Source organism: Zingiber officinale, chromosome 1A, assembly GCF_018446385.1.
Source record: "Zingiber officinale cultivar Zhangliang chromosome 1A, Zo_v1.1, whole genome shotgun sequence".
Classification (NCBI taxonomy): domain Eukaryota; kingdom Viridiplantae; phylum Streptophyta; class Magnoliopsida; order Zingiberales; family Zingiberaceae; genus Zingiber; species Zingiber officinale.
Genome location: NC_055987.1, coordinates 81,521,299 through 81,593,387, shown reverse-complemented (window position 1 = coordinate 81,593,387; position 72,089 = coordinate 81,521,299). Strand labels below are relative to the sequence as shown.

The 72,089-nt window shown below is 35.1% G+C and overlaps 2 protein-coding genes and 1 non-coding gene across 3 annotated transcripts; all 3 read right to left on the bottom strand.

Annotated features, from left to right (window-relative positions):
* Positions 1–16,076: 16,076 nt before the first annotated feature.
* On the bottom strand, positions 16,077–16,547 carry LOC121999367. The gene has a single exon (XM_042554058.1). It carries the CDS (start codon positions 16,545–16,547, stop codon positions 16,077–16,079), a length of 471 nt encoding a protein of 156 aa, XP_042409992.1.
* A 1,685-nt stretch (positions 16,548–18,232) lies between these two features.
* On the bottom strand, positions 18,233–51,042 carry LOC122026407. Its single transcript, XM_042585147.1, has 6 exons — positions 50,868–51,042; positions 50,687–50,737; positions 50,543–50,594; positions 49,911–49,969; positions 48,243–48,288; positions 18,233–18,613 (listed from the first exon to the last, which is right to left on the bottom strand). Exons 1-6 carry the CDS (start codon positions 50,931–50,933, stop codon positions 18,486–18,488), a joined length of 402 nt encoding a protein of 133 aa, XP_042441081.1. The 5' UTR covers positions 50,934–51,042; the 3' UTR covers positions 18,233–18,485.
* A 17,498-nt stretch (positions 51,043–68,540) lies between these two features.
* On the bottom strand, positions 68,541–68,646 carry LOC122039147. Its single transcript, XR_006128039.1, has one exon. It is a non-coding gene; the product is annotated as a small nucleolar RNA R71 (small nucleolar RNA).
* Between the last annotated feature and the right edge of the window lie 3,443 nt (positions 68,647–72,089).

Below are 72,089 nucleotides of genomic sequence, written 5' to 3'. Positions count from 1 at the left end.
CTATTTAGGATGATTCTTGTTCATAGGAGTGCTCACAAGAACTTTGTAAGGTGACTCAAAACATAGCCTTCATGGCCACAGATCTAACTAACTCTTTACCTAGGAGTTCACTTATTAGGACCAAAAGAATTTATATATCTCCACAATGATATGATATTGTCCACTTTAGACCTAAGTTATCAGAGATTTGTTTTTAACTTTACCCAAAATGCCTCATACCAAATGGAGATATCTTCTATCTTATAAACCCATCATCTATCTTATAAACTCATCATCTTTTCCATATATTTTCAATACAAAACTTTGATTATATTCCCAACTGTTCAAGGCCTTAAAGGAAGTGAAAGGCTCATCCTCTACATGTAGAGAGCAAGAGCATTCTCCTTCTAAAGTTGAAACTTAAGGAGGAAAATGCATCTTTTTTATAGGTAAATAATATTATCCAAGTGTGAAAAATGTACAATCATGATTGAGCAAAGTCAATTGAGTCCCTAGTCTTGAACACATATCAATACAATCAAAGTATTGAGTCGGTTCAGAGTCCCTCGTTACTGGTTCCATACAAAATTACAGCTACCACCGGAGGAACCAACTCCTTTTGGTTGCATTCAAGTTTGCCTTCAAATCCATGGAGGCTAGCACCAATGATGTGTCTGTGATTGTTGCAAGCGCGACGAAGCGCCGAGTCCAAGCTTCAAGCTTTATAAGCTTAAGCGAACTTAGAACAATTTTAAGCGTAAAAAAGCGTTTTTTTTTAAATAAAATTTAATTATTTTAAACAAATACATAGATCAAATAATACTTAAACATGATAAATTTAAAGTTCATGCATAAATTTCTCACATGTTTAGAAAGACAAAAGTCACAAAGTTTATAATATCCATTAGTTTTCAGTTTTCACAATAAAAGAACATAAAAAACTAGATATTATCTAATTTCTTGTCTGATTCTAATTCGATCTCCTCAATTTTTCTCGATAGCAGGCAGATAGGGGGTTTATGGAAGATTATGGCTTTTCTCTCAAGAGTTGAGAGACGTTGTGTCGTTTTCTCTAAATTTTTTTCCTTATATTCTTTAAAAATTTACAAATCAATTAAAATTATAAATAAAAAATCACGCTTAAGCGCTATTAAGCGTGCTTAATCATGCTTAATTTGGTCAAACATGCTTTGACCGCTTTTTTCCCCGCTTTCACCTAAGGCGAAGCTTTTCTTCCTCGCTTCGCGCTTAAGTGCGCTTAATGACGCTTTTTAGAACACGGCTCCCAACCCTTCAGCAAGAGCACGGATTAGGTTTAGGCTGTTTCGAATGGTGTATCGGTCAGCCTAACTTAAACTGGATCAGGTTGTGTATGGCCCATGAAGGTAGGCTAGCTTTGTTGGCCTCTACCAGGCCTAGTCCCAAATTTAGGTGTGCCCTGTGCAATCTTGCCCAGCTAAGGAAGGCATCAGTGGTTAAGCCCAACCCACCTTGTCGTCATTCACTGGGTTTTCAATTTGAAATCCAATTAAGTTGTTTTAATTTTAAATTTGAAATCTTCAATGCCCGACCTCTATTGTTCGCACGTGTGCCTACTAGCCTACCCCTCTGTCCACTCACGTACTATGCACGTGATCCCCTCCACCAAGCCCAACTGAGAGCAAACACTTTGTTGTTACTTGGCGAAGAAGAAGATGGCCACGCCGTTGGTCCTAGCAAACCCGAACAGCATCCAGTATGCCTACTCTACCAACCTTCCAATTGGACAAAGCTACAACACACCCTAACTACAGTTTGTTGTCCCCTTGTCACCGAGGAATGACAACTTAGGGACCCATGTCGGAGCTCCACAGTAATCAAAAGCGCTCTTGTCATTACAACTCACTAGAAGGAGAGGGAGGCTACCTGCTTCACAAAAACTAAAGTCCCTCAAGGTAGAGACTAACTGCATTTGTCAGCCATCTCTACCATCGGGCCTTTGCCACAAATCTGATGCACCAGACCAGAGGCCACAAGGATCTATAGAAGATCCCCTAGTGATGCTTCAACTCCCCATTCCTACCCGATCGCAATCAAGCTTGCAAGATTCCTCTATTTTGAACAGAGGATTCCAGCCAAATCCTCTATTATGGTCAGGAGGCGACCAAGTCAGCTCCTATCGCCCGTCTGGTCCCACGAGCAGTAGTTCCCATCTCTAGCCTTGAATTCTCCATCTCCTCCGCCAGCTAGAGGTGATGGTCCTCCTTCGGACAGTTGCAGTACAACCCATAGTCACCCTCCAAACAACTTAGCACCGACGGAGGAGATGAAGACCACATTAGAGTAATTCACTTCGGGTTCCAAGTATCATGATACTTAGAAGTCAAAGAGTCATTTATAGTAAGGTCGATATTGGATATAGGCAAAAACTAAATGAGGTAGTTTATATTTCACTTGTTGATAGGAACCTCTTTCACGTCGAAGATTGCCACCTAGGGAGTTGGAAAAAAAAAGTTGAATAGTTACGGCTTGGATTCCCAAGCAATTTTTAGTTAACTACTCCAAAACCAATATATGAGTACTAAATTCTTTAAATTTTTCGTGTTTGGGTTCATGGTCAAGAAGTACACTCATACAAATGGTTGGTGGGTAGCAGGTATTCCAAGCACATGATCGAAGATTTAAGGATGTTCACCACATTTGAATATAAAGACAAGGGAAATGTCTCTTTTGGCAATAGTGGGGAATTCAAGGTAAGCTGGAAATAGATGCGAATATGAGGGTGTTGCACCCAATATAGATAGGATGTTTCTTAAGATTCAAATGCATGTCTACCGATTTGGGACATCTAAACTTGTACATCACATTTTGTCTTTATAAATATTTACTTTCACCCAAAAAAAAAAAATAAATAAAGAGGCATGATTATGGCATAGGCATTACCCACACCAACATTAGTCAAATAGCCAAGGTGGTGATAAAGGAGTTGGCGAAAGGACTACCAAGGAACCAAGGATTTGGTTTCAAAGGATAAGTCATGTGATGCATGTCAAATGGATAAGCAAACTAAGGCTACCCACAAAGGTATAAATGTTGTTAATACTTCCATGCATCTCGAATTGATTTATTTAGATTTATTTGATAGTCATGGAGTAGTTTCATTAAGTGATAGAATATAATGTTGTGTAATAGTAGATTGATTATACTAGGTTTACTTAGGTATATTTTATGAAACATAAGGATGATACCTGATTATAGTGTAGAATTTGAGAATCTCAATTTCAAAAAATTTGCAAATAACAAGGGTATGCACAGAGTTTTCATATCCTAAAATACCTCAACAAAATTGAATGATAGAAAGGAAAAAATGTTCTCTTCAGAAGTCAACTCAAAGTATGTTAAATAAGTGTTCACTACTTAGTTACCTTCGGGCTGAGGTAATTAATGTCATTTGTCATGTCACAAGAGGATTTATTTGCATAGGTTTCTAGGAAATATATCTTATGAATTTTAGTTTGGGAAAGTCCTTAGAATTAAGCAAAAAAACTCCGAACTAGTCATGACCAGTCTCATGCCCGGATAAAGGAGGAAGGTTGCGTTAGGTTGACAACTACTTTTAAAACTATGACATATATTCAATGAATTTATCCATTAAACTATTGTGTTAATGCTAGGTTGTTCCCCGGAAGAAATGCGTTGTAGGGTTCGATTGTAACGTCTTGGTAAGGACCGCTACTTCTCCAAAACTCAAGTCCAATACTAAATATACAAGAGTTCGCATTGCAAGATCCGACTATAAAGTATCAGCAACGACCGCTACATCTCTATGAAAACTTGGGTGTTAAAAAGGCAAAAGTTCTCACATCATAGGTTGGATAAGAACAAATATAATAGGAAAGCTAATAGTCTAAGATTGGAACATAGAACGTAGGAACCCTCATTGGTAAATCAATGGAGGTATTAGATACGATGATTAGGAGAAGAATTAGTATTTTGTGTGTACAAGAGACAAAATGGGTAGGCAAGAAGACAAAGGTGGTAGAGAACTCGGATTTTAAATTATGATACACAGGAAAGATTAAAGTAAGAAATAGAGTGGATATTGTTGTCGATAGTTCGTTGTAGTAATTAGAAAAGGGATCGAATTATAACCCTTAAGATAATAGTGGCGAAAGAAACAATAAACATAATTAGCATATATTCACCACAAGTAGGATTAGATGAAGCTACCAAATCAAGGTTTTGGGATGACTTAGATGAAGTATTACAAAACATTTCGCCGAATGAAATGATTTTAATAGGAAGTAATCTAAATAAGCATATTGGAGCGAAAAATGAGGAATATGAGGTTTGGAACGAGAAATGAAGGGAAAATCATATTAGATTTTGTGATAGCATATGACCTTATATTAGTTAATATATTTTTTAAGAAAAGAGAAGAACACACACATTCAAAAATGGGAATAATAAATCACAAATTGACTTTATTATGGATAGGAAGAAGAATAAAAAGATTTGTAAAAATTACAAGATCATCCCTGAAAAAAGCTTAACTACCCAACATAAGTTAGTAGTGTTGGATATACTCTTCAAACATAATATTAATAGAAAAAATATATATACGACTCCTAGAATTAAGTGGTGAAAGTTAAAGGATGAGACGCAAAATATATTTAAGGAAAAGGTAAGAGTACAAGTATTAAGTGAAATATATGGTGACTCTAATACGACATGGAATAAGATGGTATCACAGTTGAAAATAACAGTTAAGAGTGTACTCGGTGAGTCAAAGGACATGCACTACTAAATAGGGAATCTTGATGGTGGAATGAGAAAGTACAAGAGAAAATGAAAGAAAAACAAATAGCTTATAAGGAATTATATATTTGTAAGAACGATGAAAATTTTAAAAAAAAAATATACAATAGCCAAGAAAGAGGCTAAGAAAGTAGTAAATGAATCAAAGAAGGAAACTTTTGAATGATTATATCAAAAATTGGATACATAAGAAGGGGAAAGAGACATTTATAGAATAGTTAAAGTGAGAGAAAGGAAGACAAGAGATCTTATTCAAATAAAATATATTAAAGATAAATGTAATAGGATACTAATAAACGATGAAGAAATAAAAGAGCAGTGGAAAATGTATTTTCATCAATTTTTTAATGAATGTTTATGTGACCAACTTAACTTAGGCAGTTTAAGTAAATTTAAATTTTTATCGTAAAATTCAAACTTCATAATTAGAACAAGTTTTAAATGGGATGCACAATGAAAAAATCGTTAGACCAGATGATATTCCAATAGAGATATGATAATGCCTAGAAAAATAAGGTATTGAATTACTTACAAAATTATTTAACATGATATTGAAAAAAAATATATTTGATCAATGGAGGGTAAGTACTCTAGTTCCCTTATATAAGAATAAGGAAGACATACAAAATTGTACAAACTATAGGACTATTAAACTAATGAGTCATACTATGAAACTTTGGGGAAAAGGAATAGAAAAAAGATTGAGACCACGGTGATAAAAAATTAATTTGGGCTCATGTTTGTAAGGTCAACAATAGAAATTATACATCTTAGACAACTAATTGAAAAATATCGGAAATCAAAACAATATCTACATATGATATTCATTGACTTAGAAAAAGTTTATGCTAGAGCCCCAAGAGAAATTATATGGAGAATTCTACAAAAGAGAGGTGTTAGAGTAATATATATTGAACTAATTAAAGATATGTACGAGGATGTAACTGTTGGTGCAATATCCCACAGGTCAAGATTGACCTGGTTGACCAAGATTGAGTCTTGGTTTGGGTTTCAATGTTTGACAATACAAGACTTCGATAATATGGACAAGTGCAGGTGCAGTTGTTCATTTGGGAAGATTGTTTGTGGCAATTCCCCTCAGATCAGGGTCTGATCAGGTTGGTTGAAAAAGAGTCAAGTAGGTCAAGGTTGACCAGATACTTGACTGGGAAATCCTAATGAGTGAAGCTAGGTGGAAATCCTGGTGAGTGAAGCCAGGTGAAAATCCTAGTGAGTGAAGCTAGGTGAAAGTCCTGGTGAGTGAAGCCAGGCATAGGAAAATCCTGGTGAGTGAAGCCAGGTGAAAATCCTAGTGAGTGAAGTTAGGTGAAAGTCCTGGTGAATGAAGCTAGGCAGAAGGGAAGTCCTGGTGAGTGAAGCCAGGCACGGGGAAATCCAGATGGGTCAAGGTTGACCAGACATCTGGTGAAAGTCCAAGTAGGTCAAAGGGATTGACTGGATACTTGGCACGAGGAAGAAAAAGTCCAAGTAGGTCAAAGCGATTGACCGGATACTTGGCAAGAAGGGAAAAGTTCAAGTAAGTCAAGGGAGTGACCGGATACTTAGCACGATGAGGAAAAGTTCAAGTGGGTCAAAGGGATTGAACGGACACTTGGTGAGCGAGTCCTAGCAGGTCAAGGGTGACTGGATGCTAGGCATGATAAACCAACAGGTCATGGATTGACCGGATGTTGGTTTGGGGGCTTGGGACTTGGTTTTGGGCAAAAACCAGCAGCTGGATCGATCAGCCGATCGATTGGCTGGAGCCCAATCGATTGGCCGATCGATTGGAGAGTCCCTGCGAGAAGCCTTCGTCCCAATCGATCAGTGGATCGATTGGGAGGCAGCCGCGAGTGCACAGAAGCCTGCTGGATCAATCAGTGGATCGATCCAGAGGTCTCAATCGATCAGTGGATCGATTGGGAGCTGCAACTTCGCGCGATAAGCCCTGGATCAATTAGCCGATCGATCCAGGCAAATTCCCAGAGCACAGAGGCGCTCTGGATCGATCAGTGGATCGATCCAAAGCCTCCCTGATCGATTGGGAGCAATCCAATCCATCGGGATCCAACCGTTGGCGCAGATAAAGGCCTTTGGCGTGCGTCTTCTTCGGGAGACTTTCACCGATTCATCTCCGATCCTTACAGCATCTCCACAGCAACTTTTTGAGGTTCAGATCGCCAGTTCTTGAAGGATCTTGGAGAGACATCCAAGTCAAGAGGCGAGAACACAACAAGAAGAAAAGCTAGGGTTAGGGTTTTCATTGCTTATCTTATAAGATATTTCTTGTATCTGTTTTCCCTTTGCTTTCTTCTTGTATAGAGAGATTGTAGGGCTTCTCCGCCTTTGGTAGTTACTATAAAGGAGTGTTATTCATAGTGGAGGGTGCGTGTGTGTGGATCCTTGGACTACTCACCTCTTGTGAGATGGATACCAAGTAAAATTCATTTGTTAACGTTGTATGCTTTTGTTTCTTGTATTTCTGCTGCACATCTCTGAAGAAACGAGCAACGCCGACGACGAGCACGCGACGAGCTATTCCCCCCCCCCCCCCCCCCTCTAGCTACATATTTGGTCCCAACAGTAACAACTAGAGTAAAGACTTAGACAAAGTAACTGAAACATTTCCAATAAAGATAGGGTTACACTAATTATGGACGAAATCACTACACACACTCAAGATACAATATCGTGATACATGTTGTTTGCAGATGATATTATTTTGGTAGATGAAACACATGAAAGCGTAAATGCTAAACTAGAATTTTGGCGAAAAATACTAGAAGGGAGAGGTTTTAGACTTAGTAGAATAAAGACATAATATATGGAATTTAAGTTTAGCAATATTAGACGTAATGAAATAATTATTAAAAAAGGAGATAATGAGTTGCCCAAAACTGGGAGCTTTAAATATTTAGGATTATTTTTACAAAATGACAGAGGAATTGAGAGAGATGTCTTATATAGAATACAAGCAGAATGGTTGAAATAGAGGAGAGCGTCAGGTGTTTTATGTTACTGTAAAGTACCTCTAAAACTTAAAGAAAAGTTCTACAAAATCGCAGTTAAACCTGCTTTGTTATATGGAGCTAAATGTTGGGCTATGACTCGAGCACATGAGCAGAAGATGAGAGTTGTAGATATGAGGATCTTAAAGTGGATGTATAAACATACAAGGATGAACAAAATAAGAATTGAGAGCATTAGAGAGAAAGTCTGAGTTGTATCTATTGAGGGAAAACTCTAAAAGACACGTTTAAAATGGTATGAGCATGTACTTAGACGATCATTAAATGCTTTAGTTAGGCAATATGAAACTATGACAAACGCATATATCAAACGAGCAAGAGGAAGACCAAAAAAGACTTGGTTAGCAATAATAAAACAAAATAAAATTTATTTAAGTATAGATGATGATATAGTAGGAGATAGAGTTCAATGACATAAAATGATCCATATATCCAACTCCACCTAGTGAGATAAGGCTTGATTGTTGTTGTTATCTACATTAGAAAAAATTTCATTGAAGATGGATAAAAATATCCTTGTTGGATATTCATATTCAAGTAGGGCTTATAAGGTATACAATAATAAGTCTTTCAAGGTTGAGGAATTATCTAATATTGTGTTTGATGAAATAACTATTTGATACCCTAAGCAATCTCCAGTTGATAAGGATATCAATGATAACTTGAACAAGGAAACAACCTTAAATTTGAAAAATTAAATTTGAAGAACAATGTTCAAGGAGAAGCTAGAGATTAGGATGATGGGAAAAAAAAAAGGAGAAAACTCTATTGAGGATGTAGGGGACATATCTAAACCATCTAGGATACCTAGGATAAATTCTAATCATCTCATTGAACAAGTTGTTGGAGATATTTCTCAAAGGATAAGGACTAGATCTTACTTTAAGAATTTATGGAATCAATTTTCTTTGATATATCAAATTGAGTCATTGGGGATAGCCATGCAACATGAATTTGCTCAATTTGAGAGAAGTGATGTTTGAAACTTAGTTCCACGATCCCAAGCAAGTATCAATGTTGATTGTACATGAGTTTTTAGGAACAAGTTGGATAATATGAGAGTTGTTCGAAATAAGGCAAGATTATGAGACCTATGCACTAGCTGCTCAAGTAGAATCCATTCAGAATTGTTTAATGTCTGCCGCTAATGAAGAATGCAAACTATATCAAATGGATAGAAAATCAACAATCTTTAATGGTTTTATTAAGAAAAAAAATATACATAAAGCAACTACCTAACTTTGACAATTTGGATTTTCGAAATATACAAGATTAAGAAAGTCTTGTATGGGCTAAAGCAAGCACCTCACCTTGGTATAAAAGATTCTCATCCTTTCTTATTTCTAAGGACTTTAAGAAAGGACAAGTAGGACAAGTAGATCCCACCTTATTCATTAAGTCTAATGAAAATGATATTTTTGTTGCACAACCATATAGGGATGATATTATTTTTGGATTAACAAATAAATATTTCCTTAATGAACTTGTAACTCATGGAGAGTGAGTATGAAACGCGTCTCTTAGGAGATTTGAATTACTTCTTAAGGTTTTAAATCAACCAAACTAAGGAGGGAATCGATGCCCATCAAAGTAAGTATGCTAAAGAACTAATTAAGAAGTTTGACATGGAAAGTGCTAAGAAGTTGTCAACTCCTATCACAACAAATATTAAGATAGATCATGTTCCAAAAACTAAACTAGCGGACTCCATGGATTGAAATATCATGCCGAGCTGGTCAAAACAGGCATTTTGTTCTGCCTGCTGATCGACACTGGCACGACCGAGCACTAGGCCTAACGGCAGTCGCAAAGGCATCGTCGACCCCTACAGTCGCCACAGAAGGGTCGTACGACACGCTGCGCCACACGACCGTGGTTGTGCCGAGTTTGCACGCTGTTAAGATTTTTTAATTAAAGCGGAGAGTTTTTTAATTAAAACTGAACTTTTAACTCTTAGTTATGATAAAGATAATCCAAAGAGACTTAACTAAATCCTTATAAAATTTTCTAATTAATTATGTATTTTATTTATTTTAATTCTAAAAATATATAATAATTTATTTATTTATTTATCTTCTAGCTAAGTTATTATTTTTTTAATAGATCCAATCTAACCACTAAGTTGAATAGATAACCAAATATATTTTCTAAAATCCTAATCAAATTATCCCATTAAAATAAATAAAAATCTATTAAAATTTTAAAATATATATAATAAAATTTATATATTCCTAAATAGGAGTGAGCATTCAGTTAATTTGATCCATAAATTAACCGAATTAACCGAAAATTGATTTAATATTGGCTAACCGAATAGAATCAAAGCTTTACTAAAACTGAATTATCCAAATCAAATTAAAAATTGATTATTTTGGTTAACACCAAATTAACCGATTTTTTTTTAAATAATAATAAAAAAGATTATATAAAATTAATGTCAAATTAACTGAATGCTCACTCCTATTCCTAAAACCCTCCCGAGGGGTTGTAGTGTCGCGATGGTCTCCGCGGGTCAAAAGATCCATGATTTTTTTTTGTTTAGTTAATTATTTATGTATTTAATATGTATCTTTTTTAAGAAGAAGAGCCTTGGTGCAACGGTAAAGTTGTTGTCATGTGACCACAAGGTCACGGGTTCGAATCCTAGAAACAATCACTTGCAAAAAACATGGTAAGACTACATACAATGGATCCTTCCCAGGGACCCCGTGTGGCGGGAACTTCGTGCACCGGGCTGCCCTATGTATTTTTTTATAAATAAACTATTATTAATAATAGTTATAAAATATGAAAAATTATTTTAAATTTTTAAATAATTTAAAAAGGTAATAAATATTTTATAAAATACTTAAAACTTTTAAATAATTTTGAATATATATATATTTAAAATAATATAAAAAATTTTAAAAATATATAATTCTTAAACATTTCAAATAAATTTTTTAGAATTAAAAATTTATAAATACATTCAAAAATATAATTTAAGATTTTTAAATAATTTTATAATTATTTTTAGCCTTTCAAATTATTTTATAGTTTTGAATTTTGAGAATTACTTATTTTTAAAAATAATTTTTATAAAATTTTAATAGGTATTATCTTATGAGAAAATATTGAAATATAAATTCGACATCTCAAAATATAAAATATATTTAATAACAAAATATTAATAAAATTAATATACATTTACAATTAAAAATAAATAAAGGACCAAAACTATATTGGCACAACATGATACGATATCGAAACCTTATTGTTCCAGTCTGAAATCCAAACCTCAACATGGGCCGAGATTTTAAATCTTGATGAACCGTAAACATTATATGGGTGTCAGAGGTAATTTGTAGTACCTTATAGCTAATAGATCCATTATCTTGTTTGTGGTTGTGTGTACTAAGTATCACTCATATGCCAAGAAATCACATTTGATTATCATTAAGAGATCATTAAGATATCTCAAAAGTACTCCTAATATAGGTCTTTGGTATCCAAGGATCAGTGCATTTAATTTGGTTGGATTCTCTAATTGTGATTATGTATGATGCAAATTGAATAGGAAGAGTACTATTAAAGGATGTCAATTTCTTAGATCTTCCCTAGTAAGTATGAGTAATTGAAAGTAACATTGTGTTGCACTATTCTCGATCAAGACCGAGTATGTCGTCATGGACAGATGTCTAACATAATTGCTTTAGATGATGCACACAATTGAAGATTATAAACTATAGAAATGTTCAAGTGTTGCGTGAGAATATGAGTGCCATTAATTTGAGTAAGAACTCAATGTATCACTTAAGAACAAAACACATTGAAGTGAAGCATCACTTCATTAGGGACCATGAGGCAAGAGAAAATATAATACTTAACCATGTACAATCAAAGTCCTTGCAAACATCATTACTAAACCTCTTCCAGAAGCTGAGTTTAGTACTCTTCGGATAGAGCTTGGTATGTGCTTTGTGGACTAGGCTAGTCATGCTAGAGTTGCATGATCACCTAGCATAAGTTTATACCTTCATTACATCTCACAAAGAACCTAGGGAAAGGGAACATGATTTATGTATCAAGACATCACATAAGATGTTAGGGAGATGCTTTTGGTTTTAAATATTCATTATGACACATTACTTTAAGCTAAAATAGCATCTTATATATAAATAATGAAAATGATCAATCATAGGGAAAACTTATGCATAAGTGTACATATAGCCTAAAGATCATTATTGAAAATTCCAAAACAAAATAAATTTCAGAATATGTTTGAGAACTATAGGAAAATAATTTTGAATTTAAGTGTTTGGATAATAAAAAGTTGAGGTGAAACATTGAAGATTTTCATAGTTTCCAACTTTGCGCTAAACTTGAAAATCAGGAGTTATTTTCATATAAATATATTTTCTGTGATAGATAATATAATAATAAGTGTATTTATGAAGCTTCATAATTTATACACTTGTAGAATTTTTGTTGTATTTCTAAATTTCGACCAAAACAATGTTCGAAAACCAGTTAAATGGACCATTGAGCACTCAATAGGAATGGAAATCCAGTCGACTAGCACTAAGTTTAGTCAATTGGCATACTACAAACTTAATATAGAATTCCAGTTTAGGCTAAACTAAGGGTGCGTTTGGTTGGGGGTTATTCTTGATAACCTTAGTTATCCATCCAAGGTTATCAACAAAAACCCTGTTTGGTTTAGGTAATCGATAATTCCCGAGTAATATTCCATGTTCGACACGTCAGCAAAAGGGGTATGCAACCAGGAATCGAAAAACCTCATAAAACTGAGATTTTTCTTGATTCTGGGGTTATCGATTTTTTTTTACCCAAAATACCCTCGGATAAGAGAAAAATGTGACAAAAAAGTAAAATGTAAAGAAAAAAATGGAAAATATAAAAAATAAAATAAAAAAATAAAAAAACGTAAAAAATTTGAAAAAAAATAAAAAATGGTAAAAAAACTTTTTAAAAAAATTAAAAAAAATAGAAAAAACATTAAAAATACAAGAAAAATGTAAAAAAATAAACAAAATAGAAAAAACCTAAAAAAATTTTAAAAAGTAAAAAATAATAAAAAATGTTAAAAAACATTAAAAAAAAATTATAAAAAAATAGAAAAATGTAAAAAACCCCTAAAAATTTAAAAAAAACCTTAAAAATAAAAAAGTAAAAAAATAAAAAAAAAAACTTTAAAAAAAATGAAAAATTAAAAAACATAAAAAAAACAAAATAAAAATATATATAAAAATAAAAAACAACATGAAAATATAGTAAAATATAATAGAGTTTAAATAATAATAATAATAATAATAATAATAATAATATTATTATTATTATGTGTAGTTGATTTTGTAACTAAGGATAATCTAGTAAAATATTAAACTAGGTTATTCATTAAAACCTTCAAACAAATATGTTTTTGTTGTATTACCTAGATTGAACCAAACAACATTTGGTTATGTTTTATTCCCAATAACCTTGGTTATGTGATTACCTGGTAATCACATAACCAAGGTTATACATGATAACTTGAACCAAACGCAACCTTATGGTTTTATGAAAATTAATCAATGAGTTTTTTAACCCTAAAAAAACACTTAGTTAAGTGTTTATGGGATAAAATGACCATTGTTGGTATAACGATAATGGTTTGAGGGGGAGAAAAGTCATTAAGAGGGGATGATAAGGTTTCTGACCTTGAGTTTATGAGAATGATTATTTAAGGGGAAGGGGTAACTTCTCCCTAAGGTGTTGAAATTTATTTCCAAGGACAAAACATAAGTTCAGAGGGAGAGGATTGTACCCTTGTGATACTTTATGAACCTTTCTACTCTATAAAGAGGGGAAATTCTTAGTTTTTGAAGTAGTAGCAGCTTTTAAAAGGAGGTTCACCTTGAAAGTGCATAAATTATCCCGATTGAGGTAGATGTTTCCATAAAGGAGAGAGATTTTTTATAAAAGAAGGAACTTAGACCTTTAAAAAAAGGAATTGTTTGTGCAATCTCCGTAATTGAAGTGGGAGGAAAAGCTTAAGTTTTAAGCATTGAATTATACCTTAATCGTGATACTTCAAGAATCTTGTATAGGTGAGATTCTTTTTGATATATGTCAAAGGGGGAAATTCGAACGGTAAGTTAGAAACCATGATGAGCATGATGAGATGGTTGAGAACCAATATTATAATAGGCGGAGATGGGAAGGCTTAGTTGGAAACTCTCACTATTTGATTTTTTTGATTGTTTTATTAATATTATTGCTTTATAAGCTTTTGATCATACCTAACTTAAACATAAACCAGATGTCAAACATTAAAAGGGGAAGAAAAAATGTTGATGCAATCATGCCTTAAACATGTTATTGACATGTGGTTTTGATGTTTAGACAAAGTTTAAGGGGATATTTGTTAAGCTCATATATGTATGTCAACTATGTTTGCAGAAAACTTGACATAAGTTGCACATGTAAAAAAACTTGTCATAAGTTGTAGGTGCAAGAAATGAAAGCTCAAGTAGCTCGATAAGGACCGAATACTTGACACCTGGAAAGACTAAGTAGGTTGAGGACCAAAGACTTGGCAGATGAAGCCCCATCAGGTTGACAAGAACCATATGCTAGTCATATGAAATCCCGGAATCAAGGAGCTTCTAGGCATGGTGAAGTCTTGAGGCTTGAAGAGCCATTTAGCACAAAAGTAAAACTCTTTGAGGAAGAGTTGGAGTGAAAGTGCAATATTGGATCAAGTGAATAGATTGAGGTGTTAACTTAGCCTTAGAAGTGGATGAAATCAAAAGTCGGAGTCAACTGAAAGGGAAACTTTAGTTGACTAGTAGCTTAGTTGACTAGCATTGATATTCTAGTCAATAGGTAAAACTTTAAACCTCAAATTCATGGTTTGTGGTTTGCACCAATCAACTGAAGTGATAAAAAGTCAACTAATGGTTGAGTCAATTGGATAGTCAACTTAGACCCATTCGCCTAACGAACAGAATATTTTTGTTTGAGATATTCAAGAGAATAGTCAAGTTGTCAATTGACTATTGCCGTGGTAGTCGACAAATGCTCAATGGTAACATAAAAAATTACCATGACCACTGATAGACAAATTGATCAACAGCTGTCAATATTGACTAAGTGATGGTCAATGCCAATCAATTAAAGCAACAATTGGATGCCCGTTTGGTTGACAGATCCAAGTCAGCAATCTGATGGCACTAGATGCTTGAACTCAAATTCGGAGCAAAAACTATATATATGGGTTTTTGACAGCTCAAGAATGCATAAGGGGCAAGTTGAAAATCTTTCAAATTGTCTTCTAAGTTCTTAAACCTTTCTCTCTATGAACCTCACATTCCTTGTAATCTCTTTGTGCGTAAACTCTAATGTTTGTAAGAGACATTGTAAGAGATTTCTCCACCTCAAATTGTTGATTGATAAGAAGAAAATTAAAGGTGCTTTCGAGAAGTGATTCACCTTAAGGATCATAGCCATGAAGTAGAAGTCTAAGGGAGGACTACTGGACCACATTAAACATCATAAATTGATTTGTTTGCATCCTTGATTTGTGTTTATCATTTTTATTTTTCTGTTGCTTTACTTGTTTGTAGAAACAAAAAGATGCGACAGTACTTCTCCAACGATCCAACAAAAGGTATTGAATGCAATAGAAGAATTTCATCCAAAAAAAAAATTCTCACAAGTAATATATGATTCTGAGTAAATATCATTACAAAACTTGAGGATTGTATATGGAATTTGGGGTAAAGAAGAAAAACCACCATGAGGAGAAATACCTATTTTTGAGAAAATCATTTAAAGGAGATTGGAAACAGAAAATCATTGAAAGGAGATTGAAAATCACGAACCATCAAAAATTGTTGCTAATTACCTATGAAGGGAAAAAAACAATAAACCACAATTGATTGACAGAAGAGGGAGTGAAGACAAAGAAACAATTGTAGAATCTAATAATTTTTAGAATTAAGTGCTTAGCTTGGATCTATTCAATAATTTAAACTTAGAAATAATTGATAAATCAAATATAATTTTTTAAAATATAGCATAACTTATTCCCATTTTCTTCAATGTCAATTAAGAACTTTTAGTAGTGATATGCATGATGTCACAAAGTGTGCATATTAGAAAATTTAGATTTAGAAGTTTATGTTATGAAATTTGTAATTGAATAAAAAAAACCACTTTTATATTTCTATATTGACCCTTTTTAAAAGAAAAAACTTAGAGTGGCATATTTAAATAAAATTAAATGAGTTACCCTAAGAAGCCGACGGAGCTCCGGCGCTGGCCAATGACGAGAAGGTCAACACAGTGCAACTGGGCGCGTTCCAGAATTTTGGTGGCCTTCCCCATCCCTTCCATCTCCACCCTCTCGATCTGCACCTTCACCGTCGGTTGCGCAGCCTCGCACTTTGCCCTCATCGCCTCCAGAAACACCGGCCCCGCCTTTGTACCCCCTCCGCCAGAGTCATGCTCAGACACACCGGCTGACACGAGAGAGGGAGGCCGCCGGAGGAACAATGTGAACGTCGACGGTGCCGATGCGGACCGTCGCGGCGGCGTGCTCTCGCCAGGGGGCTCAAGGTGGAGCAGAAGCAACTCGTCGTGCTCCGCCACGGCGTGGTAGAGGGCCCACTCAAGTGCGCCGCTGGCCTCGCGGCTCGGATCGGCAACCACCATGACCCTCCTCCTGCTCCCTGCCGGGGTGCGCCAGCCACTGTCCATATGCCCGGCCGGGACCGCCGCCACCTATTTTCTCACCACTTACGACGTCAAGGAAGTATAGGAGAATAGGGAGAGATCGATTGGCAGGAGGAACGGCATTCAGTTAAAATGGAGGAGGAGGAGGATGGCGGAGCAACGACTTCGTGAAAACTAATTCATTTCCAGCGTGTTGTAACCGAGAGGAGGTTCTAATTCGGGTGGGGTCCACCGTGACCATAGCTTCCATGGTAAAGTCCAGAAAACTAGTTCTAATAAAATAAATAAAACTATTCTTGATTTTTGCAGACAATCGTTACCATTATTTTTCAATAATTAATAATTCCTAACATTTGTAACATAACATTAGTAGCTAGTATGCATTTGATTGTTTTTTTTAATGTTAAAGATATTTAGGATTATTAATAAATAATATAATAATTAATAGCTACTAATTTAACAATATACTTTTTTATTAAAAAAAAGTCTTCACATTTCTTTAAAAATTAATACGCTTAGAGTTTATGAAGGAGAAAAAAAATTATAATGCCTAAATTGCCCTTATCAGAACTCAATTGTTGTGTATTTAAAATAGGAAGAATCGTGTATTCTTTTAGAGACAGAAATAAAGATGAATGAATGCTTTGGAAACGAAGAGTAACTAAAGAGGGTATAAATGAAAGATCAAATTTTTAATTGTGAAGGAAAACAAGGAAATAAGTACAGCCTTGTCAGGAGAGAATTCAGAGATAGAAGTTTGGCAGTGTGATCTCCTTAAGTAATTTGGGCTTAAGATTCAAGATTGAAGTTGATGCCCAAAGGTTTTTTGCAAAGTAGAAGTTGGCTAGTGTAGCAAACATAAGTTTGATGGAGCATACCTCGAAGCAATGCTCAAAAGAATTTTTAGGGGTTAAGTTTAAAAACACTTTCCTCAAATACTGAGCAGAGGAAATCTATCTGCATAAGTTGGGACACAAGGAACAAAAGGATGGATAAAGAAATGCGCAAATTGGTAAGTTACTTGAGTCCTACAGCAACCATTTTCTGGAGTATTAAGATAGAATTAGCCCAAGAAGTATATTGAGCAGACTGTGGAGAAAGGTTTAGTGTTTGGGTATCCCACCAAGATGAGTGGGGAGTTAACGAACTTACTATTCCTGCTTTTGATGGATGTCAGAATACCTTGGGATTTCCACTCAGTTTAGGATGCGATGATATAAACCCTCAAGCAAAGTAAACCTGACACCCATGGCAAAATAACCTATTCATCACCTTTATGCCCGACTCAGCCTTCGGCCAAGACAAGTACAAGCTGGTAACTGAGAATTTGGAGAGAAGAAGCTGACAATCAAGCTCCAAATGTTGAGCAACTGAAGAAGCGTAACTAAAATGTGAAATTGACTTGAGCAATGATGAAAAACAGATGCTTACTGGAGACTTGAATAAGAATTTGTTGAGCAAGAACCTAGAGGCCAAAATGGAGCCAAAACAGAAAATCTAACCAGTTTGATCAAGCTAAGCCCCATTATCATCTCAACCTGACCAAACTCCTAACCTAACCTATATCTATTTTTCAAAAGTCTAAGCTATACCCTACAGATAGCAGACCCTAAACTTCACTTTTACAATAATACTGAAGTTTTAACCAAATCATCATCGTATTTTTTAAAAAAAAAAAAATTCACTATCATAAACAAGTCACACACAAGTTGCAACAAAAATATAAATTATTTCTTAATCTTCTATCCACAAACTTGTACATGAAATTGTCAGGCGGCTCATAATAAGCATGTCAGAGATGCCATATAAAGACAAAACAAACTTATTTGAGAAAGTGTTACTAAAACAAACTTTGCAGTGGTCATATTCAATATTTTGAGCTATTTCACTTCAAAAAGATTGCAGGGAGTAACAAAATGGTTGCATGTTACTTTGAGATACTAAGAAATGAAGGTAAATAGGCTATAGAGGAGACGAGGTTTTCCCTTCCATACTATCTTCCTGAGAGGAAGCATGCGACAGCGCTGACGATGACATGGCTGCATGGTATGAGGAGGAGGCTAGTTGAGCAAAAGCTGGCAATGCCCCACCTGACAACCATAACAAGTATTAGAACCACCTGAATAGGTGGAATCATTGACCTCGAGAGCAAATATGATAAATAACAACTAATCAAAAAACAAAATTGAAAAAATTGGGAGAACATGTTCGTAACATATTCAACACATGACAACATGACTTCATTCATGTATAAATTTTCATCTGTTTTCTCATTCCAAAGGCTGTCATTGTGTCAATTCCAAGTGGTATATTTCTTACAATGACAAGAGCAACCAAGTGCTTATCCTGTTATGCAGAAGTACAAAACAAAAACAAGTAATAGATTGATATCGATGATAAAGAAAATAAATAAACAAAATGACATAGGAAACTATTAGACAAACAAAGAAATAAAGCAAAGTTCCTAATACATTTATTTGAGAAGACATGTTATGTTTTCAATTCAACTTCAAAATTATCACCCTCCTTGATATACATGGCAAGGGATAGAAAGAACTACTTGGTCAATGTACCAAATGAATTCCAAAGAACCTAGAAATTCTAACTCCATGTAAAGTTTACCGATATAAGCCCAATAACAAGAGGTCTCCATAAATATCATAGTGAATCTCATGAATATTGTAATGCTCTATCTTGGTCAAAATTTGCCAAATACAATATTCAAATCGAGAAATACTCTAAACAGTGTTTAAAATTGTTTCTAGTCAACTTGCCATTGGCTTTGACCCTGAAATACATATTTCTTGGTTAAATCTCTGACTAAATAAGAAAGCTACCCATGCACAAAACACTTTTTCCATGCTTACTTTCTGGTCATTCTTGGCCTACAGGGGATTTCATCGTCTCTCAAGAGGACTCGTCTCAGAGCACTGGCTAAGTATAGTCCACCTTAATATATGAGGACTTCATTTACCAACACATTGAACTTCTAGTTCTATTAGCACTTGTAGCACTTAGCAAACTTGGACTTTTGCCAACACCTATTAGACTTTGCGGCGCCGGGAGGATAGTGATTATCCTACGGACTAATGAGAAGGAGGATTTGAGGAGAAGGCAAGCAGAAAAATCAAAAAAAAACAAAGAGAAACCCGTCATTCTCTAGGTTTTACAAAAAAAGAAAAATTCATTAAGAATAGAGGATAATCTCTCAAATAGCCAAAGCTTATATAAACAAACTCTGACTCATAATAGGCAAAACTACCAAAAAAACCCTAAATAACAAAAATACAAAAATTTCTAAAAATAGTAAAAACGATGTTCGAATCCTCCGAAAAAGCACTAAACAATGTTTTTCGAATTCGAAATTTGGGGGTCACGGGTTCCACCCGATAACAAATCTAAGTCTCTAAATCAGCTTCAAGACAAACAACGGCTCATTCTAATATCCGAGTCAAAAGTTATGACCCTTTGAAGTTCAGGAGATCTTCTAGGGTCGATCCTGCATCACTTTGCCATTGCATCTACATTGTTATATTGAATCGTGAAGAAAGACTAGAGGGGATGTAAGTATCTCGTGCTGGTTTTGATATGATCAAGTCAAGTTAGGCTCTATGTATTTGATGTCTTGCGTTTGAGTGTGCAGGGAGCAACAGGGGATTGAATACATCTCATTTGCTTTATCACGCTCGTTTGCTCTTTCTTTACAAGATTACTTCGCAGTGGAAATACAAATTCAACAAATTTAAACACACAAAATGACATAATTGTGGTCCAAGGGAATTGGTTACCAATGTATTTGGTTTAGTCGATTGCAACGGTAAAATAGTCAACTAATGACACAGTTAGTAGAAGAACTTATTTAGATCCAAGGGAACTAGACAATGTGTCATTGTCTAATGTGGTTGAGTAGACTAATAGGTAGTTTGAGTTGACTAAAATTAAAACAATCAATTGGTGATAGACAAATAATCAACTACAGTAATGATAAGGCAACAATCATTGCGGCAACAACAGATCATCCAACTAATGTTGAACGATCTCATTCTGTGAATACCAAGCAATGGTAACTCGACTAAAACACCCACAATTAATGTACATTCAAGAAATAATGACAAGTACTCCATCTATAAAGAGATCCTACTCTTCACATTGAAGTTCTTTCACTTTTCGTTGGTAGTTTTCTATTTTTGCTACTCTGGTTGTTTTTCTTATTTCAGATTTGAACTTAAAGTTTCCATCTTCTATTTTTCATATATTGATTCTATTCTAGTCGGTCTTTGTAAAAAGGTTTCTCCGCCTTGGGAAATTTCCAAGGAAAAAAAAAATACTGGATTTTTTTTATACAAGTTCATAAGCCATGAAGTAGGAATTGGCAATTCGACCAACATAAATTTTTGTATTTGTCTTTCTTTTCTTATTATATTAAATTTTCATAATTCGTAGAAATATTTTTTATTTCAATATTTCCATTATACTCTTCTCAAACATATAGCTATATTTTTTTAAAGAACTTGGAAGTTTCTTAATTTTGTTGCATTTTTCAAAGAACTTCAAAACATCTTTTTCCCTACAATTTTCAAAGAACTTAAATACATTCATTTCCAATGTGCATTTAGATAACCCCTGATAATAATTTCAAATAGTTTTGATTATGTTACCTAACCCTCCCTCTCTATCATCTTTCTTGATTTAACAAGTGGTTTTAAAGCTTACTCCCAACAGACTAATCAACAAAAGGAGTAAGAGAGAACATTGCAAGAGAGTTACAACACAGCACGACATCCTTTCTTCAATGGAAACAACTTCACTTACTAGAAAGATAGAATAGAATATTGTCATATAAATAACATTGACAAGTGTTTTATTGTAGAGGAAGGTTTTCAAATGTCTGGGAACAAATTTGGATAAGCACTTGATTTTACTATGCAGGTTGACACTAGATAAACTCAATAAAGTCAACCTCTCTGGCTCAAGAGAACTGTGGGACAAGCTCATCAAGCTTCATAAAGGTATGTGTGACTCACGCATTGCTAAATGTGATTTATTACTAAGTCAAATGCAGAAATTACGCAATGAAAGAAGGTGAAATGGTGATTATAGAAGGTTCAATGAGATCCTTAATAGACACCACACAATTGAAGAACAAGTGGACAACCACTGAGATGTAATAAGATACAAACTCAAGGCTTTTCCACTAACTAGCTTGTAGTCATCTATGATAGATGGTTATGTTAGACATTTACAAGGTATGTAAGGACTTGTCTTTAGTTAATTAGATGACTACTTTGTGAGTTTCAAACTGACAAAATAACAATAAGAACTAAGCGTTTATCATATTAAGGAAGGTCGAATACATGGATTTTTCTAAGCTAGTAGGGGATTGAGTCTGGGATTGAGTCTAATAGCGCAAGAGGATCCATATAGTCGACCCCACTTAAGGAAATAAAGGTTTGGTTGTTGTTATTGTTGAGCCTAAAGATAAGGGTATTATCTTAATTGTAAAGAAGTCAAAAATAAAGAATGAGAAGAAGTCTCATTCAAGTCATTAGCATAAGAATCAAAGAGGAAAATAGTGAGATGCTAACTTCATCTAAAAGCTGATGAGAAGAAACAAAATCTTCAAAAAAAAAGATGTGAAGATAATCTTTCGAAAACCAAAGAGGCCACACAAATCATAAGTATATCTAAATCAAAATCAAATATATGATTTGTTTGAATAAAATAGGGAAAAAAACATTACAAATCTGAGTGCACGAGGCTCAATAAACAAGAAGAGAAGTTCAAGAAGAAGAGCGCTCTTAAGATTACCCAGGATAGCCCATCCTTAGAATCGTCGAATGAAGAATTTTGCAAGTTATTTGAGCATATGATCTTCATGGCCATTAATGATGGAGTTGAAGACTTAGTCACAAGCAAACAATTGATCACAAGAAAGATATATTAGTATTAGCCCTAGTACCAATTATGAGATGATTGTAAAGGGCTCATTTTGTATCATATATCATTACTAATAAAAGGCAAAGTTGATTATTATATTTACTTCAGTTCAATGTCAATTGAATAAGTATAATAATGTCCTTGAGTAGTAGGTCCTTGTCTACAGTATATCAATTGGTTGAATTGATAGTGAGATATTGTAGAGAACACTACTCTTACTTATTCCTAGTCGAGCATTAATATACAAGGACAATATTAATGTGCAGAGACTAGTATGTAGGTCAACGGATGACTTGATCTCACAAGTCATGGATATGAGATATCAGGTTGACACATGGATATATATTAGAGAATATATACTGAATGATCCGCCATGAGAATGTTTCATGGATCGTCGTATGAGTGTCTTAAACATTCTCATGTGACTATTAGTATGAATAGTACTTAGACCTGAAGTCACTACGGTTCGCTACATAAGGAGTTGTATGTTTTGGTATCGTCAAACGTCACCCGTAACAAGATGGACTATAAAGTCGATCACTGGGTATGCAATGAATTATGCGGAGGGATGTGAGTGATGTAGATGGGATCTATCTCTTCCATATAACGGAAGCGATATCTGTGGGCCCCTTGATTAGTAGGACACAAGAAAGCATGGTCATGCGTAAACTTGAAGTTGACTCATTGATGGGTTCATATGATGAATCAATAGATTAAGTGTAATCCGAATTTGACTCATTGAGTTAGACTCAGAGGGATCCAATTGTTGGATTGAGTCGAGTTGCTTGAGAATCAATGGGTTGGACTCATTGGGTGAACTTGAGTTCACCAAGGAAGTTGAATGGTCAAAATTAAACCATTAGATTGAATGGTTAATTTTGAGCCATTGGACTATAAGATGAAAGGGTGGAGACTCTTGGTATACCATGGGATCTAATGATTTTCATTAGATGAAAAGGTGTGAGACCTTTTGCATTCTTCTTCTTCCTCCTTGCCTCTCTTGGCCGAAACTCCTAGGTGAGGTTGCTAGCACAACCTTAGGTGTTTTCTTCTCCATCTTGCTTTGTTTGTGAGACAAGCAAAGACAAGACTTCTCCATCTTCCGCTTATTTAGCACGCTAGATCCCAACAGTGGTATCAGAGCCACTTGCAAAGGGCTATACTAAGTTGCTAGAAATTTTATATATGATATAGAAATTGCATGATAGGATTTACTGTGATTTGCAAAACTTATAAGTTTCGACCACACAAGACTCTCAGCCAGATTATGGGTCTCAGCCAGACTGTGAGTCTTGGCCAGATTCTAAGTCTCAGCCAAATCCTGAGTCCTGATCGATATGGGTGTTTTGTTTAGAACGAAACATAGTCGGGACCGCTGTGGCGTTGCGGCTCATAATTAGTTGTTCCAATCATAGTAAATTTTATGTCATAAAATATTATGAATAGATATGACATGATGCATGGTTATGGCCCTTTAACCCCAATGTGATTGGATGTGTGTAATTTTTTAATTCATAATACGGTCTGTGTGTCGTGCCTTCATCCCTTTTATTCTTGTTGTAATTAGATTACACTTGAATGTAACTCGAGTTTCTATAGATTTTGTAATGTACAAAATTAGAAAGAGTTAGTCTTCTGGAAGACGGGTGAAAAGGAAGGAAGGACAACAACACACAACAACCAAGGAAGCGCTTGGAGAAGCGGCTATTGACTTATCGCTCTTCTCATTGGCTTGAGAAGATCGTAGTTTATAGGGGTCATAACCATGTCACGTTTAAATTAACATATATGTTGATGTATACCATGATATGCCATGAATGTATGTGATGCATGTGTAGCTATCGCAATTAAGTCCTTTACATATGCCTACCAAAGTTTAGTACTCACTACTACCTCGATCATTTGTAGTCAGGTTTGGCAAAGCAAGTGACTCGTTTTATCTTGGTAGAGTGCGACTGAACAATTGTGATGTCCGACTATTAGACTTTAGGTGTGACTTAACTAAGTTAAGAACTTAGAGGCATATCCCATAAGATGTAAATCATATTATACAAGTCTTGGGCGATTAGCCAAAGCTAACTCAAGATGAATTATAATGTAGATTTCATGAGATGGGCAAATGAACAAATAGTCTTGTTCACCTATAGATCCAAGAGTTACATAGGATGTAATTGGTAAACGTTGTCTACCTAAGTTATACTAAGTCTTGAGCGATTAGCCAAAACTAACTCAAAACAAGGTATAATAAGGATTTTGTCCAATTGGTACACGTTCCCTACCTAATTTATACAAGTCTTTGGCGATTAGCCAAAGCTAACTCAAGATGAGGTATAATATGGATCTTGTCCCACTTGAATGTCTTTGCTTTTGGGTTTAGAGCTAGTAGTGACTTGCTCCTATCAAGCTTTAGAATTCAGTGGGAGAATCATTTAATTAAAGGCCTAATTAAATGATCATGACATTATTCTGTTGTAGATTACCATGTCGTCAAGTACATCGAATACCCTTTCTCTGCGATCTGTCTTTGATAAGGGCAAGCTCAATGGAGCTAATTTCCTGGACTGGTATAGAAACTTGAGAATAGTTCTCAAGAAAGAACGAAAATTGTACGTCCTAGAGCAGCCTATTCCTGAAGCACCCCTTGCATGAACTCTGAGCTTCAGAAGTAACATGAGAACATGGATGCTTATGATATGGTTGAACATCTTAGACAACTATATCAAGGACAAGCAAGGCATGAGAGATTTGAGATCTCTAAAGCACTGTTTCAGTGCAGAATGCAAGACGGAAGTCCCGTTGGGCCATATGTACTCAAAATGATCGGGTATGTGGAAAATCTACAAAGGTTGGGATTCCCACTAGGCCAAGAATTGGCTACTGACCTTATTCTGCAGTCGTTGCCCGATAGTTATAGTCAATTCGTCATGAACTAGAACATGAATGAAATTGACAAACCACTGCCTGAGATGTTGAGCATGTTGAGAACTGCTGAAATCAACCTTAAGAAGGTAAAGCCTAGTTCCATTTTGATGGTGTCTAAAGGCAAAGGCAAGTGGAAGCTTAAAGGTAAGCGTAAGGCTCAAGTCAAAGGCAAGGGCAAGGCTCATGCACTGAAACCCAAAGGTGGGGTTGCTAAGGAAGGAACCTGCTTCCACTGCGGTGAGATCGGACATTGGAAGAGGAACTGCAAGGGGTACCTAGAGGAACTAAAACGGAAGATAAATGAGACTTTTGCCTCAGGTATATATGTTATAGAAGTCAATTTATCTATTTCTTCTTCATGGGTATTAGATGCTCACATTTGTACTGTGCAAGGGCTGAAAAATAGAGAGAGTTAACAAAGGGCTGGACCTGCAAGAGTCACAGTTGCCGCCGTGTTGTGAAACCTACTTTATTTTGCCCACTGGGCTTGTTTTAGAACTTGAAGAGTGTTGTTATGTGTCTGCTTTAACCAAAAACATAATCTCTGTTTTTTTTTTTTAGACAAGAAGGGGTTCTCATTTATAATAAAGGACAAATATTGTTCTATTTATTTAAATGACATGTTTTATTGTAGTGAACCTCTAATAAATGGACTCTATGTTCTAGACTTTGAAAACTCAATCTATAGCATTAATACCAAGCGGTTCAAATCTAATGATCTGAACCAAATATATCTCTAGCGTTGTCGCTTAGGTCACATAAATGAGAGTCGCATATCCCAACTTCATAAGGATGGATTGTTGGACTCGTTTGATTTTGAATCATATGAGGTATGCGAATCTTGTCTTCGAGGTAAGATGACAAAGACTTCATTTAGTGGACATGGCGAAAGGGCTAATGATCTATTAGAACTCATACATACTGATGTATGTGGCATTTTCAGAATAGCAGCTAGAGGAGGCTATCATTACTTCATTACCTTCACTAATGATTTCAGTAGATATGGCTATGTGTATCTGATGAGACACAAGTCAGAATCCTTTGAAAAGTTCAAAGAATTCAATAATGAAGTACAAAATCAACTTGGTAAGAGTATTAAGATGCTTCGATCAGATCGAGGTGGGGAATACCTTAGCCAAGAGTTTCATGACCATCTCGTTGAGTGTGGGATCATATCTCAACTCACTCCACTTGGAACACCACAATGGAATGGTGTATCGAAAAGGAGGAACCGTACTTTATTAGATATGGTACAATCGATGATGAGTCATACAGATCTGCCTACTTCCTTCTGGAGACATGCTCTAGAGATAGCCGCTTTCACACTTAACCGAGTTCCATCCAAAGCCGTCATAAAGACACCATATACGATATGGACAGGAAAGAGTCCCAATATGTCTTTTATGAAGATTTGGGGTTGTGAGGCTTACGTTCGACGGCAAGTCTCTGATAAACTAGGACCCAAATCAGATAAGTGCTACTTTGTTGGATATCCCAAGGAAACAAAGGGATATTACTTCTATAATCTCACACAAGGCAAGGTGTTTGTTGCCAGGACTAGTGGGAGTGAAGTCGATCTTGAAGAAGTTCAAGATACTAGCACTGACACAATGATGGATATTGAACAGGTACCACAAGATGTTGTGGATCAGGATTTTGTTACACCACAAGAAGTTGTGGAACAACATCCTGTTCAAGTAGCACAAGTTCTACACAGATCTGATAGGATCCGCCATCAACCTGAGAGATATTCTTTTCTCTTGTCTGACAACGGTGATGTAGTGCTAGTTGGTCTCAACGAGCCTACATCTTATCAGGAAGTTGTACAGGGCCCAAATTCTGAGAAATGGCTAGAGACCATGAGATCCGAAATGGACTTTGGTTGATCCATATGAAGGGATCAAACTCATTGGGTATAAGCGGGTATTCAAGGTGAAGACTGACATGGATGGTCGTAAGCATACCTATAAAGGTAGATTGGTGGCTAAAGGATTCAAACAGATTCATGGTATAGACTATGATGAAACATTTTCACCAATTGCGATGCTCAAGTCGATTCGGATCATGCTTGCTATTACTGCATACTATGATTATGAGATCTGGCAGATGGATGTCAAAACCGCATTTCTTAACGGAAATCTACTCGAGGATGTGTATGACACAACCGAGGGTTTCTAGTGAGCATACGCCGGAAAGGTTCAGAAGTCAAAGATCCATTTACGGATCAAGCAAGCTTCCGGTTAGAATCTTCGATTCACGATGCAATCAAAACGCTGGTTTTCATTAAGAATGAAGATGAACCTTGTGTCTACAGAAAAGATTAGGAGGAGCCGTTTTTTTCTCATATCAGATGAGACGACATACTACTCATTGAAATGATATCCCTACTCTTGAAACTTGACTTGGGAATTGTTTTTCAACGAAGACTTAGGTGAAGCAACCTATATTTTAGGCCTTAAGATCTATAAAGATAGATCTAAAAGATCGCTTCGCCTAAGTCGAGTCACGACATCGACAAGGTGCTTAAACGCTTTGGCGGTGAATTCCAAGAAGGGTTCCCGCTTACGTCATACGGTGAGTCTTCAAGACCAATATCCTTCTTCAAGATGTAAAGGACCGCACGGATCGATTCCTTATGATCCGCTATAGGTCTATCACGACGCCATACTTACTCCCGCATGTCTCGTAGACGCGATAAGCACGACGAGCAAAACCAAGATCCGGGTGAAAGGTCATCGACAACAACAAGAATATTCTTAAGTACTTCGGAAGAACTCAAGATTATTTCGATCTATGGAGGCGAAGAGCTTGTAAAGGGTTACACGTATCGCCGTAAAAGGATTTAGGTGTAAGATTCCAAATCGACAAGGACGATTCTAGATCGCAATCAGGGCATGATTTTAAGTGGTCTTGTGTATTGGATACTACAACGATTCGAGGGATCATCGATATACGAGATACGAGAATACGCAGAGGACCGACCGACGCTAACATCATGGATCCTTTCACCAAGGCTAGTACAGGAAAGCATGATAGTCACACTAGGTCAATGGGTATTCGATACCCGCTGATCGATACTAGTGCTAGTGGGAGATTGTTAGTATTAAATATGTACTTAGATGATTGAAGGACTCCGTTTTCATATATCATTACTAATAAAAGCGCAAAGTTGGTTACTATATTTACTTGAGCCCGAATCGAATAAGTATAATAATGTCCTTGGGTAGAGGTTCTTATCACTGATATCAATTGGTTGAAATGATAAGGAGATATCATAGAGAACACTACTCTTACTTATTCCCAATCGCATTAATATCTGAGGACAATATTAATGCGAGACTAGACGAGTCAACAACTACAAGACGTGACGATCAACACGAGATATCGTGTCGGGATACAATCGATATATATTAGAGAATATATCTTTGAATGATCCGCCACGAATGTTTCACGGATCGTCGACGATGAGTGTCTTAAACATTCCGCTGACTATTAGTATGAATAATAGACTTGAACAAGTCACTACGGTTCGCCATTAAGGAGTTGTATGTTTGGTATCGTCAAACGTCGTCAATTAGGACTATAAAGTCGATCACTTGGGTATGCAATGAATTACGCGAGGGATGTGAGTGATGTGATGGGATCTATCCTCCATACGGACAAGCGATATCTCGCGGGCCCCTCGTTAACAGAGAACACAAGAAAAAATGAGTCATACGAGATATTGAACTTATTTGATAAGTGTCTACTGGAGGTCAAGAAACACAAAAATTGATGATAAGAGGACGGATATACTACGCCTATCGATCAATCTAGATATCGAGGATGAGGACCAAGTCACAAGACGACAGCCAACAATATGTTAGTCGATCTCGACTTGTCACTGATAAATGATGACGCTTCGCTGATGCCACTCATTGCTTATGTATCTAAATGGTGATTTGTACATCGCCAACGTTACGAGAACCCATAAGGTCACACACCTAAGAAAAGTTGGGAGACGGGTCCGGATGAATCAACGGATTAAGTGTAATCCGACCGACCATCGAAGTTAGACTCAAAGGATCCAATTGTTGGATTGGATCAATCGAGTTACCGAGAATCAACGGGTTGGATTCATCGAGTGAAATCAATTCACCAGGAAGTGAATGGTCAAAATCAACCATTAGATGGAATGGTTAATTTTGAGCCATCGGATTAAGAAGGGAGACTCTTGGTATACCATGGATGGATATAAATATCATTTTGGATGATATTTTTCATACGATTTTCATTAGATGAAAAGGTATGAGACCTTTAGATTCTTCTTCCTCCTCGCTCTCGCTTAATTAAACTTGAGATTGCTAGACAACCTTAGGTGTTTTCTTCTCCATCTTGCTTTATTTGTGAGGACAAGCAAAGACAAGACTTGCGCGTGGATACCATAGAGGCGCGACGCCGTGATCGTCGAGATCCGAGTTGTCGGGAGATCGTGTGCACGCATCAAGGATATAATCCTATCATGTAACTTAGTATAGATTGTTTGTATGCAATGTTTATTCCCTTCGCATGGATCTGCTGGATGGAGGATCTAGTCAATTTTCGCTGCGCTTCCGCTTGTTTAGCGCGCTAGATCCCAACAATAGAAGTCTTGATGACCAACAAAGAGGAAGATCCATCTAGTGAGGAGGGATCACCAACGAAGATGAAGATCCATCTAGTGAGGAAGATTCAGCATCTGAAGTGGAATCATCTAGTTCTTGAGTTAGAAAAATATATGAATGAAAATTGTGCTTTGACTAGATCAAAGGAAGAGGTGAAATCACTTTTTAAGAAATTTAAGTACTCTAAGGGTACACAAGGATGTGAAGACCCCAGCTTTCCTTCTAAGAAGGACCATTAAAAGAAATACAATAATGGGGTATACAAGTTAATTAGTGCATGTAATACCTAAATATCTAATTATATGGAGAATCTAGAAAAGAGAGATATTATCATAGTATATATTGAATTAATTTAGGATATGTATGAGAAGGTAATGACAAGAGTGAAGACTTCATGCACATTAACCAAAACATTCCTATAAAGATTAGTTTATATCAAGAATCAACTCTAAGTCTCTATCTTTTCATACTAATCATGGATGAATTTACTGGACACATCCAAGATACGGTACTACTACGGTGTATGTTGTTTGTAAACGATATTATTTTAGTAAATGAAACATGTAAAAGAATAAATATTAAACTCGAAGTTTGACCAGAAACATTATAAGTAAAAGGTTTTTGGCTTAATAGAGTAAAGACAAAATATTTGAAATTTAAGTTTAGTAATATTAAACATAACGAGATAATTATTAAGATAAGAGATGATGAGTTGTCGATAAGAGTTTTAAGTATTTCGGATCATTTTTGCAAAAAGATTGAGAGAGATGCATGTTTTACATAAAATACAAGCACGATAGTTGAAATAGAGGAGAGCATCAAGTGTTCTTTATGATCATAAAGTACCTCTAAGACTTAAAAGAAAATTTTATAAAATGATGATTAGACCTGTTATATTATATGGAGTTGAATGTTGGCTATGATTCGAGCACATAAGCAAAAGATGTGAGTTGCAAAAATGAGAATATTAAGATAAATATGCAAACATACAAAGATAAGAAATGAAAATATTAGAAAGAAAGTCGGGATTACACCTATTGAGGAAAAACTTTGCGAGATACATTTAAGATGGTACGAACATGTACTTAGACGATAAATACTCTATCACAAATGTGCATATCAAACGAGTAAGAGAAAGATCAAAAAAAACCTTAACAATAATAAAATAAGATAAAATTTATTTAAATATAATGATGATATAATAGGAGATAGAGTCAATGGTGTAGAAGGATTTTTATAGTCGACCCCACCTAATGAGATAAGACTGAGTTGCTGTTTTGTTTTAAATGTGACTGAAATCATAGAACATTATAGATTGTGCAAAATCGGCACCAACATAAATCATCAATGTTGAGTTGTATAAAGAATAACACTAATGAGACATGTTCAGTTAGAGTCAAAGTAGGATCAGTTTATTTTAAGTTTTTTTCTCCTTTCATTTTTAGAGAGTTTTTAGAGTATCAATAGTTAGATAGTTCATTTGTATGGTTGTCCACTTTTAATGAGACATTACTTGAGTCATTTGATATCATTACTATAGACTCATCTCAGTACTAGCAAAGTTATACACCCCCATTCAACTATATATTTTCCTATTCTAGATTATCTGCTCAGTGGGGTAAGGTATTATATAAAATCATTGTTGGATATCTTTTACCCATCACTACTAGGGGACAAGCCAAGATTTTGGCTTCCACATCTTTTTATGATGTATGCTTTAATCAATGTTACATATTTTTAGACTCATCATCCATTATGTATGCTATGAAAAGCCTACCTGCCTTATAGAAATATCATCACTGCAATCATTACCTCGAGATATAGATGTCACCCCCAAGGGATCCTCTAGCCTTTGACCACAAGTTATGACCAAATCAGAGTTCAGAAGCTTTCCTTGGACAGGATGACTACCAGAGAAGGGGTCGTTATATGGAAGCCGCGAAGAAGCCTAAAAAAGGATCAACTAATGTCGATGACAAGGAGGTTGAGGAGGCAACACAAATGCCACCACCACAACCACTCAGTATCTTATCCAGATTAGCTAGGAAAGGCAAGATTTCAAAAAGGTTTGATCTTCTCCAAAATGCACAATGTTTACCCATGTAGGATGAGATGTATGAGACGCTGAGAGGATAGAACCTAGAACAACAACCCCCATCACAAAATTAGATTAGAGGGATCCTAATGTAGCAACCTTATGCATTAAAGTTTGACTCATGTTATGACTTGATACCAGATATTGACTCGACTTACATATATATATTTGCATGATCATTTGCTTGTACTTTATGTGATATCACTGATGAATTTTATAAATTATTGATCTAACAAGATTTCATGCATGATAGACAAATACAAAATGTCTACTAGGCTTATGTTTTTGTCATGTATTAGTAGAAGAATGAATGATGTTGAGATATTGATGCCATACATCTACTAAAATTCATATTTTTCACCAAATTAGAAACCTTAGTAGAAACCTCAATTGATTGTTATTGGAGAAAGTCAATAACTAAGTTTAACCAGTTGACTACCTACATAAATTCCTTTATCAAATTGTTCCTCTTAATCTTTGCAATGGCTAACCTACAAGGGGAGTAACACCCAGTAGACATTCTTGAGGGGCAGCTAAGAGAATTTTGATATTATTCTTATTTATTTTTCTATGTGCAACAAAGAGGGAGAGTAAGAAGTCTTAAAGTTATAACATGTTTATCTTCTAAAAAAAGTAAAGGGAAGAAAATTAAGATACACTATAAATGGCAAAGAAAAGGGAGAAAGGATTAAGTTTCTTTCAAAGGAGAAATAGTAGATTTCTCGAGAGAAAATTCTTTGTTTGACTTCTTCCTACCTTTTTTAATCAATTTTTTCTAATTTTAAATGGGTTACCAAACATTAAAGAGGAAGATTGTTGGTGACACCAAATGGTCGAGCCGACTATATTATTTTGATGTGGTTAGCAAAAGTTTAAAGTTAGATTTACATTTGACTAACGTGTGTGTCAGGTATGCAAGTATAAGTTTTCTAGATATCAATGTTGCAAATCCAAATTAAAAAGTTCAAAACGTATTGGCAAAAGTCCAAGTCGGTGAAGGAAGTGTTGGTGCAGCGGGGTCAGCAAGAGGAGAGGGGTGAATTGCCTGCAAAAAAGAAAATACCCTCCTCGTGCTTTCAACTCTTAAAATAGCAACAATTAAATAAAAGCAAATAACTGAAAAGAAGGAAAAGAGACTCAGCAATTTGACTTGATTACAACCTAGATGGTTGTCAATCCAAGGCGGTTGAACAACGTACTAAGAAACTCCTTCTTTGAAGGCGGAGAAGTCTTTTACACACTTAGAGAGCTCAAGAATTGCTAGGAATTGATTACAGAGTTGATTGAATAATTCCTAGCTCCAGGGGCCTTTATATAGCTCCTGGAAATTCTATCTCGAGTCTTGAAGGCGCCTCCAATGAGGTTAAGGGCGCCTCCAAAAGGATATGTGGATAAAACTTTATCCGATTACAAACGACCAAATTGACCAAGTTGAATGCGCCTCCAAGGGCATTGAGGGTGCCTCCAAGGTTGTTGAGGGCGCCCTCAATGCTATTGAGGGTGCCTTCATCAGCTTGATGTTGGAGGCGCCTCCAACAACTATTGAGGGCGCCTCTAGCTATTTTTCCAACTTCTTTCTTCTTCTTTTCAGCTTCCGAAGTTTCGATTACTTGGTTGATTGCGGCCAACCGAAATAGGGCTCACCCGAACCCAATTTCCGACCTTCTCCTCGAGCAGGCTTCCGTCCCGACTTCTCGTCCCTTAAGCTCCTGCACACTTAGACACAGGGATTAAAACCAAACAGGACCTAACCTAACTTGGTTGATCACATTAAAACACCCACGGGGTTCAACAATCTCCCCCTTTTTGATGTGCATCAACCCAAGTTCAAGTTAGGGTAAACCAAACAAGTAATTTAAAGAAATTACAAAACTAACATTTCAAGCATAAAGTTTGCAATTAAAAATAAATTGCAATACTAAGTATAGAATGAATTTATCTATCAAAATTCAGAACTTGAAAAAAAGTTTTAACTCCCCCTGAACTTGTACTAACTCTCCCCCTTTGATCACATCAAAAAATAGGGGGTAAATTTCCAAGTTAATGAAGTAAAGAACAAACTCAAATAATTGTCTAAGTTAAAACAAACTTTTAACACTATTTTTAAGTTAAAAAAAAATTCAAATAATTGACAAGAATTTTAAAAAGCATTAACCGATATTTTATGCTTTATCAGATTGTCAATTAAATACTTAATTCGATAATCAGCTTCCAGGCTGTGGCGAGGCACTAGGCCTTCCTGGTTATTGGATCATCAACCACTTCTAGACAAAGCCTTTTAAGGAATTTCAATATTTAATTTCTTCTGAAAATCTTGATTAACAAAAGTTTTACTCTAGATATGATTTTTGAACCCAACAGAGGTTCTTCCTACTGGGTTAGTCAAAAACTTAGGGGGTACATATTCTTTAGGAATTTTCCTAAGTTGACCTTGGTGATGTCTAATATACCAATTTAATTTACCATAAATTCTCAGTTTTAATTTTTGAAATTTATTCAAGCATGCATGATTAATTTTCAATTTATCAATTTTTATTTTTAATTTTTCATTTTCTAATTTTAAATTATCATATAATTGTAGAGGACATGTTTTTGCTAAATTTAATTTTAATTCAACATTTTCCTTTTCTAGTTTAAACAAATCTTTAGTAAGACTTTTAATAAATTTAAAAGATTGTTTGGGAGAAAAGCCACGTACCTCACTTACCTCTACTTCTGATGCTCCCCCTTCATCGAAGCTTTCTTCTTCTGATGATCCTCCCCCTTCATCTATGCTCATTTCTGAGTTGGTCTCATCTTCTTCTTGGTGGATTGCTGTTAGAGCAACTCTGGCGTAGGCTTCGACTTCAGATTCGGAGGACGATGAACCATCCCATGTGGCCTTTAGGATCTTGTGTTTGGAGGTTATTTGTCTTTGGGACTTCTCCTTATCCCTTTTCTTCAATTTTGGGCAGTCATCCTCTTCCTTGCAATTGTAGCATCGGACCGCCCTTCTCTATTGCTGCTTTCTCGATCGCGATCTAAATTTATTAGTCTTAATAAACTTATTTAACTTCCTTACCATACTCATTACCATCGATCGACGTTGAGTCGGGATCGTCCATCTCACATTAGGGCAACATTGATATTCGACTTCTTTATTTGTTTAGGCTTGCACCGAGATTCGAAGTTCAAAAGTAGAAAAAGATTTTCTAGAGTACTTACCTCAAAGTCCTTAGAGATGTACGATCACCACTAAGGACGCCTTCGTCCAAGTTCCTGGAAGGGCTCGAGGATACCGGATCGAGTCTCGGTTTGTTACTTTCTCCGAGATTGCTTAGTTGAGTTATCAGCCCTTAGTTCTAGCTTCAGAGTCGTTACCTTTTTGCTGTTCATCCGAGATCTGAGTCCCGAGGATGTCGCCTGCTAACTTCGCTTCCTCGAGGTGCCTTCGAGCTCCAGAATTTTTCCCGAGGTTCGTGCGAGTCGAGCCCGATCCGACTTACCTCCTGGGTGGCGACGCGAGGCATGGAACTACTCGCTTTCCATGGCCACGAATCACTTGTCTTTTTCGTCCAGTTGTATTCTTCCTTGTCTTTAGGGACTGCAAAACCGTATTTCATAATTAGAAGAATATCAAATTCTGTTTTGAAGAATACCTCCATTCGGCATTTCCATGTTGCGAAGTCTCCGTCGAATTTCGGGGGATGAATAGTTGCACCGGCCATCGTCTTGATCTTTGTTGGTACAACGGGGCCAGCAAGAGGAGAGGGGTGAATTGCCTGCAAAAAGAAAATACCCTCCTCGTGCTTTCAACTCTTAAAATAGCAACAATTAAATAAAAGCAAATAACTGAAAAGAAGGAAAAGAGACTCAGCAATTTGACTTGCTTACAACCTAGATGGTTGTTAATCCAAGATGGTTGAACAGCGCACTAAGAAACTCCTTCTCTGAAGGCGGAGAAGTCTTTTACACACTTAGAGAGCTCAAGAGTTATTAGGAATTGATTATAGAGTTGATTGAATAATTCCTAGCTCCAGGATAAGGCTCCTGGAAATTCTATCTCGAGTCTTGAAGGCGCCTCCAATGAGGTTGAGGGCGCCTTCAAGAAGATATGTGGATAAAACTTTATCCGATTACAAACGGCCAAATTGACCAAGTTGAAGGCGCCTCCAAGGGCATTGAGGGCGCCTCCAAGGTTGTTAAGGGCGCCCTCAATGCTATTGAGGGTGCCTTCATCAGCTTGATGTTGGAGGCGCCTCCAACGACTGTTTAGGGCGCCTCCAGCTATTTTTTCAGCTTCTATCTTCTTCTTTTCAGCTTTCGAAGTTCCGATTACTTGGATGATTGCGGCCAACCGAAATAGGGCTCACCCGAACCCAATTTCCGACCTTCTCCTCGAGCAGGCTTCCGTCCTGGCTTCTCGTCCCTAGAACGTCGGGCACGTTCTTCTCGTCCACCGGAGTACTCTTCTGCAGCTCTTTCGTCCTTTGGACGTACCGAGCCCATCGGCTCCATTCTCGTGTCGTCCTTCTCGCTAGCTACATTTTCCGCTCAACTTCCTGCGCTCCTAAGCTCCTGCACACTTAGACACAGGGATTAAAACCAAACAGGACCTAACCTAACTTGGTTGATCACATCAAAACACCCACGGGGTTCAACAGGAAGTTGTGCAGATGATAAAGTTGAAAGTTCAACGGATGTTAGAAAATGGAATCTCAACAATAAAGGAAGACTAGCGGCAAGACCTCCTAGCCGACGATAAAGTTACGATAGATAAAGGACAACCAAATATCTATAATGAAAAAGTCCATAAGATAATCTTTTGGCATTTAAGATTGAGAATATTTTAGGCGTGGGTAGCTTTCTTTGAATATTTTGGACATGGGTAACTTGCTTAGAATATTTTAAGCATGAGTAGCTTTCTTTAGGCTAAGATTTGACCAAGAAAAAAAGCATTTCAAGTCAAAGTCAATACGTCAATCAATTGATGATAATTTCGGGTGGATTAATGATAATTTAGAGTCAATTGATTTGTATGGTTAACCAAGAGTTGCAACACATTGATATTTACTCTTAAGATCAATCAACTACAACTAAAATTCAATCAAATAGTTCACTAGACAATTGATGATTAAATTCAAGGATATGATTTGGTTCAGTTGATTAAAGATAAAGACAGGTCCTTAAAAGACACAATTGTCATCCAAGAAATTAACCTTATTAAATCTAGTTCAATGGACTGATGATAAATAAAGAGTTCATTAAAAGACACATTTAGTAGATGACATAGCCAACAAATGATGCAATCATGATTTAAGGAGTCGATAATGAATATATCTAGTTCAATTAACTACTACAGCAGAAGAGTTGCCTAATAACATAGAAATAAGTCCAAATCGAAGTGAACTAGACTTGTTGCAGTCTAATCTAGTCAAGTCGACTAAAATTACAACAATCATCTCGTGATAAAGAAACAGTCAATTAGAGCCAGTATAAATCAAGCAACAATCACCATGGATAAAGTTATAATGGTGATCAATCTCATTCTAGTACCAAAGGCAACTTGACCAAAACATCCACAATCATATACATTCAAGAAATAGCAACAAATGCTCCATCTACAGCAAAGATGATGCTCTTCATTTAAGTTCTTTCATCTTTCACAGTTATCCATTTTTACTAATTATAATTGCTAGTCTTATTTTGGTTTTGAGTATAAAGTTTTCATCTTCTATTTTTCATATATGCAAATTTTTGTAAAAAGTTTCTCCACTTTCATAAGATTTCCAAAAAAGGAAAAAATAGTCAATTTTCGCAGGGCAACTAACCTTACAAGTCCACAAGTCGTGGAGTAGGAACTAGGATTATAAGGGGAAACCCAGTGCACGAAGCTCCCCCAATGCGAGGTCACGGAAAAGAGTTATGAACAATATAAATACTTATATTTATCTTTCTTTTCTAATTAGATTTTCATTATTCATAAAAATATATTTATTTCAATATTTCCATTATATTTTCCTCAAACATATATTTGTATTTTTAAGAATTTTTTAAAACATCTTATTTCTTTTGAATTTTCTTTATTTCCACCGTATTTTTCAAAGAACTTGTAAATATTTCATTTTCACTGCATTTAGATAACTCAATTTTCAAAATAGTTTTGATTATGCTACTCACCCCTTCTAGTATCTCACTAGACCTAAAATGTTAATCCAATATAAATCTAACTTTAAAGTTTTGTCAACCTCATCAAGACAATATGATCCAACTAGACCATTTTGTACGTGACTGTCAACACCTTTCTATATACATCCCTATGTCATGAGTCTAGCCTTGAATCTACTTTTCTTTTTAGCATATATCCATTTACACAATTTTTATTTAATTTTGGAAGTTGACCTAAATTGACTCCTATAGAGATTGATCTCCTCATACCATATCCATATTACACTTTTCTAAACTGTTGTCAAAATTGGTTTCGATGTCCATAACATCCATTCCCAAAGCTTGAGTACTAATTTGGATAAGAATCAATGAATCATTAAGAAAAATGAAATAAAAAAGTAAAAAAGATTTTTAAAAGAATAAGACAATTTGTATTGTTAATTTGAAATTAAATTATATATCATAGTTATTAATAGAAAAACTAAAATCCCATTATGTTAAAAAAACAATTATAGAAGTTATTACTATTTTGACATATAAATCCCTCTCAAGTACCATCTTATTAGTTTAAACTTAAGAACAATTTTAACTAATACAACAACAACAACCAAATATATATTTAAATAAACTTCTAAGTGTGGTCGGCAATGGATCCTCCTATGCTATTGTCCTCTATCTCCTATTATTCATCTTATATTTAAATAATTTTATCATATTTTATCATTGTTAACCAAGTTTCTTTAAGTCTTCCTCATGTACTTTAGTCTTCCTCATGTAATGTATGTATTTGTCATACTTACATATCGTCTAACTAAAGCATTTATCGGTATCTAAGTACATATTTGAACCATCTTAAATGTCTCGGAGTTTTCTCTTAATAAACGCAACCTCGACATTCTCTCTATTTTTTTAAATTTCTTATTTGTTCATTCTCGTATGTTTGAACATCCACCTTGATATCCTCATTTCTACAATTCTTATCTTTTACTCATATGCTCGAGTAATAATATAGCATTCAGCTTTATATAATCTAACTGCTATTTTTTGTAGAACACCCCTTGAACTTTTAGAGACACTTTACGGTCAAAAAAAAAAAAAAATCTAACGCTCTCCTCCATTTCAACCATCTATTATATTCTATGTAAGACATCTCTCAACCCATCTATTCTTTTGTAAAAACAATCCTAAATACTTAGAACTCTTATATCACTCGTCATCTCTTATCTTAACAATTGTCTTACAATGTCTAATATTACTAAACTTAAATTCCATATATTCAGTTTTTATTAAACCTAAAATTTTCACTTCTTGTGTTTCCCACCAAAATTCAAACTTAGCTTTGGCTTCTTCATGTGTCTCACCTATCAAAACAATATTATCTGGAAACAACATACAAGATGATAACTTGTCTTGGGTGTGTCTAGTAAGTTCATTCATGATAAGTGTAAAAAATAAGAACTTAGAGTTGATCCTTATTATAACCCTATCTTTATAGAAGGCGCTTTGGTTAATACACCTAGAGTCTTCGCTCTTGTCATTACTTTTTCATATATATATATCCTTAATTATTTCAACATAAGTTATGCTAATACATTTTTTTTTCTAAAATTCTCCATAAAATTTCCCTCGGGACTGTCATAAGCTTTAATAGATAGATGAACACCATGTGTAAGTGTTGCTTCTTTTCCTACTACTTTTCAATTAGTTATCTGAAAAGTTTTTAACTGATAATAGACTAAATTATAAACAATTCCAATTTATTGAATTCCTACCAACACAGTTTTAATTTATAATTATTAATATAAAACTAAATTATTAGAAGATGTACTGGTAGTTCCCTACCCATCTATCCAACCAAATCCATATTAGAATTATTAGAATGATAAAAGTTATCAATAACTTGACATATTAAAATACAATTTTAATTAATTGAAACCATATTAAACTCTTCAATTTCCACCTCTCTTAACCTTTCCCTCATGCCCTCATCGATACCCTCTTCTCTTCAGTGACTAATCATCACCTGACTCAACAAAACCATGACTATATTTCTCCTCTTCAGCAACATGTATCCCATTTGGCAGCATCCAATCACCTCACGACTCCCTAACTTAAGTTTCCAACACTCTCTCCTCTTCTTGTTTCTGCTTCTTTTTTTCGGTGATGCAAACTAACACCATGAGCTTCCAGCACTAGTCTCTCCTCTTGATGGAAGCAAAACAAGGTTTTTCACTTCTGATTCCTTCCAAAGGAACAAATTGTCAACTCCTTTAATTTTTTGGCATGATTTATACATTTGTTTAATCTCAATCGTTTAATTTTTTTGGCATGATTTCCCCTATTCGCCCGCGTCCGTCTCGGATGCATCGCAAGCGGCGTCGGAGGAGTCACTAGACACCACTGGTAGCGCCGGAAGCATCGCTGACCGCCACCGGAGGCACCGGAAGCATCCCACCACGCCTTTGGCATCGGAATCATCCAACGGTGCAAGAATCATCCCTGGACGCCACACGCCACCGACGACGCCGAAAGCATCCCACGACACATTCAGCGCCATTGAACCCCGTGATCTGCCGCTGCCCGCTGCTGTGAGAAAATTATATTTTAGATTTAATTAATTTATACAATTCACAAGATATGTGTGATATTTCAAACATGCTTTTATAAAACCTAATTAAATTATCCCAATAAAATATAGAAAAAAATATTTAAAATTAATTTTTTAATTAATATTTGAAAAAAATATTTTTTAATGTTTTAAATTGTATTTAAAAATTTTTCAAAAATTATAATAAATCTAATTTATATTCTAATATTTTTTTATTATTTTAAATTTTATTTAAAAATTCTAAACAAATTATAAAAATTCAGATATATTCTAATATTTTTTATTATTTTAAATTTCATTTAAAAATTCTAAAAAAATTATAATAATTCAGATTTATATTCTATAACTCTAAAAAAATTTTAAATTTTTTTTAAAAATCTAAAAAAATTCTAATAAATTAAATTTATATTCTTATATTTTTATTATTTTAGATTTTTTACTATTTAATTGATATTTTTTACTATTTAAAATTTATATTATTTAAATTAATAATTAATTAATTTGTATAATTATTATATGTAAAGTAACATCTTTGTGTTAATTTATATATTTATTATAGATAATATTTTTTTATCTTAGAATTAATTTGAAATTTGGATCATAAATATTAATATATTTAACTTTTTACTTTTCAAATTCTTGTTTCTTGAACATATGAAATATATATTTTTGTCTTAGAATGTTTATTTGTCGTATATATTTTTTGTCTTAAATATCTTTACTTCATTTGTCTATGAAATATTACTTGTCCTTTATTTTAGAAGTTTTGATAAAAGTATACTGTTAAGTTTATGATTCCTAATAAAACATTTATAATCGTGTACAGTTCTGATCATTCTAAATTAAGAAAGTTCAAATAATATTTTTAGGAGATTGTTTTAAATTTCAAGAAGTTGCTCATTATAGTTTATATACTTAATTTGTAAGTTTACAATAATAAATATATTCTTGACGTTATAAAATGATGACCATTACTTGGAACTGTGTATTATTCTTAATTTTTTATAATGCATAGGTAATGACACCAAAATAGCAATCTCATGATCCATCTTGGAAACATGCACGCCGATTAGAAAGTCAATTCCATTGACAATTGGCAATGTTTGCGTTGCGATATGATTGGACGCGGCGGTGAGGTCACACACCTAAAATAACATCTTACTGGTGGATATGCGGATGTGTCTAATTGTCCAAAAGTTTCTCAAGAAGTTCGTTGTGAAATGAAAGAGGAACTTGATGGCAAAAAAACATTAAAATATAAACAACAACGACGAAGCTCTAAAGAACCAATCTATGATGAATTTGAAGGTCATGGTGAAGTTCCAAATGACAAAAACTTTTTAGCAGCTCTCAGTGCACTCGAACTCAATATGACTATGAGCAAAATATACGACATAGAAGTAGCTCTGGTGTTAGTGGAAGTGGCTCAACTACTGCAACAATATTAGGAAGGAGTGCAAGTGTTCGTATTACTTCAACACAAGGTGATATTGGTCGTTTTTTTCCTTCTATGGGATGAAGACATGCAATTGATATTGCTGATATTGATCCACTAGCATTCCTAGACCAAGCTAGCAAACAGACTAGGATTGATGATGCATATTCAAAAGAGAAGAAATCAATCAGTAAAAGTATTGCTAGATTTTTTTCACTTTAATCATATTCCTCCTAATGCAACAAACAACAATACTACCATAGCATAGTGTCCAACATCTAAAAATCTAGTCTTGATATTCAACCTCCGACTACATATGAAATTGTTAGTCCATATTTAGATGAACAAGTGGAGGAGATCAAGACTTGGATCCTATCATGCAAAAAATCAATAGAGCTTATATGGGGTTATGTTGATGTTTTATTAATGCAACAACAGACTATCATGATGCACCCTACATATATCGTTTAATGGATAGTGTAGTTCAAGAGATAGGTGCAGAACATATAGTACAGGTGATTACAAATAATGGTGTAAACTTTAAGAGGGCTGGAGAGTTATTAGAGAAAAAGTATCAAATATTATTTTGGACACTATGCACAACACACTATATCGATTCAATGATGGCAGATATCAGTAAGCTCGATATAGTGAAGAAGGTAGTGAAAAAGGTCAATCTTTAACAAAATTCCTTAATAATCATCATTGGGTTCATGAATTAATGAGAAAATTTATTGATGGAGAGATTCTGCAACCAAGAGTGACTAGGTTTGCCACTTACTTTCTTCTGTTAAAATTGTTGAATAAAAAAAAGTCAGATTGAAGGTCATATTCTCTTTTGAGGATTAGGAAGCATCTCGATATTCTAACATGACCGAAAGTAAGGAGGTGCAAAAAATTATTATATTTGTCTGATTTTGGGACTATATTGCATATATTTTTATAGCAGTAGAATCATTTCTACATAAAGTCGATACGGACAAGAAGCTACAAATGGGCAACGTTTATCGTATAATTCATGAAGCAAAAGAGGAAATTAAGAGGCGCATCACCAATCAAGTATCAAATTACATTGATATAATCACTACAAGATGGGATGATCAAATGGGAAAATATATTCATTTCGCCGGTACGTATTTTTTAATAACAACGAATTTTTAATATTGTTATTAATAATTATATATGTTTAATTATTGTAGATTATTATTTCAATCCGGCATATCAATACTGTTATAATCTTGGAATAAATGATGATTTATTAGTGACGACATGTAATATCAAAAACTACATACAAATAGAGAATCAATTGCTGAGACTATTAATAAAAGTCGATTATTTCGAGAGACATATGATTCTTTTAGCAATCATATTGCAGTGTCATGCAGATATAAAATGGATGCAGGTAAATGTAGTAAAAATTATTACTAATTATTGTCACAAATATAAGTACTATTTTAATTTTGTTATTATTTATCATGGTAGTTATAATATAGAGGATCAGCTCCAAATGTGAAAAAAATTACAGTACGAACAACGTCTTCAAGTGGTTGTGAAAGAAATTGGTCAATTTGCTCCCTCATTCATGCAAAGTACGAAATCGTCTTTCTTATCGTCGCTTGAAGAAGATGGTCTACGTTCATTATAATATGTGTCTTTATCTAAGAGCAATAACAGAAGAGAATGAAGAACAAGGGTATGGTGATGTAGACCCATTTGATATTGAATTTGTCCAAACTGAGAATGATCCAATGATAAATTGGTGGAGCGTTGTTGAGGTTAAGAATCCATTACTTGATGAAGCAGAAGACTCACCATGACCATCTCAATTTCTTACACAATAGATTGAAAAAACATAAGCTAGAGGAGATATCTGTGAGGAAGAAGATGATGATAAAGCTTTTGATCAAGAATTCCAATTTTCTGAATCTCGGTCCAGACATTCTCAAACATTCCAACCCCAAACCCAACCAAAGTTCATAGATAAAGGCAAAAGCAAAGGCAAAGCTCCTGTAATTTTTACTTAAAAATAAAGCAAAAGGCAAACCTCCTACTTTTATGGGAAGAGGTCAATTGAGAATTAGAAAAAATCCACTTGATGTAATTGATAAACAAGAACATAATGACAGTGATAAAACATCATCACCTTCTGACACTGTAATCCGACGAGAAGTTCGAAATGAGGATAGTGATTGATAGTAGTGCAAGTACTCATGGAATTGATAACAGTGGTGATGTATCTTGTGGTAAAAATTATATTCCCCCTACTCTAGCACCAGAGCCATGGACATGCGAGATAAATTACACACATGCAACTCAAGATTATGATTATGGAGCTAGAAGTAGCACTATTCAATATCAACGTCGATATAAGGGTGACAAACAAAAGAAAACTCATAATTATCAAGATATGTGGGAGAGTTTAACTAGATTGATTCTGGTCGAAGTTTATCATACTCACAACCTTCTTATTATAACTCTAATGCATCATATGCTGATCCATCATACCAGAGCTCAGGGACGTATGCTTATCCTTATCCTTATTCTTATCATGTGCCTATACCCGTTCTGATTTCAGTGGTGTCAATTTAAATCCAATATCTAGCGATGAATCGAGACACGCTGATGGGCATGTAGAAAAATCAATATCAATATCCCATGTCATGGGATGATTATTTAATCTGGGCGTTGGAGAACTATGGAGTTGACCTAAATAGAATGTTACAAGAACTAATGCTTCCATCTGATTCACACTCCTTTTGATATTAGTAAGATAACATATTATGATATATCAATTTTAATTCAAGTTATCGATAGATTAATTTTAAAAAAAAACTATATTTAATTATTTTTTCTAACAATATCAAATTGTTCAATAATTGAGAATTTATATAAAATCAATATACAACTTATTTTTAAATTATACACAATAAACATATTTATCTAATAATTATTATATATAAATAAAAAAATTATCGAAACAAGATCGACACGACACAATACGATACCAAAACCATATCGTTCTGGTATGAAATCGAAACCTTGGCACGGGTCGAGATTTTAAACCTTGAAACTAACTACTATGAATATATGAATATTTGGGTACTTGTGTTAGAGCTTTGCTTGAGAGTTTCCTTCCTTTGCTCTCATCTTCTTGTGCACTCAACCTTCATCTATTATAAGAAGTGTGCTTGTAAGAGGTTTTTCCACCTCTAGAACCTTACCGAGAAAGGAGAAAAGTTTAATGGTCATTTGAGGACCTAGGCCATGGATGTAGCAACTTATAAGGGGGGTGAACCATATTAAATCTTAGTGTTGTGGTTTGCTTTCTTATCTCTGTGTCATCGCTACGATTAACTTGTCTTATAGATCACAAACATGAGTAAGAATTACAAAGGTTATTCACCTCTCCCCTCTAGCCAAACCATCTATATTCCTACAAGTTCAACAACCATTCCTCCATTGGTATACCTACCACGTACAACCAAGGGTATTATACTATTAAGATGGCTTGACTAGTTGAGCACCATTAGGGGTGTAATCGAGCCGAGCCGAGCCGAACTCTTGGATGTTTGAGTTTGGCTCGTTTATAATCGAGTCGAGCTTGAGCTTTATTTAACGAATATATTCATGGCTCACGAGCTTATTCGAGCTTTTATCGAGCCTAAACGAGCTTAATAAATATAAATTATAAATTTAAATATTCATTAAAAACTAAATTATATATTTTTAAAAAATTATAATATTCTTGTTAAAATTTATAATTTTATTCTAATAAATAAATTTAATATATTTGTCTATGTTTTTCATAAGTAAAGTGTAAAATCTATAAATTCAATATCAAAACTGTTATTTTTTTTATTTAAAAGTTGATTCATGAGCTTAACGACCATGTTCACGAGCTAACGAGCCAAATATTGTGAAGCTTGAGCTTGGTTTGTTTATCTTAACGAGCCTCACTAAACGAGCTCAAATGAGCTTTTATCGAATCGAGCTTCGAATAGCTCACGAGCGTCTTGGCTCATTTACACCCCAGAGCACCATTGCATAGTAATATCTACTCAAATCCAATTAGACATTATACAACAACCATCTTCAATAAAGCACAAATTATGCGCATCTATTAAGCATGAAGCATCTCATGGTCCTTCATGCCTCAAAAGATTTATGCATCTTCATGCAAGTTTCTCTGATTACTCTTGTTTCTCATGAAATATTATTAGTTATCTTTGTCCCCTTCAACCCGTCCTTAGTGGGAACATGGGTAAAAGAAACCACCAAATTCATCAAGGTTAATACCACTAAAGTAGCAAGAAATAAGATTTTCTTTTACCATCTTCAACATTTGCATTATTGTTTATATTATTCATTGGCTTTGGACAATCTTTCCAATGCCATTATTGGAACAATAGGCACATCTATCCTTTGCAGAAGCCTTTCAATTTGTAGGCATATCTCTCTTCTTGTAATAAGACTTGTCGCCCTTGCAAAAGTTATTTGTAGGCATATCTCTCTTCTTGTAATAAGACTTGTCGCTCTTGCAGAAGTTGTATTGCCATCTTCTTCTTTCAATACAGGTTCCACATTCAAGTTCCAGTTAACTTGTTTGCCTTTCTATTAAAACTCACTATTAACCCAAATCTGATGATCATTGTCAAATTAAATCATTTTTCCATACAATGAGGCAATAGTGAGATAATAATACACTTCAGGAAAAAAATTCACAGAAATGATTATCTTCATTAACTTTTGGGTCTATATTTTGTTGATGAATATGAATCTTATGAACATTCAAATATGTTATCACAGAATATGATGGACTTGTATGAAAAGCCAAAGAGCCTCTCCAACCAAATCTAATGATCATTGTCAAACTTAATCATCTTTCCATACAATGAGGCAATAGTGAAATAATAATACACTTCGGGAAAAAAAATTATCTTCATTAACTTTTAGGTCTATATTTTGTGGATGAATACGATTCTTATGAACATTCAAATATGTTATCACAGAATTAGTTAGACTGTATGAAAAGCTAAAGAGTCTCTTTAACATAATTGATTCCCAACACACACAGCGCACAACTTTAACAACTCCATGATCAACTCTCCATCATAACAGATTATGTACAAGACAAAGCTCAATACAAAAGTTGCCAATGAATTTCTCCTAGTCTTTCTCAGACATCATGTCATAGTAATTTATCTCGCTAAATTGTTCTTCTTCAAACTATGTATGTCTCTAATAATCAAAACAATCTGAATGACTAGGTCCAAGCGAACCACAGTTGATATCAGTTAGTTACGTGGATGTACAGAGCACAAACAAACAAATATAGTTTGATTGATGATCGAAAATGCATTGAAGCAAAGTGAAGCAGGCAACTAACGAACATGAGTTTTCTTCAAAGTGACCATATTTTAGGGAATACAGAGTCAATTCTAAATTCATGTACAGGATAAGTTTCAAAGAACCAAGAAAATGCATTTATATGTACTAATGTGCATATAAACTCTAAAAAGACAGTTTGAACTGTAGGCTAATCAGAAAAATTACTCATAGATGACCATGGAGAATTTAAACAAACGCTCTGAAAGATGCATGTTGGATGCATAGGTTGCAAGGTTGATGACCATCTATTTGGAATAGATTATGCAAGACAAAGTTCATCTATACAAAATTCATAAACACATATATCATACTTTGGACTTACAATATGAATCCTAACTGCTGTGTGCTATTAGTGGTTGTAGGACTTAAAATTAGGAGAATATAAGTTCACCACACAATCTAGTTAGCAAAGAATTGGTATAACAGTATGTCTGTATCTACTGTGACATATAGTCCATATACATGCCATGGTGACCAAGAGAAATGATCACATAACTTGAAAGGAGGATGGAAGAGTAGAAGTTTTAAAGAAAGATAATCTAACCTGCCAATCCAGCACAAGCCGATGAGAAAACAATTACAGGTGGAGCCTGAAAGGGAAAAGATGACATCAACAACAAAGACATTAACTAAATGGATGATTCCTTTTAAGTTATATTCTTTGTCCATAACTTACTAACCAAATTAACTCTAAAACAGCTACAACATCGGGATGTTTTAACATTAAAAAGGATAAATATAATTTTTGTTTGAATGGCGATGCATTAGAAAGGATGGAAGAGGGGTTTCTTTTTGAAAAAATAAGGGAAAAAAAAAGATAATTGATGAAATTCAGGTCAATGCTTTTGGCTTATCTTAAAGCACTTACAAAGGAAACAAATGAGGCATAACAACGATTGAATCCAATAGACAAGATGAAAAATAAATGAATAAAGAAGTGATTGCAGCCAATGCGAACAATAGTACATATATACAGTAGTTGTTTTATATTTGCTTCCATGAAAATCAGTAATTTTCCCTCAAGTGGTCATCATCATCAAAATATGCTAGACCCGCCAAATTAGGAGGGGTAAGCATATATTGAACTCTATGCATCTGAGATTATATCACCAATAACATTCAAGTCTATTACTTTTAATTACTAAGTTTTGCACCATTAACATAATCTGATTCAACTCGTGTACAGTAATATTCAAGTCCTCATATTACTTTTAATACTGAGGATTCTTTGGTCTCCCTCTCTCCCTTGCACTGCAAGTTTATTCAATTCAGCTTATGTAATCGTAAAATCTATAATTATTTCAACATGTCCATTCCATCTCAACATTTTTCTATACTTATTGGAGCTACACGTAATTGCTCAAGAATAGTAGAAATTCTTTTGTTCTTTCTCATCACCCCATCTTAGTATTAATCTCTATTATATTAACTTCTTTTACAGATCACTAACTTTCAAAGACTCAAATCCAAAAAGTATAACATGTGCAACAGTCTCATGAATTTATTCTTTTAGCCTAAGAGACAACTGAATACCATAAGAGATTCAGAAAGACTTTCCTAAAGCATAACACAATTTTTCAGGACCATTATTAACTTTGACTGGACAGCTCTGATTTAGTTCTGCCTAGATATTTGTTCTGGGTCCCTCCTTTATCTTGTTGTACTTTGCATTCTTGTGTAGGCATGGTATTGATGCTATTGGTTTGAATCTCAGTCCTTGAGGCTCTAAGAATTTTCACATTTGCTTCTTATGCATTCATAATCAGGTGATTCATTTTGGCTCAAGGTGTTTATTTGACTTTCAGCGGGAAGATCCAGTTGTTAGTTAAAATATGCAAACAAAGACAGTAGCTAAATTGTCGCAAATAGCTGACTGAGTAAAATAACAATTATGACAATGGAAAACAGCACCATTGGAGAAAATTCTAAGGAGATATGTTTTCAATGTTAATTCAGAAAGGACCAAATATAGACAATTTACCACAGTATTCCTACAAAATTATTTCTCTAGGAAACCAAACAGCATCGATTCCACAAAATTAAATTTCCTATAATTAGTGAAAAAGTATCATAAAACATCTAAGAACAAAGAGTATAAGTTCTGATTTTTCTAACATAAAAGAACAGAAAACACAAAGCTATAATCAATAATTCTTACGTCAAAAGGGAAGAATTAGAAACATGCATTAAAATATGACACAGAGGTACTTACACCAATAAAAAAGTGTAACCACATTGGCCCAGTGACCATCCTCCTAACAATAGGCATGGCTGAAAAGTTGAAGGAAAGGAAATGCATTATAAGAATGAAAAGATAATGTTAAATAATTATGAAGAAAAAATTATTATTTGCAGACCAAAAGAATTTAAAAATAATGATAAGAAAAAAGACACCGTGTGACAGTAATTTTCAAATATGGTTAAAGTCAGTCATCTAAAAATAATGATTTAGTAGTAATAAAGGTCAAACTGAAAACCATGATGTTTTATTGAATATAGAGGTTGATTGAGATTGTAAAATTTCAAAAACAAAATTAAGGGCTCGTTACGAAACAGCATGCTCATGGATGTTTCATTAAAAAGAAACAGATGTTAATATGGAACTTCCACAGGAAAAATTAAATGTTATCTTAAGATCACTAAGTTCAATATTTGCGAAGTATTAACTATTGCAGCTTTTGAAAAGAAAAGGAGCAGAGCCCTCCTAATATGCTGAAATAGACAAATAAAACAGGAAACGGCTAGGACGCTTACACAAAAGAATCTTTATCAAACAAACTTACAAAAATATGGAAAATAAGAAGAGGAAAAAAAAAAAGCGGCTTGAGGGACTTGCAATGGTACCATGGTTAAAGCCATAAAATGCACTTGCAATTCCACCAACAGCAGTGCCAATCTAACAGTAACAAATAAAAGAAAACAATGATTAATTTCTCTGCAACAAAAAGTACGCCAGTTTATGAAGGAGCGACAGTTTTGAGGAATCACCATTGAAAAGCTATCTCGTATCAACGGGGCCACAGTCCAACGGTTCGTTTTCTTCCATCAAATACATCAAAGAATCATCATAGAGCATTTTTTTTTTTGAAAGAATAAAGAATTAGATGATGAGGAAGGAAGCAACAATTAATTACGACTCGCATATTGAAAGAATGAAATTAACACTGACCATATCCTTGGAGAGAGGACCCAAGCAAAGACGGCATCGCTGATTCGAAGGATTGGGATCTCCCATCGCTAAATCAACCTCCAAAATCTTTAGCCTCAAGAAACGCTGTAAAAGCCGCACGCTTCTAGCCACCTCGCTAGAACCCTTGCACGCACTTCTCGAATTGGCCACGGAAATTTCCACGATTTTTAATAATCCGCCTCCATGTTTTGGATTAAAAAGGTAAAGGGAAAATGTCAAAAAGAGACCCTTAGTATCGTTATTTTTAAAGGCACCTTTGTAAAGTATTATCAAAAAGGACATCGCCCATGTTAGAACTCTAGTCCCCTCTGTCTCTCTATTTAGATAACAAAAGCTTTTGATAAGATTAGTAAAAAATTTAGGTGGCGTTTGGTTAGTTAGATATTTTCAATCTAAACTAAAAAAATTATTTTTAAAAAAAAAATAAGAGAAAAAAATTAGATGGGAGAGAAAGTTGAATGTAAAAAAATGAAGAGAACGAAAGTGTGGTGAGAGAGAGCGTGATAAGAGAAATTGAGGAGAGAAAAAATATTATGAGAGGAAAAGTATGATGAGAGAAAATAAGAAGCGGTGTGATGAGAGAAAATGAGAAGAGATTGATGAGAGAGAAAGTATGATGAGAGAGCATGTGTGATGAGAGAGAAAATATAATGGGGGAAAATGAAGAGAGAAAAAATATGATGAGAGAAAATGAGGAGAGAGAGTGTGATGAGAGAGAATGAAATGAGGAAAAGTGTGATAAAAAAATAAGGAGAGAAAGTATGGTAGGAGAAATTGAGAGGAGAGAAAGTATAATAAGAGAGAAACTGTAATGAAAAAAATGAGAAGAGAGTATGTAATGGGAGAGAAAGTGTGATAAAAGAGAAAGCATGATGGAAAAAAATGAAGAGAAAGAGTGTGTGATGGGAGAGAATACAGGGAGAAATGGTATAGAATGTGTGATGAGAGAGAATAATGAGAGAAAAAGTATGTTGAAAGATAAATATAATGAGAAAATGAGGAGAGAGAAAATATGATAAGAGAATGAGGAGAGAGAAAATATGATAAGAGAGAATAATGAGAGAGAAAGTGAAATGAAAGAAAATTTGAAAAATATATTAAAAGTATTTTTGCCCAAAACTTAATTTTCATTCCCATTTCTATCAAAACCCAAGGGAATAGGTGAGTTTCATCAATACCCAAGTTTTTGGGTTTCATTCTAAAATCTTGATTTCATTCCCATTAACCAAACACAAGATTTGGAAATGAATCCATTCCCTCATTCCCAAACCCCTAAACCAAACGCCACCTTAAGTTAGATTTATATTTATCTAAGTGTTAAGTTGTGTAGCATATATTAAGTATACAAGTTGACTTTACCTTGGTTTGGATGGTGATGATTCGATAACTCGAGATCGGCGAGATTAGAGAGGAATGGTGCATTTGAGTGGTTACAAGACAATAAGCATTAGAGCATGGCGAGTTAAGAAAAAAAATTAAAGCGAAGAAATGAAGAATAACTAAGGAGGAGTTATGCTATGGACTTAGAGCATTTGAGGGACACAACTTATAGAAAACCTCAAATCTTAGAGGGAGTGCTTTGTATATTAGAGACCAAGGGTAGAAGGTAAATTACGAAACTAGTTAAAGTTAGGGTCCAATCAAATAGTAAGTATCAATTCGCTACTAGTTCAATACCTTAAGTATGATTAAATTGGATAAGTTGTAATCAAAGATGATTACGTTCATCCCAAATGGTGTTCATGATTTATCACAGATTATGTGAAATGAGATAAATTATAGGGTCAATTTATAACTAACCGTCGAGAAGACTAGAGGTGGGAGAGGTTTTTTTCCCGAGGGCATATGCCTATCAAGAATTGATCTCTTGTCCCATTGTAGCAAGTTTATTATCCTCTAGGCAATTAAGTATTACGTGGAAATATGATCTAATTGAATAATTTTATAAAAAAGTTGAAATTCATCATCCATGACTGTTCCACCTCTCATTATGGGGAGATACAATCTAATTGAATAAAAAAAATGATTAATCAGACTGGATAATGTTGAGTATGAGGTGACCATCCCAGTCCCACGAAAGTTTTTCACCGGCCACAAGGATAAATCAGGAAGCACTTGCGGTGGCCCGTAGCTAGGAATCGAATTGTGGGTGTCTTGGAGACAATTGAGTGCCCTTACCGCTGTACCATAGCCCCGAGGGCATGATCTAATTGAACAATGTGGCAAAAGGTGATTTGCTCGCCTTTCATTGCCCCCATCAACCCGTACCAATACGGAGGAGGTAAATCATAGGTGACTACTAGCCATTAGTGCAATGGTCAAATCATAGGGAAATGTATGCTCAGACATGCCGAATTTCAATCCTATGACAATATCCCATATCTTAATACCGCTCTAAGAGCAGATGATGTGGCAAAAGGCGATTTACTTACTCCAAATAATACATTGATGTTTTAGATTTGTCCAACAAGTAGCATCGATTGAGTTTCATTTGATTTAAATAAAATATTATAAAGTCGACGGACAATTGACTGAATTCTATTTGGAGTGTATAGAATATCTTGGATTCAGCTAAACAATGGATTGAACATTGATTACTCAACTACTAGTAATTCTAGTTAACTAATACTACAGTGATCAGTTCAAAAAAATTTGAAAAATAAAAGTTCCAATAACATGATTCAAATAAAATCTAAGGATTAGTCAACTAATGTGCAATAATCAATTAACTGATGATTTTCAAATTAATAAAGGGGAGGATTCAGCATGAAAGTTATAAAAGAGGCTCAAAGGATTGTGAGACGTAACAACTATCAACTGCAAACAACTCTTACATTCTGCTATACCAACTTCTATTATTATTTTTTTTAATTTCTATTGTAATTGTTGCTCTTGTCACTATAATAAAACTATTAAAATGTAAAACTATAAAAACAACATTTTTAAGAAAAAAATATTATAAATTTGGTAAAAGATAATAACTTTGAATAAGCATTATTTTTGATACAATAATTATCCCAAAAATAATGATTTGACACTATCCATTGTCATTTAGGATAATAATTTTTTTAAATAATAACATATTTTATAATGATTTTCTAAAACAGTTGTCTTTAAAAGTTTTTTTTCCATCTTAACAACAGTTAAGACAACAGTTAAATGAACCATTGTAATTGAGAATATTTTTATAATGCTTGGAACAACGGTGCATAAACTGTTGTCATTATGATAATAAGACAACGGTTATAACTCATTGTCAATGAAATTATAACTGTTGTACTTTTTTCCACCTTAAAATTAGCAAAAAAAAATTAGGACATTTGTGTGAAAAAAATTAGTAATCACAAAAAAAAATTAAATGAAGGTTAGAGGAAACCATTCCTTCCCTACTGTCTCTTCACCCGACATCAAAACCATTCCTTCCCTACCATCTCTTCACCCGATGCCAAAACCATTCCTTCCCTACCGACATCGAAACCATTCCTTCCCTGCCAACTCTTCACCCGATGCCAAAACCATTCCTTCCCTATCGTCTCTTCACCGAAGCAAATCCAAGGTTTGGAGCAGGAGAACTTGCTGTGTCAAGTTATTGAAGCGATTGTAAACACTAAGATGGTTGGGAGGGGTTAACCCTAAGAAGCATACACCCGACACCGAAACCACAACCCTTCCACCCCTTCTGATTTGGATTAATGCACAATTGTGGTCACCTCTTGCAAGTTCTTCCCTCTTCTTCCTTCCTTGATGTCTCTCCATCGAAGTAGAACTAGGGTTTAGAGCAGGAGAACTTATTGCGGCGAGTTATTAAAGCGACGGTAAACACCTTGTTTCTAACTCTCCTTCTTTTTTTATTGCTTTAAATTATTGGATTTCTCATTCTCCTCGCTGTTTTAATTTTGTGTGTTTGAGGTTAGTTATGTGATGAAGGAGATGTTTGTCTAGGATAACATCTTATCTGATCACATTATACTTTCTTTTTATTTCTATTTTTGTTAGTGTTTGACAGTGTGGTCTCCTCTCACGAGTTCTTCCCTCTTCGTCCTTCCCTGTAGTCTCTCCATCAAAGCAAACCAAGGGTTTGGAGCAGGAGTACTTGTTGTGTCAAGTTATTGAAGCGACAGTAAACATCTTGTTTTTAACTCTCCCGCCTTTTTTATTGCTTCAAATTATTTGGATTTCTCATTCTCCTTGTCGTTTCAATTTTGTGTGTTTGAGTTAGTTATGTGGTGAAGGAGATATTTTTCTGGGATAATATCTAATTTGATCATATTATACTTTCTTACAACTAGAGAGATCATTGTCTGATCTTGGCCTGTTAAGTTATAGAGGGTACTAAACTTGAGTTCTTCTAGACTTATTGAAAAAGCACAATGACAACATCTCCATCAAGGTAATAATCGTTTCATGACATTTTTCCTCTTGTAATGTTATTCTCTAATTTGGTACAAAGTTTTTGTCTCATTTTTTCATTGTTCGACTATATCACAAATGAATTAGTTTGCCCAAAATCTATGTAGTTGCCGTTTTCACATGCCACAACATAGTGATGAACTGATGAGTGTGTTGAAATGTATACTAAAAACCTAGCTTTTTGTATAAACATTTATTTAGAAATAAGAATCATATTGGTCAAATGTCTATATTTATACTAAGTGTAGTTGTCCGTTTAATTTATATTATAGATAACATGGTGTGAGGAGACACACAGAAGTTCATGTTATCAGTTCCTTATAAATTATAAACAGTTGCTCACAACCAAGATGGAATGGGACAACCCATTGGAGTGGTTGTAGTATAATTAGGTATTAGTTTATCTTGACTAATAAATTATACTAATACACTATGAGTGTATTGAGCATGATCATTTGAGGTAGTTTCTTTTTATACTGACTATATAAAAGAACAAAACCTCTGTTATTATGGAAGTGTGTACTCTTAATCATGATATAATAACAAGCACGTATATTTAATATTTATTTTTTTAATTTATCAAAGGGTGCGATTTAGCTCGTTAAATCAATAGGCCCAATAAGTTGGGAAATGATATTATTTATATGGTGTGTTGTTGATTATAGAATGAAACTGTGTCCTAGTAATCTAGGTTGATGATGTCCCCTTGAGGAGCTCATAAGGATTGTCATGTAAATCCTGTAGGTGGACTTAGTTCGTCATGACAATAAGGTTGAGTGGTACTACTCTTGGAGCTAGATATTAATTAAGTGAGTTGTCAGTAACTCATTTAATTAGTGGACATTCAATATCTTAAACACAGGGAGACTAACACACTCATAATAAGAAAGAGCTCATATTATAATATGAGATTGGTGTGGTAGTGCAATAATAACTCTTTAGTGGTATGAGTTATTATTGATGAACTTGAGTTGGGTGTTCGGGTGAACACGGGAAGCTCAAGCTCATCGGGAGACCAAAGTCAATTCCTCCTCTAGGTCCCTATTGTAGCCTCTTATATAAAACATTATATCCACCCAAAGTCTAGCTTCTTAAGGCCCAAGTTAGGGTCGGTCAAGCCTTGCTTGGTGCCCAAGCTAGGGCCGACCAAGCCTTGCTTGGTGCCCAAGCATGTGGCCGACCACATCATGAAAAGAAGAAAGTTTTATTTTATAAAATCTTTCCTTTTATAGAGATCCATAAAAAGGATTTAAAAGGATGATTTTAATATAAAACTTTCCTTTTTTAAATCGGCCATAAAAGGAAATAGAAGAGAGTTTTTATTTTGTTAAAAACTTTCCTTTTATGTTAATTTTAAAAGAGAGTTTTAAATTTTAGAATCTTTCCTTTTATAAATTTCTACAAAGGAATAAAAGAGAGATTTGAAATATTTCCGTATTTATAGTTATCTATAATGTGAAAGAAAGATTTTAATTTTTGATAAAACTTTCCTTTTGAAACCATGTTTTATTTTAAATCTTATCTTTTATAGATATCCATAAAAGGATTTAAAAGAGAGAGATTTTAATTTATAAAATATTCCTTTTATAACTATCCACAAAAGGGATTTTAAAAGAGAGATTTTAATTTTGTTTAAAATCTTTCTTTACTTGGAGGATAAGCATATGGCCAGCCATATCATAGAGAAAAATGAAGTTTTATTTTTGTTATAAAACTTTCCTTTTTTTTCAATCACCAAGGAATATAAAAGAGAAGGAGGGGGTGCCTTATCCTATAACACTTCTTCTATTCCTCTCTATTCTTCCTTGGTGGTCAGCCCTTGCTCTTTCTCTCTTCTCCTTTGTTTTCCCTCTTGGTGGCCAGCAGCATCTTGGTGTGGAGATAGATCTCTTGGTGGTCGGTTGTTTAAAGGAGAAGAAGAAGATAAGGAAGCTCTCTTGTCTAGCATCCCTTGGAGGAAAGTTGGTGGCCCAAATCTTGGAAGCTTTGGAAGAAGCTTGGGTGGACTACCTCTTGGAAGATCATCGCCCACACGACATTCAAGAGAATGAGAGAAATATAATAGAAGATCAAGAGGTCTATAAGCTATGAAAGGTATAACTAGTTATTAGTTTCCGCATTATGACTAGTTCATCCTTTTGTATAGATCTTGTAAAACCAAATACAAGAGATTATCGGTTTTAGTTATCATTTTTGTTATCAATTTTCGTTTTGATTTTATGTTTCGATATTGTGTTTCTTTTGATGTCTCTATAGTTAAACCTAGTTTACTGTAAGAAGTTAAATATCCAATTTCTTTGTGAGGCTTTGTCTAGGAAGTGGTGGATGATCCTATATCCAAGAAGGCCTAGTGTCTCACCATGTTTAACCTGGAAGCCGATCTTAGAAATAGATTTTTGATAACTTCTGTAATATAATTTAACTTAGAAAGATCTCATCGGTTGAACTTGGAGTAAGAATGTTAAGTTTCGTTCTCAATCCAAGTTTAACTTCTACAGGAGAAATTTGGATTAATAATGTTAAGCATCGTTTGCAATCCAAATTTAACTTTAGTAGAGCACATGGGTAGCTAGGATAGTTCTATACTTGTATAAATTTTTATACAGGGGAACAAGGACGGTATTCCGAGTAGCAACCAACAATTGGTATCAGAGCTAGGTTTTAACCTCTGTGTGTTTGGTTTTAGTTTAATTATGCACATGTCATACATATTTTAGGTAGGATAATAGTAGGATGTACAAATAGATTAACTCTGTGGTTGCAGACTCCAACTATTATGGCCTATTGTGATTGTGTGTGATTGGACCCTCGGACATGTTGAGGGCATTTTATGTATGTGCATGATTGCATGTATTAAATACAGCAAGAGCTGTATTAGTTTTAGGATTTTACATTATTGTTCGATCTAGACTCTATGTGCATTCTTTTGTGGAATATATGATCGATATATGTAAAATTTTATTTTTGTCGCAGATTGTATCCTTGCGAGGCATGATATTATTTGAGGACTAGAGGCGCAGCGGAAAAAGAAACAGGATAGATACGACAACTAGACCCGATGGTAGTGGCTAAAGATGGCAGCAGCTAGGGTTGACAGTACACGGAGGACAGTGATGGAAAAAAGCCATAATAGTTGGAAAATTATTTTTCCATATTTATTGCTTTTATTTGCTGTGTTATATGTGTGTGCATGATAAAATCCTCATCTTAAATAACTAAATGGGAGAGGGATTTATAAATAAATTCCACGATCTCCATTACTGGTTTGTAAGTGATGCAACAAACTTGTGCGTTGGCTCTGAGTGCCTCCCTCCACATCGAATGAGTTTGTTTGCGGATCACTAGATCAAACTTCCTTAATGGATGATTATAGGAAATTATTTAGGATGTGTGTGATATTCTCCAACTGAAGGGGCGCAATTCTATTTAGTGGACTTAGTATCAAGTAATGGTATACACTTAGGCACATTTAATAGTATCCTCCCCATCGGAGTCACTGCTATTATTTGCGTGATCGAAGAAAAACAAACTATTAATTTGTCATAAAGTAAGGCAAAACCTCCTCTTACAAATGTTTGAATTTGTATATGTCCACACTATCGTGGCATACAAAATTCATGGTATTTGAGGTAATTTTATTTTTCATAAAGTTAGGTTGACAAAATAAAATTAACAGGTGAAACCTCCTCTTACAAATAATTGAATTTGTATACATCCACACTATCGTGACATACAAAATTCATGGTGTATGAGGTAATTTAAGGTTGACAAGATAATTAATGGGTAAGACCCTCCTCTTACAAATGTTTGAATTTGTATACGTCCACACTAACGTAGTATACAAAATTCAAGGTGTTTGAGGTATTGGTGAATTTAAATGCTATTATTTTAAGGAATCAATATTATTTTAAATTCTAAAGTTTTGACCAAATATTTGATCAAAAACAGACCAAATATTAATTTTATTTGTCATAAAGATAGGTTGACAAGATAATAAAATTAATGGATAAAATCTCCTCTTACAAATGTTTGAATTTGTATACGTCCACACTAACGTGGCATACAAAATTCACGGGGATTTTGAGGTGTTGGTCTTGACCAAATATTTTTGTGATTCTTAGGATTTCAAATGTTTTTCAATCCCCTAGATGTTAGAGAATACACTTACTAGTCCCAATTATAATAATTGGAAACAAAACTTAGACAAAGGCGGATTGTCCTCTCAGAAATGAGAACAATAAAGGTGTATTTTATTCATTAGTTCTTGAAACATGTTTAGTGGTGTTATCTACCGGTACCTGGTGTGTAGATACGGGAGCCACTGATCATGTCTACAATTCATTGCAAGGGTTCCAGGAAACCCGACAACTATATGAGGGGGAAAACACCGTCTACATGGGCACTGCTATAAAAGTAGTAGCTTTACAGTGGGAGATGTTTATCTTCTGATAGAAAATATGGATTTTGAGAAATTATCTTTACGTACCAAGTTTTAGAAAGAACTTGATTTCAGTTTCTAAACTATACAAAGATGGATATTCTGTCTATTTTGATAACAAAAGTGTTATCAAGGCAAATAGGGAAGTTATCTGTTCTGGTACATTGGTTGGCAATTTATATACTCTAAATTCAATAACTCCCACGATGCAATAAGTAACATATCTTCTAATTCTAATAAAAGAAAGTAACCTTCAGAAATGAACTAATCATATCTTTGGCATCTAAGGCTAGGTCATATTATCTTGAGTAGGATTCAAAGGATAATAGCCAATGGACTTTTGGGTTCATTGGTGGTGGAAAACTTTCCAACTTGCGAGTCTTACTTAGAAGGAAAAATGACCAAGAAACCTTTTAAAACTAAGGGGTATAGAGCCAAGGATGTGTTGAAATTATTCTGATTTGTGTGGACCTATGACTATTTAGACAAGAGGTAGTTTCGAATATTTCATCTCTTTTATAGATGACTATTTGAGATATGGATACATATACTTGATGCACTGCAAGTCTGAGTACTTTGATAAGTTCAAAGAGTACAAGGCTGATGTGGAGAAACGTCATGGTAAAAGTATCAAGACACTATGGTGTGATTGTAGTGGCAAGTACCTCTTAGGAGAGTTTAGGAGTTACTTATCAGAAGTCGGAATTCAATCCCAACTGTCTGCACCTGGTACACCCCAACAGAATGGTGTGGCAGAATGAAGGTATAGGACTCTTATGGAAATGGTTAGGTCGATGATGAGTTATTCAGAATTACCAAATTTGTTTTGGGGATATACTCTGGAAACAACAATGAACATAGTACCTTCTAAAGTCAGAACCCTTGACTCCCATAGAATTGTAGAATGAGCGTAAGCCTAGTCTGAAGAATATTCAGATTTGGGGTAGTCTAGTATATGTGCTGAAGGGAAACACTGATAAGTTGGACAGAAGTTCACTTGTTTGTGGGTTATCTTAGAGAAATGAAAGGAGGTTTATAGTCCTAAAAAATCAGAAGGTCATTGTTAGCACTAATGGCCGATTTTTAGAAGAGGAATATGTTATGAACCACAAGCCCATGAGTAAAATTGTTCTTAAGGAAATAATAAAGGATACGTCTACTTTAGTACCAATAGTGCAAGATGAAATATCACAAGAAACTACAACACGTATCACAAATGATATACAACTACAGACAGTGCTTCGTCGTAGTGGGAGGGTTGTGAGGCAACCTGAAAGATTCATGTTTTTGGGAGAGTCTTCGGACTTGATCCCAGGTAAACATGAACCAGATCCCCGAACATATGACGAAGCACTCCAAGATAAAGATGCAACATCTTGGTAAAGAGCAATGAATTCAGAAATAGAATCTATATATTCTAACAAAGTCTGGAAGCTAGTAGAACCATCAAATAATATAAAAGCTATTGGATGTAAATAGATCTACAAAATGAAAAGAGGGATAGACAGGAAGGTGGAAACCTTCAAAGCAAGGCTTGTTGCGAAGGGGTATACTCAGAAAGAGGGAATCGATTATGAGGAAACCTTTTCGCCAGTAGCTATGCTTAAGTCTATCAAGATACTCTTATCTATTGCCTCTCATATAGATTATGAGGTTTGACAAATGGATGTCAAGACAGCTTTCCTTAACGGAAGTCTTGAAAAAACATCCTTATGAAGCAACTAGAGGGGTTTATTGCAAAGGGCAAAGAACATCTAGTATGTAAGCTCAATCGGTCTATTTATGGACTGAAGTAAGCTTCAAGGTCTTGGAACATCCGTTTTAATGAAGTAATCCAGTCTTATGAATTTATTCAGTGTCCGAATGAGTCTTGTATATACAAGAAGTGTGATGGAAACGTGGTGGTATTTCTTGTACTATACGTAGATGACATTTTGATAGTTGGTGACAATATCAAAGTGCTGTCAGAAGTAAGGGTACGATTGTCCAAGCAATTCGATATGAAGGACTTGGGAGAATGTGAACATATTCTTGGGATCAAAGTAATAAGGGATCGCAAGAAAAGAATGTTGTGCTTATCCCAAGCTTCATATATCGATACTATCCTTGCTCGTTTTAGCATGCAAGACTCCATGAAAGGTTTTCTACCTTTTGGGCATGGAGTATCTTTGTCTAAAGAGATGTCTCCGAAGACATCAAAAGAGATAGAGGAAATGAAGGCAGTTCTTTATGCTTCAGCTGTAAGAAGCCTAATGTATGCAATGTTATGCACGAGACCGGATAACTATTTTACCGTGGGCATGGTTAGCAGAAATCAAAATAATCCAAGACAGGGACATTGGACTGCCGTAAAACATATATTAAAGTACCTGAGAAGGACTAGAGATTATATGCTGGTTTACCAAACATATAACTTGCTCCTTGTGGGTTACACGGATTCAGATTTCCAATTAGATAGGGAAAATAGTAAGTCAACCTCGGGGTTTTGTGTTTACTTTAGGAAGTGAAGACATAACAGTGGAGGAGTGTTAAGCAGAAATGCGTTTCAGACTCCACTATGGAAGCTGAGTATGTGGCAGCCTCTGAGGCAGCCATAGAAGTTGTATGACTCAGTAACTTCATGATTGTAACACCCATAGGATCCCTAGGAATTTTATGAATTTTACCATGATTAAAATAGGCCTTATGTGGATTTTTCCAAAATAAAAGAAAAATAGAACCAAAAAGAGGCATAACCAAGGTTTGAACCTTGGACCTTGTGTTAGATGCATGTATGTGATAACCAGTAGCCCTAGCAGGGGTGTGCTGTTAGAAAAAGAAGGGGAATTGTAGTTAAGGTGAAGGCCTTTCATTTAGAAGGAGACTTAGAAGGAAAAGTTGGAGTTGCCTTCTTCCTCCCTAATGGAAAAAGATGAATTGCCCTCTTCCTTCATTCAACATAAATAAGAAAAAGGGAAAGAGAACTTCATTTTTCTTCTCTTTTCTTCCTTCCTTCTTCTCTCCACTGAAAAAACAAAAAAACCTCACCCTCACCATTGCCGAAACCAAGCCAAAGAAGTTCTTCTAGGAAAAAGTTTCGAGAAGCAAAGGGTATTCTCTTAGTGAATTAAGCGAGAGGAAGTATTCCCTCACCTGCAGTACAATAGTTCTCGTACGCTTTATGTTTAAAAGTTGTTTGAAAAACTTAGGGGGCGTTTGGTTTGCGTTTTCCACGCTGTTTTCTGTTTTCATTTTATGAGAAAATGGAAAACGCGTTCGGTTTGCGTTTTCCACGTTCATTTTTAAGAAAATGAGAGAGCGTTTTCTAAGAAAACGAAAAACGCGGAAAAGTCATTTTCTAAAAAATGAAAAACGACGTTTTTCAGAAAATGAAAATGAAAATGGGGCAAACCAAACACACCCTTAGGAATTTCCTTGCAAGTTTCGGCCAAGATGAGGAGTTGTGGTCACTTATGGTTGTCAAGTTTACAATTTATGCTTCATGTTGTAACAAAAAGTCTAGAACCTCACTCTTGAGGTTTCGGCCAAGATGAAATACCAGGCTTAGAGTAAAAATTTTAAGACCTAATCATGCTTGTTTATGCTCCTTCATGATGTATGATCTATTATATGTTGTTAGTTAAGTTTTCATGCTACATGTTGTATAAACAAAACCTAGAACCTTACCTTAGGTTTCGGCCAAGGATGAACATAAGGCTTAATTAGAGCAAGGTTTTGAAATCTAATCATGCTTGTTTATGCTCCTTCATGATGTATGATCTATTATATGTTGTTAGTTAAGTTTTCATGCTACATGTTGTATAAACAAAACTTAGAACCTTACCTTAGGTTTCGGCCAAGGATGAACATAAGGCTTAGAGCAAGGTTTTGAAATCTAATCATGCTTGTTTATGCTCCTTCATGATGTATGATCTATTATATGTTGTTAGTTAAGTTTTCATGCTACATGTTGTATAAACAAAACTTAGAACCTTACCTTAGGTTTCGGCCAAGGATGAACATAAGGCTTAGAGCAAGGTTTTGAAATCTAATCATGCTTGTTTATGCTCCTTCATGATGTATGATCTATTATATGTTGTTAGTTAAGTTTTCATGCTACATGTTGTATAAATAAAACCTAGAACCTTACCTTAGGTTTCGACCAAGGATGAACATAAGGCTTAGATCAAGGTTTTGAAATCTAATCATGCTTGTTTATGCTCCATCATGATGTATGATCCCTTGTCTATGGTTAGTTTAAGTTTCCATGCTTTTTGTGATAGTCAAAGTTTAAGATCCTTACCTATAGGGTTTGGCCAAGATTAAATGGAAGGTTTAGGGAAAAGTTTTGAACCTAACTATGCATGTTTATGTTTTCTCTAAGGAATGTTATGTGTTATGTGCACTTTATGCTACTATGTTATGCAAGACTTATGTATGATGAAAAGCCTAAGAGATGCTTCCCTTAAGTTGGGACTAAGAGCACTCTTCATGATATGACAAGAATATGATATGCCATGATAGGACAAGAACATGATATGCTATGATATGATATGATATGAAACATGATATGTTATTTTACTTTGTATGTCTTGTACCAGGGATGGACTCCTAAGTTGCCCCTAGGTCGATGGTCTATGAAACGAGCCTAGTAAAAGGGATGAGCTCCTAAGTTACCCCTAGGTCGATGGTCTATGAAACGGGCCTAGATCCTAGTAGGTTCAAGATTTGCTACCTTGGATCTACTTAGTGTTGGTGCGGTTAGCACTAACGGTCTAACTCAAGTTTTGATGAATGATAAATCAGGTTAAGTTAGGTTTGTTGTGATCTAACACTTTGATCGAGTGTGCAGACGAAGTCCAGACAGGTCGACGGGCTGACCGGATGTCTGGCACGAAGTCCAAGCGGGTCGACGGGCTGACCAGATGCTTGGCGAGAAGTCCAGCTAGGTCGACGGGCTGACCGGATAGCTGGCGAGAAGTCCAAGCGGGTCGACGGACTGACCGGACGCTTGGCGAGAAGTCCAGACGGGTCGAAGGGCTGACCGGACGTCTAGCAGGTAAGTAAGGTAAGTCACTGGAGGGGAGTGACTGTGAGGACGCGTTCCCAGGAAGGGAACATTAGGCGTCGATCCGGCTTAGATCCATTTCAGATCTCTAAGTCGAGATCGTGACTAGATTCCGGTCTCGGAAAGATGGAATCTAAGTCATACTCTTTTTGCTTATCTATATAACTGTGCTAACAAACTATTTTGCAGGGCATAGTTATTATTTGCCTCCGGACTAACGTTTGTCTTGCAGGATGGATTCTGCGGGAAAACAGGGTCCGGGCGCCCGGAAGGGATCCGGGCGCCTGGGAGGTGAATTTTATCCAGATCGTGCGTCGCCACGTGGAGCTCGTTGGTTGGACCTGCCACGTCTCACCAGGGCGCCTGGAAGGGATCCGGGGCGCCCCGAGCCTCATATAAAAGGAGGGTCAGAGGGGAGCTTCAAAGCAACAATTGAAAGAAAGTCTTCTACTGCTTGCTCTGCTGCTCTGCGCTCCTGCGACGCTAACAAAGCTCCGACAACACGCTCTTTTCCTTTTTGATTAAATTCTTGTCGGTATTTGCTTTATTTCCATTAGAATTCCTGTACTTTAATTTGTAACAATTTTCAAATTGCTAGTTATTGCCCATCGAAAGCACCCTTGTGTGCGGGCCTTGGAGTAGGAGTCGACATAGGCTCCGAATCAAGTAAAACCAGCTTGTGTTAGCATTGTTCTTTTATTTCCGCTACGTTTATACTCGAACGATTTTGTTTATCGATATTCACCCCCCCTCTATCGAATCTCACGGTCCAACAAGTGGTATCAGAGCAGGTATCGCTCTGATTTGGTGCAACCATCAATCAGACAAGAGGGGATTTGTTTTTAATTTTTTTTTCTTTTCTTCGGATTTCAGTTGTTCGTAAAATTCCAAACTGGTATAATTACCTTTTTGGAAATCTCTTTCCATCATAAATACATCTAAATTGGTGTAACACCAATTTAGCTATTTTTTCCCACACTACTAATCCAAGACCAAGTCTTGGAACCTCTCTACTTGTTTTTTTTGTTGTGCAAATCAAAAAATGTCCCAATTGGAAGGCTTTAGCACAGTACGTCCTCTCCTATTCAACGGGGATGACTTCTCGTACTGGAAGAAAAGAATGAAAGTCTACCTAAAGACGGACTACGATCAATGGTTCAGCGTCATAAAAGCCTATCGATCTCACAAGTCATGGATATAGAGATATCAAGTTGACACATGGGTATGCATTGGAGAATGTATACTGAATGACCCTCCATGAGAAAGTATCATGGATCGTTATATGAGTGTCATATACTTTCTTATGTGGCTATTAGTATGACTACTAGTTCTTGGACCTGAAGTCACAATGGTTCCCTACATAAGGAGTTACATACTTTGGCTTCGTCAAACGTCACCCGTAACTGGGTGAACTATAAAGACGATTACTGGGTATGTAACAAATTATGCAGAGGGATGTGAGTGATGTAGATGAGATCTATCCCTCCTATATAATGGGAGTGACATCATTATTCTTGATAGAGTGAGACCACTAAGTGCCTGGCCATGCCCAAATGAGTCAATATGAGATATTGAGCTCATTTGATTAGAGTGAGTCTACTTGGAGTTCAAGATTTAGATTGATTAGAGGATGACACGGTCTATGCCTCACATTGATCAATCTAAATGTCAAGGATAGAAGGACATTGTCATATATTGTGAAGAGTCATAATTAGTAGTCACAAGGTGATGTTGGATCTCAACATTCTTGTAACTTGGGTAGTAATGATGTGTTACTAGATACCGCTCATTACTTATGCTTCTAAATGAGTTTAGGAGCATTGCCAACATTACAAGAACCTATAGGGTCATATACAAAGGACAATTAGATGGAGATTCGGTTCATATGATGAACCAAGAGGATTAGGTTCATGTGATGAACCGAATTGGATTAAGAGTAATCCATATTAGATTAATTGAGTAAGACTTGATTGAGTTAGACTTGAGTTAGACTCAAGTGAGGCTAGACTTGAGTTAGACTCAAGTGAGGCTTAATGATGATATTCATTGAATTTTGAATTCAATGATAAATGAAATTCAATTTGAATTTTAGATTCAAATTTCGAATGAGTTTCAAAATGATCATTTAATGAAGAATGAATATTCAATAAATATTCATTAAGGCTCATTAATGAGGCTCATTAATGGTGTTAATGAGCATTAAGTATTTTCATTAGATGAAAATTCTTAAGCCATTTTTTTACTCTTATTTTTATAATTGATCATTATTATTCCTCCTTGCTTCTTCTTCTCTCCCTCTCCTCCTCCTTGGCCGAAACCCTCAAAGAGTGCTAGCACACTCTAAGGTTTCCTCTCCACCTAATTGTTCGTGTGGATACACGTAGAGGGGTGTTCACTTGACACCCTTGAGATCCGACATCTTCTTGGATGAGCGGGATAAGCGAAGGGCTTCGCATCAAAGGTATAAACTCCTAAACATGTAGATCTAAAGTAGATCTAGGATTAGAAAACACGTACATGAAAATTTTAATATTCGCACGGATTCGGTGGCATGGGATTTCAGGATTTTCGCAACGCAAAAAGCGATTTTTACGGCCCGAAAGACCCTACACCGACAACCTTCTACAAATGGTGGACAATTGAGAAATAAGATTTGGTAGATCATTTACATTGAAGAACCTTACAAAGAAACCAAAACTCCTAGAACATCCCTTATCATTGCCCTATTCCTTGTTTCCTATTCTTTATTTCTTTGTTACTTTTCATAGTTACACTTAGACTTTGTCAATCCATTGATTTGTTGTCTAGCTAATTCGCTTTGAGACATTCTTAGTGCTTATTCTAGTCCATGTGGATACGATAATCTTTTATATTACTTGCGATATTTTTGTACACTTGCGGAGGTTAGCAAGTTTTTGGCGCCGTTACCGGGGACTGCGCTATAACATTAGGGATTTTCAATTGAGTTAGACTAGACATAACTTCTCTTTTCATTTGCATAGTTGTAATCTAACTTTTAGAATTCTGTTTTCATCATTTGCATATTTTTCTAATTCTTGACAATTCTTTTTATTGCAATTCTAATTCTAATTCTAACTTTGCATTCTTGATTTCTAGCACTCTAATATAACTTTTCTCTGTTTTCTCTTTTGATCTAGTTTCTTTATTCTTTTCTTTTGTAAACATATCTTGCAATCTTTAGCATATGAATTATTCTAGATATTTTTATTTTTCCTTTTGTCTTTGCTTTCATGTTTTCATTATGCACTTTCTTTCTTGCAATTTAAATTCTGTATTTTCTTTCTTGCTTTTCATATTGCATTTTATTTCTTGTCTTTGATTCTTCATTTTATAATTTTCTCTTGAATATCCATCAGCACTAACATGTCAAGCAGGCCCATGAGAAATTTTTCTACATCATTTTCTGCAAGATTTTTATCTCCCATTGTGCAACCTCAAATTGAAGCAGAAAGTTTCCAACTAGACCCAGAGTTAATTTTTATAATACAAGATCACAAATTTGGAGGAGAAGTATCAGAAAGTCCTTATCTGCATCTTGAAACATTTTTAGAGATTTGTGATATGGTGAAATGTGAAGGAGTGTTAGCAGATCCAGTTCGATTGATGACATTTCCTTTCAGTATCAAGGATAAAGCAAGGACTTAGTTATATTCTCTCCATCCTCAAAGTATCACAAGTTGGGAGCAATTGGAGAAGCAATTTCTGAATCATTATTTCCCTCCAAGTAGAACAGTGTATATGAGGAATTGCATAACAATTTTTTCTCAAGCATATGGAGAATCATTGTTTGAAGCATGGGATAGATTCAAGAGTCTTCAAAGACAGTGCCCTCATCATGGTTTTGAAAAATGGTTGATTCTGCACATATTCTATGGGGGAATTTCTTTTTCAGACAAGAGTATGTTGGATTCATCAGCTGGAGGTTCTTTTATGGACAAAAGTGTAGATCAAGCATAAATGTTAATTGTGTTGGGATTTTCAAGCCGTAAAAACCGCTTTTGCATTGCGGAAACACCGAAATCCCATGCCACCGGATCTGTGCGAATATTAAAATTTTACATGTACAAGTTTTCTAATCCTAGATCTACTTTAGATTTACATGTTTAGGAGTTTATACCTTTGATGCGAAGCCCTTCGCTTATCTCGCTCGTACAAGGTTCGCCGGATCTCAAGGGTGTCAAGTGAACACCCCTCTATGTGTATCCACACAAACAAAAATGTGGAGAAGAAACCTTAGAGTGTGCTAGCACTCTTGAAGGTTTCGGCCAAGGTGGAGGAGAGGGAGAGAAGAAGAAACAAGGAGGAAGAAGATGAAGCCTTGAATGAGTTCTCACAATTGTAACTCATACTCCTCTATATTAGAGTGTATACTGAAAGCAGCTTTTGTAAACATTTATTTTGAATAAAGAATCACATTTGGTCAAATTGTCTACATTTAGTTGTAGTTGTTCAATTAATTTATATTGTAGATAACATAGTATATGGTGGCACATATAGAAGATGATGTTATCAGTACCTTATAAATTATAAACAGTAGCTCATGACCAAAATGGAAAGGAACAAACCATTGGAAGGTCGTAGTGTAATTATGAATTAGTTTATCTTGACTATATAATTACACTAGTACACTTAGAGTGTATTGAGTAGGACCATTTGATGTTGTTTCTTTTATACTGACTTTATAAAGAAACAAATACCTCAGTTATTATGGAAGTGTGTACTCTTAATCCTAATATAATAACAAACACATATATTTGATATTTATTTCTTTAATTTATCAATGGGTGAGATTTAGTTCGATGAATCAATAAGCTCGATAAGTTGGGAAATGATATCACTTATAGTGTGTGTTGTTGATTATAGAAGGAAACTGTGTCCTAGTAATCTAGGTTGATAATGCCCTCAAGATGAGCTCATAAAGATTGTCATGTTAAACCCTGCAGGTGGATTTAGTCCGACATGACGATAATATTGAGTGGTACTATTCTTGGATTAAGATATTAATTAAATGAGTTGTCAGTAACTCACTTAATTAGTGGACATTCGACATCTTAAACACAGGGAGACTAACACACTCATAATAAGAAGGAGCCAAAAAATGTAATTTGGGATTGATGCGGTAGTTCAATAATAGTTCTCTAGTGGAATGAATTATTATTGATAAAATTAAGTTGTGTTCACGCGGGATGCTTAATTTTATCGGGAGACCAAAACCAATTCCTCCTCTCGGTCCCTATCGTAGCCTCTTATTTATAGAGTACTATACCTACCTATACCCACCTTCATTCCCATGATAAGGGGGCCGGCCAAGCTAGCTTGTGGTTCAAGCTAGGGCCGGCCAAGCCTTGGTTCATGGGTGGTCGGCCCTAGCTTGAACCCAAGCTTAGGTGGCCAACCCTTATTAAATTTAAAAGAATTTTAATTTTAAATTTTTCTTATGTGGAAGATATAATTTATTGAAGAGAATTAAAATTAAAATATCTCTTCTACAAAAGATTAAGAAAAGAGATTAGACTCTTTCCTTATTTGTAGATAGGAAAGATATTTTATTTTTTCTCTTTGAAAATTATTCACATGTTGAAAAATTAAAATTATAGAAATTTCTTTTTATCAACCATGAAGGGATTTTAAAGGGAAATTTTATTTTTTAAAATTTCTGAAGACAAATAAGGAATTTTTAATTGTTGATTGAAAATTGTCTTGTTTGCTCTCCATGAGGTGGCCGGCCATTACAAGTTTAATTGGAAAATTTTATTTTATTTTTCTCAATTAATTCATGTCAAGGAAAATTAAGGAAATTTTATTGTAATTAAATTTCCTTATTTACCAAAGCTAAGGAATATAAAAGAGGGGGTTGGGGTGCCTTCAAGAGACACAACCTCTATTATTCTCTCCCTCTTTTCCTTGGTGTTGTGGCCGACCATCCTCTCTCCCTCTCTTCCTCTTTGTGGTGGCCGAAACCTTCTCTTGCTTGGAGCTCTTGTGGTGGCCGGATACTACTTGGAGAAGAAGAAGAAGAAGGAGAGAAAGCTTTCATCCCTTGGAGTTTGGTTGATGGTTTTTCTTCATCCTCGGTAAAGCTTTTGATTTGGCCGAACCTAGCAAGGAGGAGAAGAAGGTGCTTTGGTGGTCCTCATCTTGGAAGATCGTTTCCCACACAACGTCCGAGGTTAGAAGAGGAATACGGTAGAAGATCAAGAGGTCTTTCTAGAAGGTATAACTAGTATTTTTCCTTTCCGCATCATACTAGTTATTTTTGGAAGTAATACCAAATACAAGAGGCATACGATTTTAGTGTTTTGAATTTGTTTTCGATGTAATGTTCTTTTATTTTTCTTTTCCTTGTGATTTGATTGTTCTTTTCGGTTGACCTAAAGTTATTTTAGGAAATTAAATAATAGTTTTCCTTAAAAGGTTTTGTCTAGTCGGTGGTGGTTGCTCCCATATCCAAGAAGGTCATGTGCCTCGCCACGTCAACACTGGAAATCAATTTTGGAAATTAATATTTAATGGAATTAATAACCTAGGTGATTTGGATCGAACGTGTTAAGTTCCGCAGGAGATCCAAGTCAAAACCTAAAAGAACAAATAGATTAAATTTGGATCAAACGTGTTAAGTTCCGCAGGCGATCCAAGTTTAATTTAAAAGAACACATGGTAGCTAGGAAAAAGGTTCAGACCTTTGTACAAAATTTTTGTACAGTGGAACCATTAGGTTTTCCGAGTAGCAACCAACAATTGGTATCAGAGCTAGGGTTTTACCTTTGTGTATTTGGTATTAGTTTAATTATGCACATGTCATACATAATTTAGGCAGGTTAATAGTAGGATGTGCTAACTTTGTGGATGCAAGATCCAACTATTATGGCTTATAGTTTTTATGTATGTGATTGGACCCTTGGACATGTCAAGGGCAATTATATGTGTGTGCATGATTGTATTATAAAATACAGCAGGAGCTGTATTTAGTTTTATTAGGATTTTATTTTTGATCTAGTTACATGTACATTCCTTTTATGGAATATATGATCGATGGATGTAAATTTTTTATTTTATGTTCGATCTAGTTTACATGTACATTCCTTCGAGGAATATAGGATCGAAAATGTAAAATTCTATTTGTGTCGCGGATCGAATCTTGCAAGGCGTGGAACCTTTTGAGGTCCAGAGGCACAGCGGAACAAGGAGCAAGATGGATGCGACAGCAAGACCCGGTGGCGGTGGCCAAATAAGGCAGCAGCTAGGGTTGGCGACACACGGAGGACAACAATAGATAAAAGCCATA

Excerpts from the sequence above, each read along its gene's own strand:
- LOC121999367 (XM_042554058.1), bottom strand. The coding sequence starts at position 16,547 with ATGGACAGTGGCTGGCGCACCCCGGCAGGGAGCAGGAGGAGGGTCATG.
- LOC122026407 (XM_042585147.1), bottom strand. The coding sequence starts at position 50,933 with ATGGGAGATCCCAATCCTTCGAATCAGCGATGCCGTCTTTGCTTGGGT. Across the intron at positions 50,738-50,867 it reads GTCCTCTCTCCAAGGATATG|AAAACGAACCGTTGGACTGT; the intron begins GTCAGTGTTAAT and ends ATTTGATGGAAG. Across the intron at positions 50,595-50,686 it reads TACGAGATAGCTTTTCAATG|ATTGGCACTGCTGTTGGTGG; the intron begins GTGATTCCTCAA and ends TGTTACTGTTAG.